The sequence below is a fragment of the Arachis hypogaea genome, chromosome 15 (genome assembly GCF_003086295.3).
Source record: "Arachis hypogaea cultivar Tifrunner chromosome 15, arahy.Tifrunner.gnm2.J5K5, whole genome shotgun sequence".
Lineage (NCBI taxonomy): Eukaryota > Viridiplantae > Streptophyta > Magnoliopsida > Fabales > Fabaceae > Arachis > Arachis hypogaea.
In genome coordinates this window covers 147,892,642-147,964,730 of record NC_092050.1, presented here as the reverse complement: position 1 = coordinate 147,964,730, position 72,089 = coordinate 147,892,642, and the positions used below count along the sequence as shown (strand labels likewise).

Here is a 72,089-nt window from a genome sequence, read left to right as displayed (position 1 = left end):
TTTTTGGCTGAAATAGAAGAGCTTGAGCAAAAGTCTGATTCAGAAACAGAGAAAGCACTGCAGATGCTGTCAGGATCTGACCTCCATGCACTCGAAAGAGCTTTTTTGGAGCTACAGAAGTCCAAATGGTGCGCTCTCAATGGCTATGGAAAGATAACATTCAGGGCTTTAAAGAAATATATAATAGTCCATACTTTACTTCGGAAATGAAGGCCAAAAACTGGCATTCAACGCCAACCATCTGTCCCATTCCTGGTGTTCAACGCCCACAACGGGGTGGCTAGCGTCCAATGCCCAAAAGGGTGTCCCTAGCTAGCGTTCAACGCCCCTAAGGGACCCTAGCTCATGGGAGACACTCAAGCTTAGAACAAACACTCATCAAGTGGGCCCCGTAAGTGAATTTTCGTACTGTCAACTTAGTTTATCTTATTTCTGTAATCCTTAGTCATTAGGTTAGTATATATAGACAAGAGTTCACTATTGTTAGGGACTTTTGAACTATTGCCCACTTTCACGTTTCCATTGTATTAATTTTCATGGATTAATAAAAGTACTACTGTTCCATTAAATTTGTGTGTGACTCTATTCTAAGATGTATCTTTGTTCTTCAACCTTATGAATGGGATGATCCATGACAATCATCTTCATTCTACATGGGTTCAGTGTGAGTCCTTAACCAGAGATCACTGAACCACCAGCTTGATTATATATCTCATAGACGGCTTATCTACGACTTCGTTGGGGACTTCTCGAGACACCAGTTAAGCCGAGGTATGGGGAGATTAGGGTCTTTGTGGTAGAGGCTAGAACCAAGGGCGTAGCATTCTCTGATCTAGAATATTCGACCTTGTCTGTGGCATTTTGAGTAGGATCATCAAGGGGATGAACTGTAGGAGCTTCACCCTCATTCAGATTGGGCACACACTACTAAACCTGGCGTTCGGCCTAAGAGAGGAAGATTGGCGGCCATTAAACTGGCGTTGATAACTTACAGCCTTCCATGGAAGGAATCACTCATAGTTGGAGAAAGACAGTAGAAAAGGTTGATCCAGAAGAATGAAGCATCTCCGAAGCCTCAACCGTTCTCTTATTACTGGTTTCACTCAAATTAAGTAATTTCATTCCTATTCCTGTTTTATGCGTTTAACTCAACAAACTATCTTTTCTAATCGCCTGACTAAGATCTAAAAGGTGTCCATAGCTTGATTCATAGCAACAATCTCCGTGGGATCGACTCTGACTCACCTCAAGTATTACTTGGACGACCCAGTGCACTTGCTGGTTTAGTTGTGCGAGTTCTTATTTCGCGCACCAAGTTTTTGGCGTTGTTGCCAGGAATTGTTCGAATTTGACAAACTAACGATTATCTTGTTGCTTAGATTAGGTACTTTTTACTATTTTGTTTGAGTCTTTTATTTTTCTTTTTCGAAAAAAAATAAAAAGTTTTTCAAAAAATCTTTGCTTTTCTTTTTGATCTTTATCTTTTTATTTGAGTCTTTGTTCTTGTTCTTGTTAAAGTTTCGAATTTCTTATTTTCTTTTTCCAAAAATTTTCAAAAATAGTGTCTTTTGTTTGAGTCTTGTATCAATCTTTAAGTTTGGTGTCTTTTTGAGTCATCTTGAGTCTTTAAGTTTCTTTGATTTCAAAAATCTTACGTTTGGTGTCTTGTGGATGTTCTTTTTTGGTATTCAAGTTGTTTTTGTTTCTTTTCTTATTTTGATCTTTAAATTTTTTAGTTTGATGTCTTTTGGTATTTTTCTCTTTCAATTTTTGAAAATTTAGAGTCTTAGATCTAAAAAATTTTAACTTTAGTGTCTTTTGGTTGTTTTTCTCTTTCTTCATTAATTCAAAAAAATAAAAAAATATATCTTTTTTTTATCTTGATTTTCGAAAATTCCAAAGATTTTTCAAATTTTAATTTCAAATCACTATCTTATCTTATCTTAGTTTCAAATTTCAAATTTCAAATCTTATCTTTTTAAAATCGTTTTCAAATCTTTTCTTTTAATTGTGATTTTATCTTATCTTATCTTTCTTTTAAAATTTAAAATTCAGAACTTTTTCAAATTTTTATCTTATCTTTTGTTATCTTTCATTAAATTTCAATTCTTTATCTTATCTTGTTTCAAATTCAAACTTCAAAATTTAAGATTCAATTTTCAAAATCTTATCTTATCTTAATTCAATTCCAAATTTCAAATTTAAATCTTTTTCAAATCTTATCTTATTTTCAAATCTTTTTTTAATTAGTTACTTGTTTTCTCTTTCTTCTTTTTCAAAACTTCCTAACTAATTCCTCTCTCTTTTCGAAAATCTCCTACTTTCTCTCTCTTCTTTTTCGAAAATCATCATTCAATTTTCAAAATATTTTTAGTTAATTAGCCTCTAATTTTCTATTTAATTAATAAATAAAATAAAAATAAAAAATATTTTAATTCTAGTTTCTCTTTCTACTTCTTAATTTTCGAATTCTCTACCCCCTTTTATTCGAATTCTTCATCTATTCTTTCTATCTTCATTCTTCTTTCTTCTTCACATCTCACAAGGAGTTCTCTATTCTTTGACATAGAGCTCTCATTCTTTTTCTTTCTTATTTTCTTTTTCTTATTTATGAGCAGGAACAGAGATAAAGAACCTCTCTTTGATCTTGATCCTGAACCTGAGAGGACTCTAAGGAAGCATTTGAAACAAGTTAAAGCACAAAATTCCAGAAGAGATCTCACAGAACTTTTCGAACAAGAAACTAAAAGTACAGACATGGCAACTGAACCGAATAATGAAGGAGATGCAAGGAAGATTCTCGGTGATTTCACTACACCCACTACTGACTTCTATGGCAGAAGTATCTCTATACCTGCCATTAGAGCTAACAACTTTGAGCTTAAGCCTCAGTTAGTCTCTCTAATGCAACAGAATTGCAAGTTCCATGGACTTCCACTGGAGGATCCACATCAGTTCTTATCTGAATTCTTGCAAATATGTGACACTATTAAGACCAATGGAGTGGATCTTGAGGTCTATAGACTTATGCTTTTCCCTTTTGCTGTTATAGACAGAGCTAGGATATGGTTGGATTCACAACCTAAAGAAAGCCTAGACTCTTGAAAAAAGTTGGTCAATACTTTCTTGGCCAAGTTTTTTCCACCTCAAAAGATGAGCAAGCTCAGACTGGAAGTTCAAATCTTCAGATAAAAAGAGGGTGAATCCCTCTATGAAGCTTAAAAAAGATACAAGCAACTGATCAGGAGGTGCCCTCCTGACATGCTCTCAGAGTGGTCTATCCTAGGAATCTTCTATGATGGTCTATCTGAGATATCCAAGATATCCTTGGACCATTCTGCACGTGGATCACTCCACGCAGAAAATGCCTAAAGAGGCATAGGAACTCATTGAAATGGTTGCAAACAACCAATTCATGTACACTTCTATGAGAAACCCTATGAACAACGGGGTAGCTTAGAGAATTGGAGTTCTAAAGGTTGACACCCTAAATGCCATATTGCCTCATAAAGATCTTGACCCAGCAGGTCAATATGATCTCTCAGTAATTGACTGGATTACAAGCTGCAACTGGCAGCATTCAAGAAGCCTCCTATGAAGGAGAAGCTTATGATCCAGATCAACCTACAATGGAAGAGGTGAATTACATGGGAGAATCCTATGGAAACACCTACAATCCATCATGGAGGAATCATCCTAACCTTTCAGGGAAAGATCAACAGAAGCCTCAACAAGGCTTCATCAATAATCAAGGTGGAAGAAACTAAAATAGGTTCAACAACAGACCACCATTCCCATCTTCTCAAGAATATATGGAGACTCCTAGGCAGAGCCTTTCTGACTTAGTCACAATAGTTTCTAACCTCTCTAAGACCACTCATAGTTTCATAACTGAAATAAGGTCCTCCATTAGAAATCTGGAGGTACAAATTAGTCAACTAAGTAAGAGAATTCCCGAGCCTCCTAACACTCTTCCTAGTAACATTAAAGTAAATCCAAGAGAAGAGTGCAAGGCCATCACAATGGACATTGAGGCCGAATTTGAAGGAGATGATTTAGCATTGAACGCCAGTAAGGAAGACCTTGAAGGCACCATCACTGGCGTTGAACGCCAGTAAGAAGGTCCTTACTGGACGTTCAACGCCCAAAAAAGCACAACCACTGGCGTTGAATGCCAGTGAAGGGATGCATGATGGGCGTTGAAATACAGGTTCTGGCATTGAACACCACAATAGGGATAGTTGGTAACCCTCATCCCACTGAGAACTTTCCTATTGAAGAATTGATAGAACCCAAGGTTCATGAGGAACCCATTGAAGTTCCCTTGAATGCTTGGTTGAAGATCATAGAATCTGCAGAGTACTCCTCCTCTGATGAGGAAGAGGAAGCTAGGGAAGAGTAAGTTGCTCGGTACCTAGGAATTCTGACGAAGCTGAATGCCAAGTTGTTTGGCACAGAGCCATTGGAGGAAGAACATCCAGTGCTAACCAAGGAGCTCAATGCCTTGGTTCAGCATAAGTTACCTCAGAAGAAGCTGGATCTTGGATGCTTCTTAATCCCTTGCGCAATAGGTACAATGACCTATGATAAGGCTTTGTGTGACCTAGGGTCAAGCATAAACCTCACGTCTCTCTCTGTATTGGAGAGGTTGGAAATCTTTGAGGTACAAGCTGCAACAATCTCTCTAGAGATAGCAGATAAGTCCATGAAAATGGCTTATGGACTAGTAGAGGATGTCTTAGTGAAGGTTGAAGACCTTTACATCTAGTGCACGAATTTTCACACTTCGTACAACTGAACCAGCAAGTGCACTGGGTCGTCCAAGTAATACCTGAGCGAGTCAGGGTCGATCCCACGAGGATTGTGGCTTGAAGCAAGCTATGGTTATCTTGCAGATCTTAGTCAGGTGAATAGAAGAGTTGTTGGATTTGTGAGATCTAAACTAGGTTGATATATTTAATTGCATAAGAGGAGATAAAGAAAAAGGGTAATCAGAACTCAGAAGTAGTGTAAACTATGATAAGAAGGTGGTTAAGGCTTGGAGATGCTTTGTCCTTGTGGATTAACTCTGGTATTACTGTCTTCTTCAATTGTGAATGATTTCTTCTATAGAAGGCTATATGTGATTGACGCTGGTTTGAGCAGCCACCAATACTCCTCCAGATCTGAACCCCAGGGTTAGTGCGGATCCATTCTGATTGAGGGTGAAGCTCATGCAGTTCATTCTTCTCGGTGTTCCTACTCAAAATGCCACAGACAAGGTTGAATCTTCCGGATCGGAGGATGCTGCGCCTTTGGGTTCTAGCCTCTACCACAGAGACCCTAATCTCCCTATAAATTGGCTAAATTGGTGTCTTGAGAAGTCCCCGTCGAAGTCGTGGATTAGCCGTCTAAGAGATGTATAATCAAGCTGGTGGTTCATTATTGTCCGATGAAAGACTCACTCTGAACCCATGTAGAATGTGATAACCTTATGCCAATTCAACGCATTCATATTGATGAAGAATGAAGATACATCTTAGAATAGAGAATCAAACACGGATTGAAGAGAAACAGTAATACTTTTATTAATCCATAAAACTCAGCAGAGCTCCTCCCCTCAACCTAAGGGGTTTAGAAACTCATACTGATAGAAAATACAATGTTAAATGAAATATGGTGTGCGTCCCCCCTTAATGAGAGTGTAAAAGTTCTTTAAATACTAAACAAATGACTAGGGATTACATAAGAAAGGGTAAAATAATCTTTTTAGTGCTAAAATTCACTTCTGGAGCCCACTTGGTGAGTGTTTGGGCTGAGCTTTGATGAGATCCATGTGCTAGGAGGCCTCTAGGGCGTTGAATGCTGGCTAGGGGTCCTCTTTGGGTATTTGGATGCTGGTCTCTTCTCCTTGGGCGTTGGACGCCTGGAATGGGGTAGGAGGCTGGCGTTGGACGCCAGTTTTAGGCCTTCAATTCTGAAGCAAAGTATAAATTGTTATAGATTGCTGGAAAGCTCTGGAAGTCAAATTTTCATAGCCGTTGAGAACGCTCTATTTGGACTTCTGTAGCTCCAGAAAATCTCTTCTGAGTGCAAGGAGGTCAGATCCGAACAGCATCTACGGTGCTTTCTCTGTCTCTTAATCAGACTTTTGCTCCAGCTCCTCAATTTCAGCCAGAAAATACCTGAAATTGTACAAAAATACAAAAACTCAAAGTAGAATCCAAAAATGTGAATTTTATACTAAAACCTATGAAAACTTTTATAAAAATTAAACAAAACATGCTAAAAACTGATACAAGGATTTATACCGGTTCGGGATTCCACAAAATAATTCTGTTGTTAGTATAGTCCAAACCAATAGTCAATTCTCAAATCAAATTAAATTTGGTTGTCACAAGTAACAAACCCCAAATAAGAATTAACTGAAGTATTTAAACTCCGGGTCATCTCACAAGGAATTGCAATGAAGTGAATGATTATTGGCTATGACGGGATAAGGGGTTTGATTAATAAAGGGCAAGAAAATAAATGGACAAGAAAGTAGATGGCAAGAAAAATAAATCAAGAAAGCAATTTAAAGAAAGCAATTAATAAAGAGAGAGACATTCATGGCAAGGGTTGAGAATATAGGCTTTCTATCCTAGTCACTAATAACAATAATTAACAAGAATTTATTCTATTTCGTCATCTCCAATGTTGAAAGAAGGTGTAAGTTATCTTCCATGAGAGAAAGTCAAACAAGACTAGCTAATCTCAATCCAAAAGTCCTAATCAACTTACTAATTGAAGTAGCAAGAGATTAGAGTCAATGAAAATTATATTAACTAACAATTCTAGATCACCAACATAAGTTAGGTATTCATGACTCAAGATTACCTAATTACTCTTTTCAAGCCAAGAATGCTCAAAATCTACTTTAACATCCAACCAAGCATTTTGTCAAACACTTGGAATGCATAAAAGGAAAGCATAATGAATTGCAAGGAATAGTAAATCTACTAACTACCAATTGTAAGAAAAGTAAAATTCACAACTCAAATCATTAATAAAAAGAACATCAAACATCAATTGCATTAATAGAAAATTCAAATCCAACAAGTGTTCATCAATCCTAAACAAAGAGGCATGAAAAGGAAAATTGACAAGAGGGAACAAGAGAATTACACTACTAGAGCATGAAAATATAGAAGAAGCAAGATGCAAACAAGGAATTAAATATGAATCTAAGATGCAATTAACCCTAGGAACCCTAATTCTAGAGAGAAGAGAGAGCTTCTCTCTCTAAAAGTTAAGCTACATGATGCAAAACTCTAAACAATTGCCCCCCCCTTTGCTCAACCTTCAATTCTGCATGAAATACCCTTAGAAACGAGTTAGATTTGGGCCTGGGCAGCTCAGAAATCGCCACCAGCGATTTTACTTTAAGTGGGTCACATGCCGAGCGTCACGCGTACGCGTGGGTGACGCGTGCGCATTGCTGGCCAAAACTCCTACTCACGCGTATGCGTGGGTGACGTGTGCGCGTGGCTTGCAAATCTCCAATGCACGCGTACGCGTGGATGACGCGTGCGCGTGGCCCTCAATTCTCCAAATGCTCATTTCTTCATGAATTCTCCACTTTGTATGCTTTTCTCTTCATTTCTTCTATCCAATACTTGCCTTGTGAACCTGAAATCACTCAACAAACACATCAAGGTATCGAATGGAATTAAAGTGAATTAAAGTCACCAATTTAGGGCCTAAAAAGTATGTTTTTACACTTAAGCACAAATTAAAGGAGAATTACAAAACCATGCTATTTCATTGAATAAATGTGGGAAAAGGTGATAAAATCCCCTAAAATAAGCACAAGATAAACCACAAAATTGGGGTTTATCAAACCTCCCCACACTTAAACTAAGCATGTCCTCATACTAAAATCAAGAAAGAAGCAAAGGGTATCAACATTTATTCAATGCAAACTAACTACGTACAACCTATCTATATGCAATCTATCTAAATGAATGCATCTACTTAGTCAAAACAATCAATTTCCAAGAATACATATAAGTACAAGGGCTAAAGCATTAACAATCATATCAAACCACAATTGAATTGAGTCATTGAAAGATTTTACAAACTTGCAAGAAAAGATGATCATGGGTGGAAACATGTATTTGAGCAATCGAACCCTCACCGGATGTGTATCCGCTCTAGGCACTCAAGTGTATAAGGTTGATTCACTCAATTCTCCCCTAATCATGCTTTCTAAGATTTGTTTTTCATCTAACAATCGACAATTATTTCATGCATGCATACAAATATTATGAGGGCTTTCCCATAGGTTGTAACGGGGCTAGGGTCAAGGTAGGGTTATATATGGTCAAGTGAGCTCGAAATTTGAATCTTTGATTAACTTAAACTTCCCACCTAACCTATATAACAACCTATACAATTCAAAGCTAGCCTAACTACCCATTCTTCACTTTTTCACACACTCATACATTCTTTTTTGTGATCACCACACATATGCATTGATTTTTTTTATTAAACTTTGAAGTTTGGGGTATTTTGTCCCCTTTTTGTTACTTTTCTTTTTCTTTCTTTCTTTTCTTTTCTTTTTTTTTTTGGCAACAAAGTATATACAAAAGTATCAATGCATATGGTTTTACATAATTGATACATGAATATGTACCCAATTCCCATGATTTTCAATAAAACTACAAAATACGCTTTTATCTCTACCCAGTGTTCCCAACTCTCCTAAAATCAAATGATAAACACTCTCACTAGCCTAAGCTAATCAAAGATCCAAACAAAGGACATTTATTATTTTTCACTTAGACTTGTAATGTGCTACAATTAAGAACAAATGGGTTTGGCATAGGCTCAAAGTTGGTTAACAATGGAAGATAAAAGGTAGGCTATATGGGCAAGTGAGCTAATTGAAACAATGGCCTCAATCATATTCATATAAGTGCATTCATACACAAAATAATAGACATAAAGAATCAAACAAATCAAAGATTACAATCATAGAAATAAAATAATGCACACAAGAATGAAAATAAGTGGTCATATGATGTAACCATACAATTAGGCTCAAGTCTCACATGCTTGTGTTCTCAGCTCAAAAATCATGTTCCACAATATATAATTCAAACAAGTCCTAAATTTTTTTTTCAATCAATTGGGGTGCCCTCAATTGAGGTGCCCTATAGATAAAAATTCTTGGAGAATTTCATTATTTGACTAAGCTTATTATATACATATGCAAAATAATAAAATACAACTAAAAATCCTACAAGACCTAAAAATCTTACTATACAAACTACATAAATAACACAATTTTATATCGATCCCATAAAATTTCTAGATCATTATGTTATAACTCATAAAATAATATTATTTTAACTGAAACAACAAACTATCAATGTTCAGAAAACACATAAATAAACATAATGAGCTCAGAGTGTTAGCATCATTTAAAAGAACCAAGATCAATTCTATGTATATGTTCCTTAAATGTCTTTAGTTGAAATCCTTTAGTCAATGAATTAGCAATCATAAGTTCTGTTCTAACATGTTCTATGGATACTCTTTGTTTCCGAACTTCCTCCTTGATGCCAAGGTACTTTATTTTCATATTCTTTGTACCTTTAGAGTATCTATCATTTTTGGAGAAAAATACTGCTATGGAATTATCACAATAAATTTTCAATGGCCTAGCAATTGTGTCAACAATGCCAAGTCTTGAAATAAAATTTTGCAGCCATAAAGCTTAATTTGTAGCTTCAAAACATGCTACAAATTCTGCCTCCATAGTAGATATTGCCACAACACTTTGCTTAGAGCTTTTCTATGATATGGCAGCTTCTCCAAATAAGAATAAGTAGCCAAATGTAGACTTCTTTGTGTCAACACATCCACCAAAATCTGAATCTGAATAACCAATTACTTCTAATTGGCTAGACCTTTTGTACATGAGCATATAATTCTTTGTACCTTAAAGATACATTAAAACCTTCTTTGCAGCTTTCCAATGATCTACTCCAAGATACCTTCCTAGCATTCCTATTTCAAATCTAATGTCCGATCTTGTGCAGGTCTGCATATACATAAGACTACCCACTACAGAACTATATGGAATCACTTCTATTTGCTTCCGTTCTGTATCATTTTTTGGGCATTGTATAAGATTAAATTTATCCCTTTTTGAATTGATGTAATTCTTGCAGAACACTTTTTCATATTAAACCTCTCTAGAACCTTATTTATATGGGCCTTCTGAGACAATCCTAACAATTTTTGTGATTTATCACGAAAAATTTCAATTCCTATCACATAGGATGCCTACCCCATATCTTTCATTTCAAAATTCCTAGAAAGATATTCGTTGGTTTCACGCAACATTCTCAAATCATTTGTTGTAAGAAAAATATCATCAACATATAAGACTAGAAATATGAACTTACTTCCATTGACCTTTCGGTATATACATACATCAATAAAATTTTTTTCAAAACCGAAAAAAAGAATGGAATTATGAAACTTAATATACCATTGTCGTGAAGCTTGTTTCAGTCCATATATTAATTTTTTAAGTTTACACACCATACAACTTTTTTCTTCATTTAAAAAACTTTCAGGTTGATCCATATAAACTTCTTCATCAAGATCACCATTCAAAAAGGCAATTTTTACATCCATTTGATGTAGCTCTAAGTCTTAATGAGCCATAAGTGCCATAATGATAATCAACACCATTCTTTTGAGTAAATCTCTTTGCAACAAGTCTAGCTTTATATCGTTCAATATTGCCTTTTGTGTCTCGATTAATTTTGAAGATCCATTTACAACCAACACATTTAGCACCTTCTAGCAATTCAACAATATCCCAAACTATGTTATCTTTCATGGATTTTAACTCTTCTTTCATGGCATCAATCCATTTTTCTAAATCATCACTATTTATGACTTGTGTAAATGAAACTGGATCTTTAGATATTTCAATGTCTTCTTTTTGTAAATAAGTCTCATAATAGCTTTGAATATATTACTTTCTTTTCCTTTGAAATCTCCTCAATGGTACTTTTAGAGACTCATTTTTTTCTAATATTTGTGAGTTAATTTTTTCATTGGGAGTATTATCATTTAAATTTTGTTTATTATTACTAATGTGTTCAACAATAGTTCGAACAACTCTTTGAGTAAGTATGGATAAAGGAACACCAACATATATAGGAACATTAACTTTAATTTTTTTATTTTCATATTTTGATGATTTTCACTCCCACTAACTTTATCATTTTTAAAGAATTTGGCATTACCAATTTCTACAATTCTTAGAATATAGTTTGGACAATAAAAAATATACCCTTTAGACTTCTCTGAATAGCCAATAAAAAAGTCACTCAATGTTCGAGAATCTAATTTCTTTTCTTATGGAATAAATATTCTTGTTTCTGCTGGAGAATCCAAACATGTAAATGTTGTAAACTAGGTTTTCTATTAATTCATAACTCAAAAGGAGTCTTTAGAACAACTTTACTTGGAATTCTATTAGCAAACACACGGCAGTCTTTAATGCATACATCTACAAGAATTTAGGTAAAGAAAAATTGTTCATCATACTTCTAACAATATCCATTAACGTTCGATTACACCTTTCAGCCACACCATTTTTGTTGCGGTGTGTATGGCATTGTGTATTGTATACATATGCCATGTCTTTCTAGAAGTTTTACAAATGGACTAAGACATTGTCCTGTTTTATTATGTTTTTCATAATATTCACCACGTCTATTTGACCTAACAACTTTTACTTTTTTGTTTAATTGTCTTTCAACTTCTTTAATATAAATCTCAATAGCATCAACCGCTTAAGACTTTTCTTTAATCAAATAGACATATTCATAATATGAAAAGTCATCAATAAAAGTGATGAAATATTTTTTTTCCACCAATAGATGAAGCATCAAAAGGTCCACATATATCAGTATGTATAATTTCAAGAAGCTGACTACTTCTTGTGGCACCTTTCTTGTTTTGTTTGGTTTGTTTTTCCTTAATACGATCCACACATAAACCAAGATCAGTAACATTTAGATTTTGTAAAATCTCATTCTTTACTAATCTCTTCATTCTTTCCTTGGATATGTGACCCAAGTATTTATGCCACAAAAATGCATAACTTTCTTTAGACGTATTTGGCCTAACTACGTTATTCTGGTATTCAATAAGCAAAGATTCAGAAATTTAATCAAGAAGTTTTAATCTATATAAGCTATCAATTAGAACACCATAATCAACAATATTAGATTTTTTAATAAATTAAAATAACCATGTCTACTATTAAAAAAAATCACAATTTTTCAACTATGAAACATAAATTAAATTCCTAAACATTAAAGGTACATAAAGAGTCTTAGGCAAATCAAAATGAAAGCTTGAATCCAACACCAAGCGATAAGTTCCTATTCGTTCAATTGGTGCTTTCACACGGTTTTTCATATAGAGGAACATCTTACTTTGGCTTGTGGTTTGGATCATAAGGAATCACAGTATTAACATCATAATCAAGCCACCAAGAATGATGAGGAATATCAATTAAATTTGATTCATAAGTACATACATATGTTTTAAATATACATTTCTTTTCCAACCATGCTTTACGTTTACGACAATCTTTTTTAAAATGTCATCCTTTCTTGACACTGTTTTGCATTGGCATGTCCTTTCTTCTTAAAATTTTTGGGCTTTGTCTTTAATTTTTTTTTATTTGCCAGTTTCTTGAAGCAAGTTGACAGAATGACCACCACCATTTTTACGTATATTTTCTTCCTGTATGAACTTTTCAATCAATTCATTAACGTCCCATTTTTTTATTAACATTATAATTAATTTGAAAATTTTCGTACTCAAAAAGTAGTGAGTTTAGAATGAACTGCATCATAAAATAGTCATGGTTGACTTTAATTTTACAGCAATATTAGTCATCTTAATAGTATGCTCTTGCATGCTCTTAGACCCATCAAATTTTATGGGTGTGAACTGTGACGTTAATGTATTAGTGAGTGACTTATAAGCCGAACGGAAGCAGTCTTCCACACAAACGCAAGATATTTTTTTAGTACTTTCTATTTGTGGAACGATAGTCTTAGTATTGTTTGCAATAGTCATTCGCATAAACATAAGACTCAATCTATTAGAATGTTATCATATCTGGGTTGCATACTTCTCATTTGCATCATTATCATCATTGATAATGGGTTTTTCTTCCAAAAGTGACAAGTCAAGATCCAAAAGACCTAGATAGAACTCACTTGCCCATTCCATTCAAAGAAGTTTAAGCCATTAAACATGATAACAAAGAAAGTCTGTGAATGAATTAAAAAACTTGTAATTTAATCATACAATGCTCATATTAATTTTAATTTTATCATCTACTAATAAAGCATATTATAGTTCACCTTTAGATAAAATTCTACAATATACTAACATACAAATAAATGTCATATTTATTATATTTGAAGATTGAAATTCTCTGCCAAATACATATACCATCTTTGGATAATATATATATCTGACTCAAAAATAATAAATTTTCTCTTTTTAAGTCTATTAATAATAAAAAAATCTTTGGGTAAATCTAATTCTAAAATTAATTAACACATTATTAACTATACTGACATTTTACATTATAATTTGGTCACTTTGGTGTAGTAAATAATCAAAATAAACTTAATACTATAAATAAAATATTTATAGATTTTCATAAAATTAGAGTACATTAGTACCCAAAATAAATTTATAATCGTCATCAACACTAAACATGAACTCAAAATTAAATTTATACATAAAGTATAATTTATGGCTAAATTAAAATTTTTAAAATAAAACATATAGAACATATACGATTACGAATATCCAATTTTGATAGACCAAAGAAAATTACATACTTTCAAAACACATAATTCTGATGCCACATGTAAACTTAATTTAAGCAGAAGTATTAATTAGGGTCTTAAAAGTTGTGATTTTTACCTGAATTGGTTGTCATAAGAAATTTTGGTTATGATAGAGTTGAACTTTAAAATTGGTTTCTCTCTCTTTTCTTTTCTTTCAAATTTTAACCAAGATGACAATTTTTTAGTATTTTCAGTAAAATAAAAATGGTAAAACGAATATTGGGTAGATAAAACCATGCATCTTTATATATGTCATTACCTTTAAATCTAATATGTCCATCAAACATTAATATTAACGAATAAGATTAAGTCATTAATAATTTATAAATAATTACAATTAAACCTTGTTTAAATTACAATGAACTTTCAACAATTCTAGGAGTTATAAGGCAGAAATTTAATTGATTATTATATAAGAGATTAATAAAATTTATATTTCTAAAAATAAAAATTTTAATTGGTGATTTTAAAAAGTTAGAGATTAAATTAATTTATTTATTTAATATTGAGAAAAAATAGACTTATATTTATTAAAAGTTTTAAATAAATTTTTAATATCTATAGAATATTATTTTTCATTTTTTCCTTATAAAATTTTTCTTTTAATTTTGATTTAACAAAATTTAAAACATACTCTATCTTTATTATTAATTGGTTTACCCGAAAATAATTCATGTTTATCAAAATTCTAATACTACGCATGATTGAAGTGTTGTAGACTAGAGTATCGCCTAAATATAAAGACTTAGAAGACTCTTTTATAAAACCTTGTGTCAATTGTATCTAATATAAATTTCAAAACGCATCATGCTTATGTCATTTCTATCGTCCAATGTGTCTTTGGCAAAGATTTCTGTACTTACCAACAACAATGATTTTCTTTAAAATTTTAAGCGTTTTCTCGACTAAATACTTATTTTGGTCCCTAAAATTCACGTGATTATTTAATTTGGTTCTCAAAATTTAAAATTATCTATACTAGTCCTCCAGATTTAAGTCTGGACATTAATATAGTCCCTCGACTTTTTCCGGCGATGACTAGGCAAACGGAGTGTTGAGATGGCACCCTCCCTACTACGTTGAATGATGAGTAAATAACATCGTTTACTCTTAGCGCCCAAACAAGTCAGAAATGAAGAATAGTGGAGGTAGAGAAAAAGAAGAATTCTTTATTTTGGGTCTCCATCATTTCTTCTCCCTTCTTATACAAAACGACGACATTTATGACTTGTTTGGATGCTAAGGGTAAACGACGTCGTTTACTCATCATCCAACGTGACAAAGAGGGTGCCATCTCAGCATTTCGTTTGTCTAATCATCGTCGAAAAGAGTCGAAGGACCACATTGGTGCCTGAACTTAAATCTGGAGGACCGTATAGATAGGTTTAAATTTCGAAAACCAAAATGGATAATCCTCAAGGACCAAAATAAAAATTTAGTCAAGTTATTCAACAATGATAATTCATTAGCACTTGAAAGGATTAACAGTAAATTAATCTTTGAAAAAGAGTTTTTTTTTTAATTATTTTTAAAATATTTTTTTAATTAAATTAATTTTTTAAAATTATAAATTAATTATTTTATTTTTTATTTTATTAATAATTTTTATTAATGACTAATGATATAAAATATTAATTAATAATATATATGATACTTAATATATTTAATTAGATGTTGACCAAATATATTTATAAAAATATATTAATTTAGTTATTTTTTAATTATATAAACTCTAATTTCAATATAATTGAATGATTAAATTAATAAATTTTTATAAAGATATTTATTTAGTGTCGAATTGAACATGTTAAGTATCATTTATATTATCAGTTAATATTCTATATCATTAATTGTAGATAAAAATTATTAACAAAATAATTAAAAAATAAAAATAATTAATTTATATTTTTTAAGAGACTAATTTAATTAATAAAATTTTTTAAAAATAAATTTAAAAAATAATTTATTTTTCATAGACTAATTTAATCGGCTATACATAACACATAATGAGCCGAAAAGGCAAAAGGAAGCCGAGAGAATAGAGATGGAGGTGGACACGCGCGGCACGTGAGAGTGTGAGGGTAGAAAAGTGAAAGACCACTATTAAACAATAAACAAATAATAACAAAGATAGAAAAGAAAAGAGAGAGAACTGAAAAAGGAACTTGTCCAGCCAAACAGTGCCTTAGATTCGTGCGCTCGCAACTGTGATTCGCTTTTTTAAGGCATTTTTACTTTTTGGAGTTGATGTGGTGGTTTCTCTGGTGTCTGGTCCATAAACAATACAACTCTCTCGCCTCGTGCCTGCTCCCCATTGGTCCAAAACTTTTTTTATTCATCCTCTTAAGTTTCATAGATATCAATATTATTTCTAGAGATTTAATTTTATCCTATTTTTAATTTCAATAAAAATATTAACTAAAAAATCATATATCTTAAATTCTAATTTTTTATTAATTTAATTAATAAAGTTTTAATTTTATATTATCAATAGTCCCATCTCTCTCCCAAAAAATCAATTTTTTTTTAAATTTTATTTTGATGCACGGTAATATAAAATAATTTTACACGTATATTCAATTACATAATATCACAACAACAAAAATAATTACTTTTTACATTAATCGCGTGAATGGTTATTCAAAAAAACGGATGAGATTGTATAACTCTATAAAATATTTTACACCGTCAATACATCAAAATTAATTTTTTTAATTAGTATAATTTTAGAACCGTCCCACTACACATCCAAGTCTTTTTGGCAACTAAATCTAACCAAGTTGATCCCAACCCAATAAAAACCACTTCATTACACATAGCGTGTACACACGCGTGCGTGCTTCACTAATGCAAACATATCCTTCTTCTTCTTCACGTTCCTTCTTTTTCTCCGAGCTCTTCCTTCTTCTTTTTCGCATTCCTTCTTCTCCTTCGCGTGTTTTCTTTTCTTCTTCATTCATTTATTGCTGCTGTTGTTGCTGCGATTTTTCTTTTCCTCATTTTTTTCCTAGTAATTTTGCAGCATTGATTTTTTTTTCTTCTTTTTTATTTTATTCTTCTTAAGAGAATGAAATAAGAAGAATTATGAAAAAATGAAATAAGAAAAAGATGATGAAGAAGAAGAAGAAGCAGCAAAAGATGAGAAAAAGAAAACGGAAGAGGAAGAGTTTTGAATTATGCAGAACTTATCAGAATAAAAATACACCGAAATTTCTGAACAATAACACATAAATTTCTTAGTTTTTACACCTAAATTTTACTACAAAAGCACAAAAATGTCTTCTTTAATGCTGTATTTTTTTCTTATTTTTTTTCTTTACTTCTTTTTTCTTTTAGTTAAATGAATGTAGGTTTATTTTCTTCCTAGTAATTTTGCAGCATTATATGTTTCTTTTTCTTCTTTGTTTGATTTTTTTGTTAAGAGAGTAAAATAAGAAGAAACTTGAGAAGATAAAATAAGAAGAAAAAGATGATGATAATGATGAAAAAAAATAAGAAGAAGTTGCAGCAGAAGATGAGGAAGAGGAAGAGAAATGATTTTGAATTATGCAGAACTTATTAAAATATAAATACACTGAAATTTCTTAACAATAACACATAAATTTCTTAGTTTTTATACCTAAATTTTATCACAAAAGTACAAAAATGTTTTCTTTAATGCTATATTTTTTATTTTTTTCTTATTTCTTTTTTTGTTTTAGTCGAATGAATATAGGTTCATATTCTTTCTAGTAATTTTACAGCATTATATATTTTTTATTTTTTATTTTTTATTCTTATTAAGAGAGTAAAACAAGAAGAAATTTGACAAGGTAAAAGAAGAAAAAAAGATGAATAAGAAGAAAAAAGAGGATAATGATGATAAAAAGAAGAAAAAAAAATAGCAGAAGATGAGGAGGAGTAAGAGGAAGATTTTTGAATTATAAAGAACTTATCAGAATAAAACTACACCAAAATTTCTTAATAGTAATACATAAATTTCTTAGTTTTTATACTGAAATTTTGCTATAAATGCACAAAAAATGTTTTCTTTAATGCTCCACTTTTTTCTTTTTTTTTTTCTTATTTCTTTCTTTCTTTTAGTTGAATGAATGTAGGTTTATCGTCTTTCTAGTAATTTTGTAGCATTATGTATTTTTTTTCTTTATTTGATTTTTTGTTTTTATTTTTGTTAAGAGAGTAAAACAAGAAGAACTTGAGAAGATAAAACAAGAAGAAAAAGATGAATAAAAAAAAGGATAATAAGATGATGAAAAAGAAGAAGAAGAAGCAGCAAAAAATGAAGAGGAAAAAGAGGAAGAGTTTTGAATTATACAAAATTTATTAGAATACAAATACAACAAACGTTCCTAATAACAACACATAAATTTCTTAGTTTTTACACCAAATTTTTTTACAAAAACACAAAAATATCTTCTTTAATATTATATTTTTTTCTTTCTTTTGTTTTTCTTTATTTCTTTCTTTCTTTTTTCTGTTTATATATATATATATATATATATATATATATATATATATATATATATATATATATATATATATATATATATATATATATATATAAGACGACGATAATAATAATGATGATGGAGGAGGAGTAGGAAGAAGAGAAAAAAAGAAGGAGGAGATCGAAAAAATTTAAATGAGAAAAAAAAGAAGAGAAGGAGATGGAGGTGGTGGTAGTGACGATGAGACAATAAAAGAGAAAAAAAAAGAGAAAATGAAGTAGACGATGATGAAGAGAATACATAAAAGGATCCCGCTAGAGAGACAATGGACTATTTGTACAATGTGTACAATAAGTTATTGAGTTACAAAATGAACATCCTGATACCATCTAAAATAACCATCTGAGTACTCGAAATAATAAACATCTTCCCAAAAACTTAAACTCTTTTCGGATCTAGCGTTCTAATACCATGTCATAATACCACTCATCCCAAAAGTTTCAGCTGATGGGAAAAGGTAACACTAATGATTATATCTTTAATACTTCATAAACCTCCATTGTACACATGGTATAAATATTCCATTGGCTCCTCATATTTTCCCTACATAAAATGAAAAGAATACAGAAAATGCATATGTATATTTACACTTTAAATCAAAAGTTTGTTAAAAATAATAATACATAAAGATAAATTAAATTATAGCAATTTGATTGAACTTGGTTAATTAAATGATTTAAATGTTAAACTTTACTGATTTTTCGAATAACAATGATGATATATAAACATAGTTATACGTAAAAATACCTGAAGATGTAATGAAGGTAAAAATAAAAATGTTTAAAAGATAATAAAAATTAATTTAAAGTAGTCCAAATTTTTTATTTTATATTTATTAATTATTATTAAAATAAATAAATATTTCTGAATATAATAAATATATAATTATAAATACTACATATATAAAATTATAAATATTAAATTAAATAAAATAATTTCGTATTATTATCTTTCTATTATTACTCAAACAAAAATTATCACGTAAAAATAAGGACGGGAATAAAGATCTTCCTATGGAGAATTTTAAAATAGGGATAGTACTCTATTCTCTATCCCGGAAGGGTGGCATCCGAAAACAGTTATATATTAGTTTAATTTAGTATATATTAAACCAAGGTAATAAAAAGAAAAAAAAAGTTGCCATGTAGTCGGGTAAAAATAATAGCTATACTACTTTTTATGATAAAGATATTAATGTTCGCTTGAAGATTGAAAAATATTTTAAATATAAATTATTTAGTATTTATAATATTTTTTTTCAAAATTATATTATATACTTCAATTAAGATTTGAGTATTTGACTTTTATTATTTTTATTATACGATATAATTGAAAAAATATTAAATTTATTTTTATCTTAATTATAATAAAATTAGTGTAATTTTTATATTAAAATGAATAAACAACGTAAGGACTCCATAAGAGTATATTTCTCTACAAAAAATAAGGATGAAAAAAAGAACTTTTCTAACATGAAAAACGAGAATGAGAATTGTTTCGTCCTGGCACTGGAGTGGCCGAGCTTAACAACTCCGAGCAAGCGTCTGTCGGAGAGGAAGAGCTATACGTCGGCTTGGAACGAACACCGCGGCGGGAATACCTGCAAAAGATACTCCGACGCTCAAGTTAGTGATAATCTCGAGTGAGAGTAATGAAGTAAGTATGAAGACTGAGAATGGAACCTGAGACCTAACCGAGGATATTAGCTTGGTTTTATAGGAGTTGTTTTTACCTGTTGTGAATAAGTCCTAGTTTGTAGGTTGGTTATGATATTCTGTTTTGACGATTAAGTTTGTTTGAGCATGTTTCCTATTTCTTCGAATGGGTGAGGCCGAGCTTATCTGCTCACGTGCCGAGTATTACGGGCGGCTGATGCGGGACCGAGCTTAGTTGCCCACGTGCCGAGCTTTTCTGTCGACCGAGGATAAGGGTGACGTATCATAGCCCCAAGCTTGCCTTGGTTTGGACAGGACTAAGGCGAGCTTTCGAACCAGGAATGCCGCAATCCTCGGTCGCTGAGTTGTTGTCGTATATGCTCCTTACATCTGTTTATATAGGCGTTTGAGGTTGCTTAGTTTGAGTTAGTTTCGGGATTCTCCGGTTTTTCCGAAGTTATCCATAAGGATAACGTTTGACTTGTTCGCTGTGGTTCCGAGCTTTACATAGCTCGTCCGGATTTTGCGGGTTGTTATTATTTGATTTTGTTTTGTGCTGAGGTACACGTTTGTTATGATAGCCGAGGTATACGTTATGTACCATGAGTCCGAGAATCTCGCAGAGAATCATTTTGTGACTTCTTTGAAAAGGTCTTTTTAGGGTTCTTAACAAGTAACCGTTCTCTTTTTGAATTTGCTGCACGTGGCCGAGTTATAGCACATGCGGCCGACTTATACGGATGGATCACGAACTGCTCTGTTTTGAATTTGCAAGTGGCCGAGCTATAGCTTACGTGGCCGACTTATAAGGATAGATTAGACCTAATCTCCGAATTATAGCTTGTATTCGCCGAGTTATAGTGACCGGATCATAACCTCCAAGCTTGACCTGTTTATTTTTAAGAGAAGCATGTTGAGCTTTTGAGGTATAACTCGGCAGGATATAGAAGAGATGCGGTTGTGTTATAATTCGGAGATATGAGGATTAGCCCCCAAGATCAACCTAATAATCTTGAAAATAAAATTGGACAAGTTTGTCATGGGAAAATGGGTTGCTTATTTCAATATATTTTTGAACAAGCTTATAGATGATTGTTTGTTGGAATGGTGCCGACTTATAGGTGTCGGTTTGCTTTGATTGATTCAAACTTATAATCATCAATTTGTTTGGAGTGATTCCGACTTATAGGTGTCGGTTTGTTTGGATTGATTCCAACTTATAGGTGTTGGCTTGTTGTATTGACTCCGACTTATGGTTGCTGATTTGTTAGATTGGTTCCGACTTATAACTGTCGGTTTGTTTTTGTATGCCGACTTTAATATTAGTTTGCCATAATATGTGTAGAGCGTAAACAATAGCTGAACTAAAGGCATAGATAAAAATAAAGAATGATGAAGTTAAAAATAATATACTCTTTATTGAGAATTACCCTCTTAATATAAAAGATATAGGATGAAAGTGCCTCATTAAAAAGCTCTCCAAGCAAAATCCGGTGTAGAAAAAAGTCGTGTGAGTGAAAAAAAAGTACATCTTCGAGCCATAGTTCTTTGCCTAGTAGTGCTTGAAGGGTATAAGTCTCTTGCCGATCAATTTATTGATTCACAAAGATCCTTCTGGTCATCTTCTTTTGATTGAATTGGTTTATTGATCTGCCGAGCTTGTCTTAGCTCTTCTATTTCCATCTGGCCCGTGGCCCTTTCTCTGAACTCCTTAAGTGACTTTAGTTTGGTTATTGCAATTGTTTCTCAAAATTTTTCGGGTCGGAGGCCGGTCTTGATTGCATGTAGGTGGACTGCGGGGTCTAAGTCTGGAATCTCCATAGTGGCTTCGGCAAATCGGGTCATGTAGTCTTTTAGACCTTCGTGTTGTTCTTGTTTGATTGTGCCTAGGTAGTCTGATCCATGGACGTAAATTCTTGATGCAGCAAAATAATCAATGAATGATCTGGCGAGATCCTCAAAGGAGGAAATTGAACCTGCAGAAAGTTTAGAAAACCAGAGTAACGCAGCACCATCGAGGTAGGTGGGGAATGCTCGGCAGAGAACGGGCTCATTGTTAGGGCCGTTGAAGAACATCATTGATTGGAACTTCTTCACGTGGGCTCGGGGGTCGTCGAACCCCTTGTATGGCTCCAGTGCGGTGGGCAGCGTAAAATTTTTTGGCATATGGTAATTTGTGATCTTCTCGGAGAAGGGGTTGTCGAGGGTGAGCTTCTCCTTTGGCGGGACGATGTTTAAAGGGTCTGCAGCGCCTTGAGCCGAGCCTTTGGAGCTTTCTCTATTGTTTTGTGTAGACAGCTCGGCTATTCTTCGTACTTCCGCCTGAAGCTCGGCGATTCGAGCCAAGAGGTCGTCCTGTGAGAGTTGTGGACTTTCCTTGTCAGCCATGTTCGAGGATCGGGAATCCTGCAAAATAGAGTAGAAGACTAAACGAAGGAAAAAGTGGGGTTAGATGTACTCCGGCCCCACGGTGGGCGCCAAGTGTTTCGTCCTGCCACTGGGGTGGCCGAGCTTAGCGACTCCGAGCAAGCGTCTGTCGGAGAGGAAGAGCTATACGTCGGCCTGGAATGAACACCGCGGCGGGAATACCTGCAAAAGATACTCCGACGCTCAAGTTAGTGATAATCTCGAGTGAGAGTAATGAAGTAAGTATGAAGACTGAGAATGGAACCTGAGACCTAACCGAGGATATTAGTTTGGTTTTATAGGAGTTGTTTTTATCTGTTGTGGATAAGTCCTAGTTTGTAGGTTGGTTATGATATTCTGTTTTTGTGATTAAATTTGTTTGAGCATGTTTCTTATTTCTTTGAATGGATGAGGCCGAGCTTATCTGCTCACGTGCCGAGTATTCCGAACGGCTAATGCGGGACCGAACTTAGTTGCCCACGTGCCGAACTTTTCGGTCGACCGAGGATAATGGTGGCGTATCAAGAATCATGAAGAAAAATTCCATGATATGGAATGGAAAATAAGATATTATCTCGCATCCCGACTTTCTTATATTACCATCCCTAGAATAATTAATCTAACAACAAATTAAAGTAAACAAAGCACTATTAATTATATACACACATTACACAACATAATGAGTGGTGGTTACGTGTGGTCATATCCACAAGCAAACAAGAAGTTTTGATGGTTCGAACAAAATCAAAGTTAATTAAAGGGTTGCCTTCTCCATACCTTCTTTAATAGGAAGTGTTGATTTTTCAAATTTGTGTTCACCATCTAGTATTTTTTATTTCTATATAGTAGTGTATGTTTGTTACTATATATGTATACAAATAGTTTATTTGGAGGGGTGAGAATATAATATAATATTATACAGGATTCTACGGACCCCAGAAATCTATAATGCTATGGATACCTAATATTTTATTGTTAGGATAATTAATCATGTGCTGATTGCTTCTTTCCATTCGGGCAAAGTGATAAGATCCATTCCTTGCCCAAAGCAGAAATAGTGTCGCTAATTTGGCCATTGATTGAACAAAACACCTTTAATTTCCTTTAAATATATTAATTCACATTATATTCAATGCTGAAGCATAAGCTCCAAGAAAAGAATACTTGGCTACACCACCACTAATTCTTTCCTTTCTATCTATATAATAACGCAGGTAACTAAATTCGGTTGATCGAATGATTAGATTACTCATTTATTTAAGTAGATATTAAAAGTTTAAATTTTATTTTATACATTTAATAATTTACTAATTAGTTACAAGATTTTTATATAAAACTCAAATTCGTAGTAAATTAGTCTCTAATTTATCACTTTGCAAAAATACTGTGAGAAAAAAAATATAATAACCCAGGTAGGTCTACTAACTATTAGTAGATACGTGTGTACATGGCTATATCATTATTGACTATGTAGGTAGTTCACTAATTGGCTGAAATTAATGACTATCTTTAATTTCATATTAATCTAGTGGTGGATAAATTAAAGACAATAAAAAAATGAGTGACAATAATTCAGCTAAGGTTTATGATTTAAGATAGCACATAATAATAATAAATAAAAGATGCTTAGTTAATGGTTAAAACTTAAGAGGCCAAAAGGATAGGCAGTATCCATTATCATCTTTTGCTGGTTGGTACGGTTGGAGTTTCTAATATTAGTATTATTGGTTGGATGCTATAAGTGCTGTTCTATCTGTTGACTTTCTACTTTAGCTCATGGCCTCATATATAAATTTATTCCCACTAATTTCATTCGGAATCTTGTTTGCCAAACTATGAGAACTATTATTATAATGTACTTGGGGAATGGAAAAACCATATTAATGTAGTCTGACTGATATCTAACTCAGAAGAAAATAAAATCTAAATTATTTGGCATTTATGATAGAAGGCGAGTTCTCTAAATTAAATGAGTTTTTTTATTATTATTTATTGTTTGTTCTAGCCTCTTCCTTCATCAAGACCTCCTGATGGCCTCCGGGTATTTCTGAAAGTTGTGTTTGAGAAATGGGATTTTGGAGAAAAATAAAAGTGAAAGTGATAAGCGTTTTAAATGTTTGTAATATAAAAATTTAAGTATTATTTAAAAGTTATTAATTTATTAAGAAAAATTCTGTCAATTTTTTGTCAATGTTTATTAGGTTGGATTTTAGAGTCTATTTAAAAAAAAAAATACATGTTCAATTATTTATGGTAAATTTAATTTACTCTAATTACTACTAGTTTTCGGAAGTATATTTGAGTGTTGTTATTGTTGTACAAGACACTTTCTGTATTAGGGGTGTTCAAATCCAAATCGATTCAAATTAAACTGTTCATTCAATCTAATTCAAATCGAAAACCGATTAAAATCGCACTAATTTGAATTTGATTGGATTCTATTTTTTGCAAACCGCTAGATCGGATCGAATTTTAGATCTACTTTTCATAACCGATCCGATCCAATCCAAACCGCACAATGTGATCTAATATTATTATTTTATTATTATATTTATAATTATACTTATAACATGTTCAATTTTTTATACATTTTTATATTATTCATGTATTATTATTATTTAATGTTACGGCCTTGGATTCCCGCGGGTCAATCCGACCCGAGCTCCACCCGGCCCGACTACACGCCTCTCAACCGACCCGGACACGCGTCCCGTACGGCTCTCCCATAGCTATGGGACAGCGTCCTTGGGAATATGAGCCTGCCCTCCAGAGGGGCCCAACACTGACATGTATATAAGGGGAAGACTGGCTCTTCCCCCAAGGTACGTCACATCCCTACGCCACATTCATTCCGCCGGCACGTATTCTGACAAGAGCGTCGGAGTGTCTTTGCAGGTGGCACCCCCCTCACACGAAGTGCTCGGGACCTCGTGCTCTCGGACCGAAAGTCCGTGATCAGACGAGCCCCTTCCTTCACCCCTGATCCTGACCTGAACCGTCCAGTAACCGACCTACCGAACATTGGCGCCGTCTGTGGGGAGGCTCGTCCATGGACTTCGTACTAGTCCAGACTGGGACTGGCAGCGAGGCCGCGCCTCCCGTGCTTGGGGGAGGCGCCGTTTCGACAGAAACTCGGCAACAGCAGAGGTCGCCTCCAAGGGACATGACGCAGACTCACGAAAGACGCCCCTTCGGAGGAACTGGCGACAACCACGCCAGGATAACGCAAGAGTTGCGCCATAGGATGCAAGACTTAGAACGCCGGCTAGCCGAAAGAGAACGCGACCAACGCACCCCGGAGCGGAGCCCCACCCGCTCCCGTTCAAGGAGCCGCTCGAGGCGCTCACCCAGCCCCCAATACGAGTCGGAGAGCACGGGGGGACGGGGATGAGCCAGAAGAAGAAGTCGGGACCCCATCATTTACGCCCGACACGAGAGACGACGTGCGTCGAACAGAGGCGAAGAGGACGCCCGTCGGGAGAATGACGAGCCGGGGAGAACTACCCGGGGAGAACTACCCGGGGACCAGTGATAATAGGAGTGACCCCTTTCCACCGTTCCGTACTCGAGGTCCGGCTGCCGAAACACTTCGACAAGCCAACGGACATGAAGTATGATGGAACACAAGATCCCCTGGAACACTTGACGGCCTTCGAGGCCAGAATGAACTTGGAAGGGGTGGCAGACGAGGTTAGATGTCGCGCCTTCCCGGTCACCTTGGCGGGCCCAGCGATACGGTGGTTCAACAACCTCCCGCAGGGCTCGGTGACTCAATTCTCCGACATCAGCCACGCCTTCTTGGCTCAATTCACGACCAGGATTGTCAAAGCCAAACACCCAATCAATTTGCTAGGGGTGACACAGAGACCCGGAGAGCCGACCAGGAAATACCTGGACCGTTTCAATGACGAGTGCCTAGAAATTGACGGTCTAACGGACTCGGTGGCAAGCCTGTGCTTGACGAACGGGCTCTCGAATGAGGACTTCAGGAAACACCTTACCACAAAGCCCGTTTGGACAATGCAAGAGATCCAGTGCGTGGCCAAAGAGTACATCAATGACGAAGAAGTCAGCCGGGTCGTGGCTGCCAATAAACGGCAGCCCGCCTACAATCAAGCACGGCACTATGAAGGCAGAGAAAGACCAAAGGAACACGCCAGGGATGGCGGTCCGAGTAAAACACCCAAACCGTTCCCCCGAGTTGGGAAGTTCACCAATTATACCCCCCTCACGGCACCAATCACCGAAGTTTACCAACAGATAACGGAAAAGGGGATACTGTCGAAGCCCCGACCTCTGAAGGACAGGACGGGAGGAAACAAGAACCTCTACTGCGAGTACCACAAGGGTTACGGGCACAAGACCCAAGACTGCTTCGACCTAAAAGACGCCCTGAAACAAGCTATCAGGGACGGGAAACTTGCCGACTTCTCCCACCTTATCCGGGAACCAAGGAGACGCAACCGGGACCACGATAGCGAAGACAGATCCCGGTCGACAAGGCGACGGCAGGAACCAGAGGGTGACGACCACGGCCTTACAGTGGTAAACGAGGTAACGGCCAGGAATACTGCCCCAAGGTCAAAGTCAGCACAGAAAAAAGACGCCAAAGTCCTAGCAGTCTCCACCTCAACTGTTAGAAGTTTCCGAGGTATCCCACCCATCTCCTTCGGCCCAGAGGACCAATGGTTTGACGAGGCACCGGAAAGTACGCCCATGGTCATCACGGCCAGGGTCGGAACGGGCCTCGTCAAACGAATCCTGGTAGATACGGGGGCAGACTCGAACATCATGTTTCGAAACGTTTTCGATGCCCTGGGACTAAGGGACGCCGACCTGACGACCCACCAGCACGGTGTGGTAGGGTTGGGGGACCACTTCATCAAGCCGGATGGAATCATCTCACTCCCGACCTCTGTGGGACAGGGGCAAAAACGACGAACAGTCATGGCGGACTTCGTGATATTACGAGACTCCACGGCTTATAACATCATCATGGGGAGAAAAATCATCAACGACCTGGGGGCGGCCATTAGCACAAAGCTGCTGGTGATGAAGTTTGTCACCGATGACGGATCCGTAGGATCCATCAAAGGCGACTTGGAAACGGCGGTCGCTTGCGACCACGCCAGCCTTTCTCTCAGGAAAAAATCCAAAGAAGCATCTGGGGTCTTCCTTGCTGACCTGGACACCAGGATAGACGACAAACCTAGACCAGAGCCAGAAGGAGACTTGGAAAAGTTCAGGGTCGGCGAGGAGGACGATAAGTTCACATTCATAAACAGGAACCTCCCCCATGAGATGAAGGAGCCTTTGATGGAAATGATCAGGGCTAATCCCGACCTCTTTGCCTGGATGCCTGCCGATATGCCCGGGATAGATCCCCAGCTCATATCGCATCATCTGGCCGTCAAGGCGGGAACCAAGCCAGTGGCCCAGAGGAGGAGAAAAATGTCACAAGAAAGGGCTGAAGAGGTAGCCAGGCAGACGGCCAGCCTCCTAGAAGCAGGATTCATCCGAGAACTGGACTACTCGACCTGGTTGTCGAACGTGGTCCTGGTTAAAAAGCACAATGGGAGATGGAGAATGTGCGTGGACTACTCTGACCTCAACAAGGCGTGCCCCAAGGATTGCTACCCCCTACCTAACATCGACGCACTCGTCGACGCAGCGGCGGGGTACCGGTATCTGAGCTTCATGGATGCCTACTCAGGATACAATCAGATACCGATGCACCAACCCGACGAGGAAAAAACGGCGTTCATAACGCCAGGGGGAATCTATTGTTACAAGGTAATGCCTTTTGGTTTGAAAAACGCTGGGACCACGTACCAAAGGCTGATGAATAGGATATTCAGTGAACTTATAGGCAAAATAGTAGAAGTCTACGTGGATGACATACTCGCAAAGACCACACGACCCGACGACCTCCTGAGCGATCTTGATGGCGTTTTTTCGTCCCTACGGCAACACGGCATGAGGCTTAATCCGCTCAAGTGCGCGTTTGCCATGGAGGCCGGAAAGTTCCTGGGATTCATGATTACTCAAAGAGGAGTGGAAGCCAACCCCGAGAAGTGTCGAGCAGTTCTCCAGATGAAGAGTCCGGGTTGTATCAAAGACGTCCAACGACTTGTCGGGAGGTTAACGGCTTTATCCCGATTCCTCGGCGCGTCAGCAGCAAGAGCCCTGCCTTTCTTCAATCTAATGAAAAAAGGAATGACGTTCGAATGGATCCCAGCATGCGAAGAGGCATTCAACCACTTCAAGCATATCTTAGCGGCACCACCATTTCTCGGAAAACCCAAGGCCGGAGAACCGCTCTACCTCTACTTATCAGTAACCGAGGAAGCACTTGCCACAGTGCTCGTTAGAGAAGAAGGGAAGACCCAACAACCCGTTTACTTCGTGAGCAGGGTCCTCCAAGGACCAGAATTGAAATACAGCAAGCTGGAAAAACTGGCGTTGGCGCTCCTAGTCTCTTCCCGAAGGTTAAGACAATACTTCCAGAGCCATCGTATAGTCGTGAGGACGGATCAGGTGATTCGCCAAGTACTGCAAAAACCTGACTTGGCCAGTAGGATGATGACCTGGGCCATCGAGCTCTCCCAATACGACCTACAATATGAACCCCGACATGCAATCAAAGCCCAGGCAATGGCAGACTTTCTGGTAGAGGTGACGGGGGACCCCCCCGAGGAAACGGGCACACGGTGGAGGCTCCACGTCGACGGGGCCTCCAACCAAACGTCCGGGGGAGCAGGGGTCATCTTAGAAAGCCCTGCAGGGGTCATCTATGAGCAATCAACTAAGTTCGAGAAATGGGATTTTGGAGAAAAATAAAAGTGAAAGTGATAAGCGTTTTAAATGTTTGTAATATAAAAGTTTAAGTATTATTTAAAAGTTATTAATTTATTAAGAAAAATTCTGTCAATTTTTGTCAATGTTTATTAGGTTGGATTTTAGAGTCTATTTAAAAAAATATACATGTTCAATTATTTATGGTAAATTTAATTTACTCTAATTACTACTAGTTTTCGGAAGTATATTTGAGTGTTGTTATTGTTGTACAAGACACTTCCTGTATTAGTGGTATTCAAATCCAAATCGATTCAAATAAAATTGTTCATTCAATCTAATTCAAATCGAAAATCGATTAAAACCGTACTAATTTGAATTTGATTGGATTCTATTTTTTGCAAACCGCTGGATCGGATCGAATTTTAGATCTACTTTTCATAACCGATCCGATCCAATCCAAACCGCACAATGTGATCTAATATTATTATTTTATTATTATATTTACAATTATACTTATAACATGTTCAATTTTTTATACATTTTTATATTATTCATGTATTATTATTATTTAATAAATATTTTATGTTCAAAATGTTATTTATTTATTTATTTATTTATTTTAATAACTAACCTATAATTTTATTTTTATGGTTATATTATGTATGTTGGCTTTTTAAGATATTATTGAGACTTGTTATGTCATTATTGATTATTTAAAATTTGATGTTGAGACTTGTTATATGTATTTAATTTTTTAATTCATAAAACCGCAAATCCAATCCAATCTAAATCGCTTGAAATTGGATCGGATCGGAGATTTTTTTAAAAAAGCATCCAATCCAAACGGTGCCGCAAGTAAAATTAGTGTTCGGATCGGATGAGTTTTTGACTCAAAACGGATCCAAACCGCACCGCGAACACCCCTATCCTGTACAAGACACAATCGCAAAAGACACCTCTGTTTAAAAGACACATCCACAAAAGACACCTCCATTAGAAGACACATGTATAAAAAACACTTCCTAAAAACACATGCATAAAAAGACACATCCATTAGAAGAACATTCATAACCCACATCAATAGATGATGCATTCGATCCTTCTTCTCCAAATATACGTTCCATTGACGAAGCCGTCGAAGGATGCAGGATTTTTGTTCGCGGCTTCGGCACGCCGTCGACGGATACACGTTCGATGGCTATCGGGTGATGGAACGCGCATGAGTTTTCATAATAATAGGTTTCACCGTCACGAAACGGCGGCGCACTAATGAACCGACGACGCAACGGTTATTGCGGTTGGAACAGCAGCGAATCGGCACCTGGCGAGGAAGATGATCGCAATCCGCACGATAAAGCTTCTGTCGAAGCAAAACGATTGCGCACCAAGAAACCGGTGACATGGTGGTTGTGCAGCTGTGACGGGAGCGTGCTGCAGCGGTAGCGAAGTGACGCTTTTGGCTAGAAAGAAGATGTCGCGATGATAGGAGGAAGACAAACACTAATCACAATGACCCATTGGGCGATTACTCAAATTCTTATTATTCAAATTTTTTATTAATGTGATTTTTTAAAATTCAAATTTATTAAAATAATTTAAAATTATTAATTATTAATTGAGTTGTCAAAAGTTGAAAGATTAATTCTTAGTACCCAATACTTTTTCTTTATTTAATTTGGCGTATTTTAATTTTGTTTATTTAATTATTAAATTGAAATTTATATTTATAGACTTTGTAATTTTTTATTTTAACTTAATAAGAGATTATAAATATCTCTTAAATTATTATAGTTTTTATGTTGAGAGATTAGAAGAACTTTTTTTTTGTTTCGTTTCGTGATGAAATCATGGTGTAAACAAATGAGGTTAGTGAGTCACGTACTCTTATTTTGCATTAGGAAATTGAGTAGAAAGTTGAGTGACTCCTTTCGATTTAATTTTTAAAATATGATATAGGCAAATTAGGTTAAAGAATTCATTTCTTATTGCATTAAAACGCAAGAAAAAATTAAATAAAAATTTAAGTAATATGATTCATTTTATATTAATTTTAATATATTTTTTATTTTAATATATTTTTTATTCAATTTTAATTTATACTTTTTGTTTATCTTTATTTCGTTTCAGAAGGAGCTAGACTCATAATAAAATAGACACTAACTTTACTTATTAAGTTATTCTATTCTCTCAATTTCTTTTATTCTTATCAAATTTTACAAAAATAGTTACAAATAACAATGTAAAATAGTTGAAAAACTTTAGATGCTATTTTTTTCGTAGTATCTTCTAATCGGATAAATTAAAGACAAATTTGTTAGTAGGTCAAAAATAAATTTAAGACTAAAAGACAAATAGGTCCCTGACCTTTTAAAATGGGGACATTTTCGTCCCTCAAGATTGGAAAATACATTTCGATCCCCCACGTTTTAAAACGGGAGACAATTATACCCTTCCGTCCGTTTTGGGCCAAAAACGGCAACGGAGCCAGCTGACATGGAAGGGCAGTGAATGACGTGGCCGTTACAGTTGGTGAGGTGGATTGGGACGAAATTTTAGTGGACAATTATACCCTTTCTTTCTTTTTCTCTCATAAACATTTCATCAAACACCATGTCAGCTCCACTACCACTAACCCTTTTTCTCTTCTGCATTATCATCTTCTTCTTCCATTGCTGCATGTGCAATGACTCATCATCAACAACAACCCTTCAAACCCTTAAGCCCATCCTCCCAAACAAAAGCCCAGGCCCAGGCCCATCTCATCCATCAACAGCAACCATCCCTGCATTCCCTGAACAATCTGATGTCAAAGGTTGCCCCTTGACACTCTCAGATGAACTCTTTGACGGTATAAAGAATGCTTGTGGAGGCGGTGGTGGTGGTGGTTCTGACATGGAGCTCCACCGCACACGGTGCTGCCCTGTTCTTGCATCATGGTTATACTCTGCATATTCTTCCACGGCATTAACCCATAGCCATACCCACACATCATCATTGTCATATGAGATGCCATTGTTACCAGATGACTCAGAAACATGTGTGAATGACTTAGAGAATGCACTGAAAGTGAGAGGGATTCAGCTGAAAAGACCTAATGAGACATGTGATGTTGTATTCTGCTTCTGTGGGATAAGGCTTCACCCTCTGAGTTGCCCAGATGCATTTTCAGTTAATGAAAATGGTGAACTTGTTGGGGATAAAACTGTGAGAAGGTTAGAGAAGAATTGCATCAGTAGAACCAACAATGTCAATGGCTTCCCTGGTCTTGGTGGCTGCTCCAAGTGCTTGAACACACTCTACAGGGTCAGTTTTCTATTAATCTTTTCCCAAAATAGATAAAAAAAAGAAGTTTTTGTTTTGATTTGGGGGTTGTTTGATTCGTTATTTTGACTTAGAATTTGATGGATCTTTGTTGAATATGATGAATTTGAGTTCATTTTATTGATGTTGATCTTCTTCATGGTTTGGTGATTTGGTAAAGTTGTGTTTGTTTTATCTTTCTGTTTGAGAGTTTGGTTGCTCTCTAAGTTATCTTGCAATGTCACCATCCTTCACGCACCTTTGGAGCTTGTGCGCTTCACGGAAGTCATAAGAACCAATTGAAGCCAAAGTTCTTGAAAAGGGTTGCAAGGAGATGAGGGCTAGTAGCCTATTACTGAAGTTTCTTGAGGCAATTCTCAAAGCTGAAAACCGGATGAATGCCGGAACTTCTAGGGGAAATGCACAAGGTTTCAACCTAAGTGCTCTTAGGAAGCTTCCTAATGTGAAAAGCATTAATGGGAAGACTAGTTTGCTACACTTCATTGTAGAGCAGGTGGCTCAGTCAGAAGGAAGAGGAGAAGCTATGAATCAAAAGCATAACATTCCCAAAATCAACGGTGATATAAGCAACTCCAATGAAAACAATAATAACCTTGTGCAACATGAGACAGAGAAAGAGTATCTGATGCTTGGTTTACAAGTGTTATTGGGAGGTATAAAGGATGAGTTATCTGAAGTAAAGAAAGAAGCAATAATTGATCATCAGAATTTCATTAGGATGTTATACATTCTCAATGCTCGTGTTAGCGAAATTCGAGAGATTGTAACCAAATGTTGTGGCGAGAACAATGAGAGAGGTGGATTTGTTAAGGAAATGAAAGGGTTTGTAGAGGAATGTGAGGAGGAGCTTAAAGTTGTGAAAGATGAACACCTTAGGATCATGGAGCTTGTGAAGAAAACCAATGAGTATTATCTAGGAGGTGGAGGAGGATCAAACCCCTTTGAACTGTTTCTTATTGTGAGAGATCTTGTGCATGAAGAACCCCCCTCGCTCATCATGGACGATCGCACAAGCAGCGGCCATGACTTCCACCTTGCGATTGGATGAAATAGGGCTCACCGGTGGAAACGGCGTCGTTTGGCACTTCAGGGACGAATTTGTCCAGTTAAATTTCGTCCCAATCCACCTCAGCGAGTGTAACGGCCACGTCATTCACTGCCCCTCCATGTCAGCTGGCTCCGTTGCCGTTTTTGGCCCAAAACGGACGGAAGGGTATAATTGTCTCCCGTTTTAAAACGTGGGGGATCGAAATGTATTTTCCAATCTTGAGGGACGAAAATGTCCCCGTTTTAAAAGGTCAGGGACCTATTTGTCTTTTAGTCTAAATTTAATTGCTATAGATTTAAATTTTATATAAAAAAATTTTATCGACTAATAAATTAGTAATTGTACAAAATAACATTTGAATATTCGACAATTATTTAAATAGGCAAGTGTGCTAACCATTTCAACCAAAAAACATCAAATAAGTAACATCATTTGTCAAAGAAGGTTGAAGCTCTTTTTAGGGAAATTGATATACACGGACCAAAATCTTTTTTTTTTTTTTTTTTTTTTTTTTTTTTTTTTTTTATCTCTTGTTTGCTTGTGATTTTCTTGTATTTGTGCTATTCCCTTTGCTTGACGGTACTTTCCAACTTAGTATTAACTTCGGGGCCTACTTAGGTATGACTTATACTATATTGGTATTGATTTACTCTTGCATTCCTTGACCATTTCATAACAAATCTATGAAATTTAAACTGCAAATTATATTATTTATTAATATTACTATTTTACATCCAAAACAAGTTAAAACACGCCGAATTTGATTCATTTGTGTTCACATCTAATAATATTTAATATAAGTCATTAATCAATTAATTGATTAATTAACTATGGCCCATGATCAAGTTTAGGTAAACTTGCATGAAGTTGGCACAAGAGTGAATGCTCTTTTAATTTGTTGTCTTATCTCTTGAAATAGAAAGGTAGATAGCACAAATTGAAATAGTGAGGCATATATTCTAGCCTTTGATTAATTAATTGGTTAAGTAATCAGAAAATAATATTAGATAATTTGAGAAGTGGAGAAGCAGATTAAGCACCTGATTGGTTGGTTATTGGTAATTATTAGTTAATTCAAAGGGGAACGTTTTCTTAGGGTCTAAGTTTGATAAACAACTCCTGAGCAAGATTATTGATTTCCAACATGTGGATTAGTGAGTCCACCAATAAAATTGCCTGAAATAATTAAAATCAAATAGAAAATTACCTCCTTATATCTCTTTACTTGTGTGTATGACTTGTATTAATAGATTCAAGATTTGCACACCGTAGAGACAATCAAGGATAATCATCACTTAAATAGGATGGTGAATCCACTTGAAACAAAAAAACATTAATTTTTTACATACTCTTACAACACATTAATATTTAATATATTTTATAAAAATATCTCTGATGATTTAATTTTTATTTATAATATTAGAAATTATAGAAAAAATGAGTGATTATAATATTTTTAAAATACATATTAAATATGCTATAGAAAAAATTATAAATATTTTATACACACTAAAAATTAATCACTAAATTAACTATTATATACTTAAAATACATATACAAGTATTCTTTAATTTTTATATAATTTTAAATATATTATTTTATATTTTAACATATATTTTATACGTATAGTTAATTTAGTATCTATTTTTTTTATATGCACGCAGCATCTTTTATATAAAAATACAAATATATTTCATCACATCACATGTTCGAGAAACTGCTGTAATATTTTTTTTTTTTTGTCTCTTTTTTTTGGGTAAAACTCAAATCTGGGGTTACCGTGATTGTCAACAACAATGTAAACAACACAAATTTAAGGGGGTTTCGAGAGATAGATACTATAGCATTAACTAAGGTTTGTGATGACCGATGATAGGAACATTTTGGATAGAATCTTAAGAGATATAGTGTCTTTGTCATAAGATACCATATAATGACTTCAATTAAATCTTCTTAAACCGACTTGAAGGAGTTTAATCTAGGATACTATTTATTTCATGTTTTATATGATCTTCAAGAAATGTCCAGAGAAGTGTAACACAGTGCCAGTATCAATTTTCTATCACAAGCTTCCTCATTAAATAAATATTTCTTATTATTAGCTGCATTAGTTTTGACATGACAAATTACTATACTCTATCTAACTAGATTTGTTCGTCATTATTCTATATATTAACATAGATAAATATACATAAAAACATAATCTAAATCTAAACCATATGATATATATTGGCATAACTGCTTTGCTAGTAACCTTGAATTTAACTTATAACTTTCTCATGAGTTTGGTAGGGTGGGAAGATACATGTGTACCTATCTTTGCGACATTGAAAGAGAGAACACAATCCAAGCTACTAATAAAAAGGATCCTTCTAAGGGGCATGTATTTTGTTGGTTCTATAGATTTTATATTATTCTACACTTTTCATAAGATATAGTAGTATGAATCTTATGATTTCAAAATCAACTTTATTTAATGTTGACATAAAATCACATCCCTTTTCCTATTCATATATCAAACAAAATCTTGATTAATTAAGAGGGGAGAAAAACAAAGGAGAATTGTTCTATTTATTTCTTATATATGATGAAAAATAATGCTACTTTACTAATTAAACTTTTTTTCTTTTTAGGGATTCTTGAAATCGATAAGAAATATTCAATAAAATAATGTTGTATGTGAAAAATAAAATTCAAACTTCAATACTTAATTATTTAAATAAACAAATAAGCTAACCACTTGATCTATTTAAGTTGGTTATGCTACTTATTAACAACTAACTAGTTTCCAAAAGCTTAATTAAAGATCACATGCATGAAGAGAGTTTTGAAAAATAACATTTTCACAGGTTGCTGGGCATGCAATGACTCCGATTCTGAACTATCATTCTTAGATCCCTTTCAAGTTCACTATTACACATCATATAAAGTTGGGGAGACGTGGAACTGAAATAACCAGTCACATTGCGACTGGTGGATGCCACTAAATTATCAATATCTCAATAGTGCTACATGGTTTTCTACTTCACATAGTAGTTAACAATCTCCCCTTTTTAATTTGTATATGATTCTCGATTAAGTGATTTATAGAAAAATAATGTAATATAATTATTTATCAATTTTGCGTTTATATTTTTTATAATATATACTATTTTGATATTAATATTTTTTTAACATTAACATGTGCTTTCTTTATTTTATTAATTAAAAAATAATTTAAATACACAAATAATTAGTAAGAACTGTATTTTTATATGAATGTTAAGAGTGTTTGGTGTATGATAAAAATAGTATTTTTTTTTACGTATTGTGTTTAGAATTCGGCTATGGCATATTGTATTTTTAAAAATTAAAAAATAATGGAAAAGACAATTCACTTTTAATTAATTATATTTTAAAAAATAAAAATAAAAATGTTAATTTGCTTTTCAAAAATTAAAAAATAGAAATGACAATTTGTTCCTAGCGAATTCACCTTTTTTTTTTTAAAAAAAAGTTGCAATTCACCAAGGACAATTTCGCTTTTGAATTTTTTTTAAGAATATACCATTTGCTCTAATAAATTCTCTTTGTCTTCATATTTCTGGAAATTACCAATCATTTATATTTTTTATTTCGCCTCCCAACAAATCATTAAAAAAAATTCGCCAACAATCTCTACCTATTTTTAAAAAAATATACTTTTTTCCAATTTTAAATAAGTGCTGTTGTTTAAATTTAATTTATATTAGGAAATATCAATTTATTTTTATTAATAATATTATTAAATATAAATAAACAAATAAAAAGAATAACATATGTGAAAAATGTTAGATTTCTAATATTTTTATTTTGGATAAAGTACTGTTTTAGTTTCCAATGTTTGAGGTGAATCCTATATTTTGGTCTTTAACGTTTAAATCGTCTTATTTTTATCCTAAAACATTTAAAAGGATATCAATGTGATCCCACCATCAAATTCCTCAGTTACACTTAATAGAAGTAATGACGTAGAATGTTTAACGTGGCACTTACAGTGAAGATAACAGTTAGAATGAAAAAAAAATTATAAATTAAAAATATAAAAAATGGCAAAACCTTACCCTAAATGCTTCCTCTCTTCCATTTCTCCCAAATCCATCGCATTCCGAGACAGAAATTGAAGGATTACCATGTGTTCATAACACGCAACGGAAGAAAAAAAAGTAATCCTAAAGATCTATTTTGTGCTTAAACTTTATTCCAATAATAAATATATAGTAGATTAGATCTAAATACCTGAGTACGCTAGTAAAAATCTTTTTCTCCTTCGATGGTACGAAGGCGCTATGCGTATCCACACCGAGACTAATATTTGCTGTCAACTCCTTGACCAATGGACATCTGATCTAAATTGAGAAACCTCTTGCAACTCTTTGCACACCATAAAATTCTTCTCCAAGAATTAGGCTCACATCCATTTATGTGTGTAGAGGTAAAGGAATAAAACTCGTGTGTTTTATTCTCATCTCTGTCGCATTCCTCTACTCTTGGTATACATATATATAGTATGAGATTTATTACCGATTTTAAATTTGAATCTCAATTCAAATTTAAATCATATCTTGAAATTCTAAATCTGAATCCTTCAAATTTATGAATCATATCATAACTCAATTTGAAACAGAATTAGTTAGGATCTCATCTAAATTTAGAAATAGAATAACTAATTATTCTCAAATCTCATTTAATATTCTCAATTATCATACTATTATTATATTCTTGGTGCTAGCAAAAAATATAATAATATTCCATTTAAATTAATATAATTATTTATTTGATCAAATCAAAATAATAATTAAATAATTCTATAGCAAAGATTAGAACACTCGTTAGTGTGTGACCCCATAGGTTCAATACTAAGCAGGTAGTAAATTAGTCATACTAAATTTACTAATAAAGGTTGGCGTCTAGCAACACTCCTCAACGACCCGATAGTTTGAAGTAATCTATTTTTACTAAGAACCTCAGAAGAACAAAGTATAATTCCTTCCATCTTTCCAGCTCTTGGTTAACCCTTAGAGTATGGTTTAATTGTCAAACTCTAACTTGTTACCATTATTATAATGAATTGTGAATGATTTAAGAAACTCATTTCTTCATTCATTCAATCCTTTGACCAAGGTTTTATTCATCTCAGTCCTTATAATCATAGAGCTCAAACTCTTTATCGAGAGTTGACGGATTTCTTATTGACTTATCATTAATTCTACAAGTATTTAAATTATACCCAATATCCATTCAACTAGCACCCTAAGGTATTAGGTGCCCAGAATCAAAGTATAATAAATACATTGTTAATTACTATGACAGTCGCAGGTCAAAGGAAACTCTATTACTATGTTCATCTTGAGAATATCCTATTGACAAATATGCGGTAATTATAACCATTAAGAATTTTCAAATTGAGTCAGCTCAATAGTCATATCTCTATATGCACCATCTATATATATAATTTAATAAATGAGAACTATTAATATTCATCCAATGAAGACCATTATATATATATTGATCTTTTCGGATTATTAATGTCTTTTTTTTAATAATTCTATGACCAAGAACAATTTAGATTAATTTATAAAAGATTCATCTCTCAATATTGTGATCACTATCCCAATGATAAATCTCTAAATTTAATCAAGGACGTTATTATATTAACATTTTAATATAATAACAATAACAAATTATTTGACACGTGATTGATTTGATTGTGGTCATACTACTTATTCCCAACAGAAGTTAGAGGTCACTTTCGAGATTCAATGTCTTCTCAATCATCTTGCCGCAATAACCCGGCCCGAAGGAGAAGAACCAGTTGCTTGTGCGGTAAAAGACCAATGCTAAAAACTTCTTCGACGCCTAAAAATCTTGGACGAAGATTCTGGAGTTGTGTGAACTATCAGGTAATATACCAAAGTTAGATTACTTCCTATGATGCAAAATATGTGGATTAAAATTTGAATTAAAATTCCTAAAGATATTATTGGATTAAAATTTCTAAACATATAATTAAAATCAGGTTAGAGAGGAATGTGATTTCTTTTCATGGGCAGAGCTTGAAGGAGAAGATACACAACTAGCAAGACTGAGGAGAAAAAAATTTGTTGAAGAAAAAACTTACATCTGTTGAAACAAGATTTATGGTTGCTATTGCAGTGGGTAGTGTTAGTTGGATGCTGGCACTTTTCTTACTATATGAAAGGACAATAAGCACAGAATAGAGAAGACTACCATAATTATGAACTAGTTGAAGAATAATAGTTAGAGAATTTAGGGTGAATTAGGGAAATCAATGTATTAAAGAGCAATTGCTTTATATAAAAATGTGTTTGCAGTCATTGTGAATGTATTCGGATTGGAATTAATAAAGTTGATCCTTTTTAAGAAAATGATTCTGCATAATTTTCATCAAAATATTGAAGTTTTTTGTTAAACCAAATAAACATAAAAATTCATAAGCATCTCTACTGTAATTTTCAATGTAGCAATATCATTAATAAAACTCATAAGTATTTGTAATTTTCATTATAGCAATATCATTAACAAAATGCATAATCAAAAAAAGTCTTCACCATAAAACAAATTAAGTAAGTCTTAGCCATAAATACATAATAAAAGTAAGTCTTAACCATAAACACATAATAAAAGTAGGTTTTAATCATAAATGTAATTTAGGCAACTAACCAAAGTCATACTCTAAATGGCACTACAGTTTATGCCAATACCATTACAAACCAAATCTTATAACCAAAGTAACCAAAGCCTAAAAAAAAACACACGGACAAAAAATGCAAAAAAATCACTTCAGATTCTTCAAAGTCCTTGGTGGTGTTTTTGCCATAAACTTCAGCACTCTCTTTGATGGGCTTTGGTGAGTAAGGTTGGAGCTATGGCCTTGAGCTTGAGTGGTGGTGGCCTTGGTCCTCTTGGTGGTAGTCTGAGACTATTGGGTAGATGCCACATTTGGTGACTTCCTCTTTAGCTCCTTGTCCACTGAAACCTTGCTCTTTGTCTTGGTTGATCCAGCATTTTTGTTTGATCCAGTGATTGAAGTTGATGGCATGGTCTTCTTGGTTGATCCAGCTCTCTTCGTAGCAATATGTTTAACCCAAATATAGAAGCATAAGTGAAGTTAGATCAAGATATCAAGAAACATGAATTTTTATTAAGTGAAGAATTATAGTATTTTTTATGAACTTGCTTCCACCTTGTGCTTCTTAGGACAAATTCTCTTGTTTTGTCTATTTGTAAAGCAATAAGAACACTTTTGCTATTGGCCTCCTTGGGACAATGTTGACAATGATCCATTATTGATTTCATTAGCACTTTTATTCCTACTCTTTTTTTGGCCTACCAATAGATTTTCTAAACACTGGAGGCAGCACATCATCATGGAGAGTCCTTTCCCATAAGTTAGAACCATTAACAGGATAAATAATATGTTCATAGCACCTAACATATGTATCTTTTTTGAAGCAGTCATCAAAATAACTATCAACATCAAAACACATCTTCATAATGCAACTCATTGCATGTTGACATGGGATACCCGCCAATTGATACTTCCTACATGAACATTCACGTTTGCTTAAATCCAGCACAAATTTTTTCCTATTTCCATGGGTATTATAAACCTCATATTTGTCTCTCCCAGCATATATGGCCATCCAGTTACCTCCTTGGTCAAGTTCTTTTTCTATTTTTTTTTAATTTTTGGTAGAACATTCTCTATATATGTGATTATACTATTCTTATTATCAGCACACCTATTCATCAAATAGACCTTAATGTCCTCCAACATAGACACAGTTGGTTTTTCTCTAACCTCTATAATAATTTAGTTAAAGCACTTACATATATTATTAACTAGTACATCACATACATCTAAGCAAAACAGAAAACCTAGACTTGCTCTAATATTTTGGTGAAATTTTCATCAGGTGGGTGTAGGCCACAACATCTATTTTCTAAATTTTGTGCATCCTTATTTTTCACTCTTGAACATAGGTTACCTTTGAAGCATACCATATCATCAGCTTCAATTGGACCCTGAAAATATCTTCCTGAAGTTAATGTATAAGTGTCTCATACAAATTCTATGATCTATTTCAGACAGCAACTCACTAAAGGTGGATATCAATCTTTGCATTTATTATACATCACACCAAGTCAGCAACTACATAAAATAAATTTGTTTAGTTAAAAAATGATGTGTAAATTAAATAGCATATCTTCTGTTGATCACTCATGAAGGTGCAATGTCTAATCCTGTCAACTCTCAAGTCATCACACAAATGATGCAGAAATCATGTACAGAAGTCCTTAGTTTTTGCCTCTACAACAACATAAGCAATAAACAAAATTTGGTCATTTCAATCCCACCCAATTGCTGTCAACAGTTGTCCTTCACATGGGATTTTGATGAAGCATCAATCAAGCCCAATGATATTTTTGAAGACCATGAATTTTTTTTTTGCAAGCGTCCAAACACACATAAACCCTCTCAAATGTTGGTCTCATATCCATCCAAGGAGGTGGTGTCTCTAAACCAAATTCTGTAGGTCTTCGAACTTGGAGATGAACTAAAGACCCTGGATTGCTCTTCAACAGCTCACTACAATTAGTCGTAAAGCATCTTGTATTGCTCTTCATATGTACCATTAATTTCATCAAGGACAAATTGTTTCACTCTAGCAGTTTGGATTTGGTGAGATCTACATTCCACTTGTTGTGTGCTTTTCTCATTAAAGTGGTTAGTTTTATCTTTAAATTCTCATCTATCTTCTTCATAAGCACTATACTTAAACACTTAGCATGCATGATTTCAATCTTAGTATACTTGCTGTAGGTGTGCTTATTATAGCAACTCTTCAGCTACCATGTATTCTCCCTCTTTAGCTTTTCACAGTATGCATACCAACTCCATTCATCTTGGCAAATCACCTCAACCCTCCTCCCATCACACTTGGTGAATTTCTAACCTCTTCCACTATGAACAACATAACTAGTAGCACAATCTTTGAATTGGTCTCTTGAAACAAACAAAGTTTTAACTTGTCACTTGTATTCACTCATGTTTTTTAGTTGCTTGTGCAGAGAGAAGTTCCTCAAGGCACATCTGATCTCCTTCTTCATCACTTATAGGAAGGTCTAAGAATTCATTACTATCATACTCGTCAGTTTCATCCCTGAACCCAGCAACCACTTTTTTCTTTGCTCTGCTCTCATTGGCCTCCATATTAATATTTTTAACTTAAATATTACCATCAAAATATCTAAAATCCTTCTTATTATTTATCTCAATATCATGCAACCCTCCATCACCACTCTAGTCATCATCACTATTATCAAATGCAATGTCTGCAGCACTATTTTCAAATTCATTGTCAGTCCAACATCAGGATCATTATCACTCCTATCCACAGACTCATTACCACTTCCACCCTCAAAATCATCAACCTCCACTTCAGTTATGTCCACTATCACTCTAGTTGTAGTTGCATTCATTTTGGCATCATCACTCTTCTTACTTTATTCATTCCTCTTACTAGGCCCAACACTTGCCCTAGCACCGGCCCAACAATTGCCTTAGTTCCTTTAGTAGAACCCATGACATCTTGCTTCTCAATTTTCTCAATGATGCAGGATTTAGTTAAAGTACCAGCCTTGTGCACCACAAACAGCTCCACAAAATGCTCTCTCATCCTAATTTTGGCCATATTCAAAGCATCATTGTCAATTCTAAACATCTTCAATCCATCCACTGTACCTTCCTTAGGAGATTTATACCACATTGTAGCTATGTCTTGCTTCATGTAACCCTGGTAGTTACTATATCAATAGCCTCAATTAAACTCCATCTATCTTCATCGCAATAGTCAACAATAGTGGTCTCTTCACCCACATAATGCAGGGGTTCTCCATCAAACTCAAACCTCCCACGGTGGTATATCTTCACACTAAAATGACTCATTGCAAAAATTAACCTGTAAAATGTACCAAAACACAGCAACAATAGACATCAACAAATATTAAAAGCAAAATTAACAATAAACCACATACAGAAACAAAGACCAACTCACACAATATTAGGGCAAGAAAGAAAAAAACATGCATGTACTGCAGATTTTGGGAACCCTAAAAAATAATGAGATACTAACAAGACACCAACGCACATCAAAGAAACACAGACATACAATAAGGACTTCAACAGCATAACAAGTGGACGAAGCAAGTGACGAAGAGTACTAACCTTCGAGTGTCGTGATTGTTGACCTTGTTTCCACCTCAACCTCACAATCTCTCAACCAAAAAGCGCTAGACTTTCTCTATTTTCTTTTGATTGATTGTTGATGAATGATCGTTAGAGCTGAATTTCGTATGAGGGGAGGAAAAAGAAGTTTTTCATATTTGAAGTGTTGGAGATTTAGTGTGTGTATCACAGGTGGGAATGATCAAACGTGGCATAACTATCACATAACATAACATTCTACGTCATCACCTCCGTTAAGTGTAACTGAGGAATTTGACGGTGGGATCACATTGATGCCCTTTTAAACATTTTAGGATAAAAATAGGACAATTTAAATGTTAGAGACCAAAATAGGATTCACCTCAAGCGTTGTGTCAGGGTAAATTTTAGAAGGTTAGATTTAACGCTGTTTGTATAGTTTTCTGGAGTGTTTGAGAATGCTCTAGATGGTTCCAAAATATTCTAGAAGATCCCAGAATACCCTAGAAGGTTTTAGAAGACTTTGAAAGGTCGTAGAGTATTCTAGAAGAGTGTGGATATATATAGAAGTATGAAAAGTAGTATGGAATAATCTAGAAGTATTTAGAAAGTTATGGTAGGATAGATATTTGTATTGAAGGTTCTGGATGATTAATCTGGACCATTGATTAAATTTAATCCTAGCCATCCATTAAGGAGGTGGATGGCTATAAATAGGAGGTGAGAGTTAGATTTTAAGTGTGTGAGTCATTTGTAATAAAAAACTTGAGTAATAGAGTGTCTTTTCACCAAAGCTTCATTTCTCTTGTGTTCTCTTGTGTTCTTAGCTTTTTTGCTAAATACTGAGGGTTAGACTGACCTGGTCCTAACTCAAGAGGTTGAGTAAGTTTGAGTATTGGCATGGTAGCGTTGGAGTGTGTCCAAGGCTGTGACAATTTGGCATCAAAACAAGGTTCGAGAGGGAGCACAAGTGGTCTGTGGGGAAGAGATACTATTCCTTCTCAATGGGGAGGCAAAAAGGTCCGTTCTTCAAGTGAGCCTAGAGATAAAGACTCTAACTTCTTAGAAGAGAGAGTTTCTATGTTGGAGAATGTTCTATCCTCTATGGATAAGCGCTTCCAAAGGATAGAACATGACAAGGAGACCCTCGAGACTCACGTGTTAGGAGAACTAGATGCTTTCAAAGAAAGCATGCTCCAAATTGAAGAGAAACTCGAGAATTCCTTGAAGCTATTTGAGAAAGTTCGAGTTTGGTTTGAGGAGGTAAAATCTTGACCAACCATTATAAGGGAGACGACAAAGATTGATCTCCCAAAGCCAAAGGAGTTCAAGGGCGTGAGGGACGCTCGAGAGGTGGAGAACTTCCTATGGCAAATGGAGAGGTACTTCGAAGGCCAAGGGGTGGTCGAAGAAGCAATAAAGGTACGCACTGCAGCCCTCTACCTTTCTGATAATGCTACTTTGTAGTGGAGGAGAAAGTGCGTAGATGGGAAAAATGGTACTTGCAACATAGCCACATGAGGAGATTTTAAAAGAGAGTTGAAAAGACAATTCTTCCCTGAGAATGTGGTCTATGAAGAAAGGAAGAATTTAAGGGAGTTGAATCACAAGAGTACGATTAGCGACTATGTAAAGGAGTTCACTACTCTGACGCTTCAAATTTCTAACTTAGCATCAAAAGATGCATTGTTCTTCTTCATTGATGGACTCCAACCTTGGGCAAAGCAAGAACTACAAAGAAGAAATGTTAAGGATGTCGATGAGGCCATCGTGGTGACCAAATCACTCACTGAGTATCATAGGAGAGACTTTAAACCCAAATCTTCCTCCAAGGCTAGTTCTACTAAAGGTGGGAGAGACAAGAAGAAGAGTTTCTTAACCAAGAAGGAAGGAAAATACTCTTCAAAGAAAGAGTACAAGGAAAATAAGAAGGCTTTCGTGCCCAAAGGAAGATGCTTCGTGTGCATGGGACCACACCAAATGAAGGACTGTCCCAAGCTAGGGACTCTAACATCTATCGCCGAGGAATGAAAGGCTTAATCTCAAGTAACTGAGTGTGTTGGATCTATCCAACTCATGAATGATGTAAAGGGCAAAGAAGCAAGCACTGCAGAAAAGAAAGGCTTGATGTATGTCAAAGCCTTTATCAATGAAAAACCCATCATGGCTACGATCGACACTGGTGCTACACACAACTTCATCATGCCTGATGAAGCAAAGAGGCTTGGGTTGAAAATCACCGAAAAGAATGGCTGGTTCAAACCCGTGAATACCAAGGGTGAACCCCTTTAGGGGGTAGCAAAATGGATTGAGATGACTCTTGGTCCTTGGAAGGACCTTGTGGATTTCTCAGTAGCATCCATAGACAAATTCAAAATAGTCATCGGGCTCGATTTGTAAAGGAAGGCAAATATAATACCTATGTCATACTATGACATAGTATGCGTTATGGAGAAAGGGTCTCCATGCATGATCCCTACAGTCTCTAAAGCTGGAGGACTTCCGATGCTTTCTGCTTTGCAACTCAAGAAAGGTTTCAAGAAGGGGGAGATGATGTCTTTGGCTCTACTACAAGGGGAGTCAACATCCGAAGAAGAAGCGGTTCCCCCTAAAATTGAGAAAGTCTTTGAAGAAAATAAGGATGTGATGCCTCCCAAGTTGCCAAAACAACTACCACCTTGGAGGAAGGTCGACCATAAGATTGAATTGGAGTTAGGAGCGAAACCGCCTATCTCAGTACCATACAGGATGGAAGCTATTTCCATGGTCGAAGGAGATATTGTGCATATCAACAAGGAAGGGTTGTATCATAATCCATTAGCCAAGAAGTTGGTGGAGTTGGCTAGAGAAGGTAAGACCAAAAGATATTGGCTAGAAGATGACCTTCTCTATACTAAAGGGAGAAGACTATACATTCCCAAATAGAAAAATCTAAGAAGAAAATTAGTGAGAGAATCCCACAACACTAAGTGGGTTGGTCACCAAGGCTAGCGAAGGACCCTGGATTTAATTGAATCTTCTTATTATTGGCCTCAAATGAGAGATGAAATGGAGAGTTATGTGAAGACTTGTCTTGTGTGCCAACAAGATAAGATTGAAAACAAGACACCAAGTGGATTGTTGGAACCTCTGCCTCCATCAGAGCGACTGTGAAAAAGTGTCTCTCTAGATTTCATCTCTTCTTTATCGAAGTCCGAGGAATTTGGATCTATTCTCATGGTAGTGGATCAATTTTTGAAGTATGCTACTTTTATACCTTCCCCTACTGACTGCACTACAGAAGAAGCAGCACGACTATTCTTCAAGAATGTGGTGAAGTATTGGAGATTGCCTAAGAGTATCATTAGTGATCGAGATCCACGCTTCACAGTACAACTATGGACAGAACTGTTCAAACTTCTTGGGTCGGAGCTTCATTTCTCAACAAGCTTCCATCCTCAAACCGATGGGCAGATTGAGAGAGTGAATGCCTTACTCGAGTGTTACTTGAGGCATTTTGTAAGCGCTAATCAAAAGAATTTGACAAAACTCCTAGACATTGCTCAGTTCTCATTAGGGGTGAAAATAGGCCAGGCGGCCTGCTAGGGGCCTACAGCCTGGCCTGATAGGAAATAGGCCCAGGCTCAGGCTATTAAAAAAGCCTATATTCTTTAAAAGGCCAGGCCTAGGCTTTTGAAATAGCCTGTTGGGCCTGTCAGGCCGGCCTGAGCCTGCAAATATATATATATATATATAGAAAGTTTTATTATAGTAGTAAAAATGCTATTTGAAGGATTTGAACTTGGGTCTTCTATCTTATGAAAATATCTTTATCCACTCAGCCATTTGTCTCTTTAATTATATATGTGTATTTTGTATCAATATTATTCATAAATTTATTATTTTATATTTTATAATTTTAAAAATTAAATTATATCTTAAATTTAATTATTATTAAAAAAATAGGCCTATTGACAGGCTTCAGGCCAGGCTCAGTACTCATTAAAAAGCCTATACCAGGCTACAGGTCAGGCTAAGGCCGATATACTCTATTACAGGCCTGGCCTGTTAAGAGTAAAGCCTGGCCTGGCCTGGCCTATTTCCACCCCTAGTTCTCATACAATTTGCAAAGAAGCGAGTCCATAGGGAAGAGTCCATTCGAGATTGTGACCAAACAATAGCCGCTTACACCACATTCTCTTTCTTCCTCTTACTCAAGGAAGAGCCTTGGAGCTTATCATATGATTAAGTCATAGGAAGAACAAGCAGATGTCATTCGTTCTTACCTCGACAAACCTGCAAAGAGGATGAAGAAATGGGTAGATAAGAAGAGGAGGCATGCAAGCTATCAAGTGGGAGACAATGTAATGATTAAACTTCTTCCACAACAATTTAAAGTCTTTCGCAAGGTTTATAAGGTCTTAATCCGCAAATACAAAGAGCCATTTGAGATCATTGGACGTGTTGGGGAGGTTGCTTACAAAGTATAACTCCCTCTCTCTATGAAGATCCACCCGGTCTTCCATGTGAGTATGTTTAAACCATATCATGAAGATCAAGATGAATCGAGTAGAGGTGACTCGAGTCATGCTCCGCCTGTGGTGATTAGATCCTTTGATAAAGAAATCAAAGAGATCTTAGCTAATCGCGTCGTGCGACGAAGAGGAGTACCACCAAGTATCCAATACTTGATCAAGTGAAAATGACTCCCGCTAACCGAAACTACTTGGAAAGCTCGTGAAGATCTGTGGCAATTCCAAGAACACATAGAGCGCTATCATGAACAGAACACGATAAGGACGTCTGCGCATTAGGTGGGAAAGAATGTTCCGGTAAATTTTAGAAGGTTAGATTTATCGGTATTTGTATAATTTTTCTGGAGTGTTTGAGAATGCTCTAGATGGTTCTGAAATGTTCTAAAATATCGTAGAAGATTCCGGAATACCCTAGAAGATTCTAGAAGACTCTGAAAGGCCGTAGAGTATTCTAGAAGAGTGTGGATGTATATAGGAGTATAAAGAGTAGTATGAAATAATCTAGAAGTATTTAGAAAGTTGTGGTAGGATAGATATTTGTATTGAAGGTTCTAAATGATTAATCTAGACCGTTGATTAGATTTAATCCTAACCACCAATTAAAGAGGTGAGTGGCTATAAATAGGAGGTGAGAGTTAGAGTTTGAGTGTGTGAATCATTTGTAATAAAACACTTGAGTAATAGAGTGTCTTTTCACCAACGCTTCATTTCTCTTGTGTTCTTTTGTGTTATTAGCTTTTTTGCTAAATATTGAGGGTTAAACTGACTTGGTCTTAATTCAAGAAATTGAATAAGTTCGAATATCGACACGATAGTGTTGGAATGTGTCCAAGACCGTGAACCATGATAGTTGGACCAAAACAGTACTTTACTCTTTTATTTTTTTTATTTTTTCATTATATATGAAAAAATAAATCAGCGCCATTTTGTTTATTTTCCTTGTCTATCCCTAAAAATGATAATTTACTTGCGTTCACAAAAGTTAATAATTTTGTGACTCTGCATTAATTGTGTTATGGATCAACATACAAGAAGTCAAATATGATTATATACACACACACACATACTTAATGTGCTTTAAGTTGTGGGCTTATGGCACTTAACTACTTGAATGGGCACCATAACCACCGTTAGCTTGAAGTAGAGCTTTTTGTCTCACTAAGTGCATTTTTAACACTTGATTTAAAATTCATTTGAGGCAATGTGGCATTGGTTCGCGACACAATCTAGTAGAGCTAAACATTATTACAACCACTAAGAAATTATACTTGTTTTATTATTGGAGACATTTATACTCATAGCGCATAGTATTTGGAATATGTGATACATCGAGTATTTCCTACTCTACTTATATAATTTTATACTACGATCAATATCAATTCTTAGTTTTTCAAAGTTTTATTTTTTAAAAAAATAAAATTATTTTATATTGGATTGAGTATGGGGAGCTTGATCATATATTTAAGAAGAATGGTATATGCACCAATTTTGTATATATATTTTACTTTTAGTATTAACAATATTTTAATGTGTTGACAATATAAAATATTTTATACAATCATTCAATCATATTAATTCTTTTGAATGATCATTTATGCGATTAATGTAAAATGTAGTTATTTTACTATTTTATACTAATGATGCATTTATCATAAAAAAATTGAATAAAAGAGATGTAAAAAAAAAAAATTACAAACTTCATTTCTGCATATTTAATAGGAAGTTGAGGTCCCCCTTTCATAATTGTCGTCATCTTTGCGAATATCAATATATCATAGACCAGAAACAGTTGTGAATATCACATGCTTCAAACATGTGTTGTCTGAGCGTATTAAGCTTCTCATAAACTAGAGAGACAATTCCCTTGTTGATCGAACTTAATAAATTAGTATTAAGTATAATATCAATCGTGTTTTTTTCTCAATGTAATCTTGCTAAGATTATTGACTCGATGGAGATCAATTCATTTACTCTATTCTAAAAGTGTGGTACTTGAGAATAAGAAGGTTTTGCTTTAGAAAAGGGTTCTTGTCTACTTAGTTTGTCTTGACTCGGGAAAAAGTTATTGATGATTCTACACCAACATGCATGTTATTGTTAGTCTATTCGGTTCTGCTAAGCTATCCAAAAGATGTTGCCTACAAAAAAAAAATAAATAAATAAACTTGGATTTTACATTATCTGTATTGCTATCACAATTGCTGTTGGTTCGTTAACTATTATATCATGGTTACCGGTTAGGCATTGACAAAAATGTATCATGGAACTACTTTACCTTCTATTCGAACAAATTTAATCAGTATTCTTTAGAGTCCATATAAAGTGCCACCTTTCCCCATCTTACACCTAATAGTATGCTAGTTTTATCTCATGTTTCATCTTTAGATGTAAATTTTCTTCAACTATAATTCCTTGTAGCTCAGCTCCCAAGAAATAAAGTTCCTACTTGCTAGCCACGTGTGATTATTGAGATGTTGTTCAAGGATTTTCGTCGTAATGTTAATTGTTTTTAGCTTCATTTTGCTGGCTTTTGTCTTGATCCTATCCTGAATGCTCCCGTGTCCCAGAGCTCTTGGAGCTTATGTGCTTGTACCCGTCCCAAAAAAATAAATAAATAAGGGGAGGGTCAGGGTAAGAGCCAGAGGGATGGGAGGAAGAAAAAGAAAATTATTTACACGAAAATGAGCTGTATTTGGAATTGAAAATGAGCCCATAATGTATGACGAAAACAGTAAAATTAAATATTAACTAATCTTAAAGAAAATATTAGTACGTGTTATAACGATATGGTAATAGTTGTGAAATGAAATTTTCGAACTTAAATTATGCCAAAATTTTCAGATTCATAATGAGCCGACTTTAGTTCATGGACAAGTGCCAAAGTGTAAGTACACATATAACAGGGATTTGAGGCCAAACCGAAAAAGAAGGGTAGATGCTTTATTTACGGCTAGCAAGAGCCCCCCCCCCATAAACGATGTCCACCTAAACCCGAGCAAGGTCATCATCAAGGGTGACACAGACAAAGAGGATAATAACAAAATGGAGCAGAACGAAATTTCATTGGCCAGATCAAAGCGTTTCTTTTCAGCACCGTGTCTCTTGCACACAACAACAGGTGGCAGTGCCAAAAATACTTTGTGATCAATGCTCCACCATAATTTGTGATTCTGCTTCATTGTCTTGGTATGGCAATAAGTAATAACTAACAATTATCAATGAATAAAAGAATAAAATCACTATATTACCTTTCAAAAGATTCAACCAACGAGCTTTTAACTCACATTACATCTGTCCCCTTTTCCAGTATAGAGGTTTCGGATCAGAGCCTCTCTTAATGTAATAAAACAAAAAAAAAAATCACTATTTTACCTTTCAAATGATTCATTTATTAAAAAATGTTTAAAAAAATAATAAACACCTCATAGTAAATATTTGGTTTGTCTGACGATTCATTCAAGGTAAAAATTTTGTAAGTAAACTAAAACTTGAAGTGTGAAAATAGACAAATGACCTAAGACCCAATGAAACATAACCTTTTATATAACAACTATTTTGACAAATAAATTAATATTTCAAGGATTAACATGATAATTTACTTTGGATAACAGTAGTTTATAAGGAATGACACATCACCAGATTTTGAGAACAAAAGGACAGTAATTTGGTGGGCACTGAAGGTGTCCACTTGGGGCTGTGCAGCTATCATGGTCAAGGTGTTACTTATTATGACACATTTGACATTGTCAAAACGACCTGTACTACTGTAGTGACACAACAAAGGTTGTGTGCTTTGAATTTTGAAAGCAACAGGGCACGGGTGTTGTGGGACAGGTGTCAAGGGAGACAACGAAGGAATTCAATTACAATTTTGCAAGTTAGATTAGGGCAACATCATCAGAGTTAACAAGGATCAAGGGTGACCCTACCCTTAACCAATGGATATTATTTGCGTATGCCTAGAAATATTGAAAAAGATTTTGTGAAGCATACAACAGTTGCAATCTGCAATCTGCATCACCCAACGAAGTATTATAAATCCAGAGATTGTGACTTTAGATTTTGGCATGAAGTAAGCTGTTATCTAGAACTCCTCATTCAAGTCATCAACCCTAAAATGAGTCAACTTAGAAAAATACACACATTGACATCTACTGAGGCAAATCGAAGATGATCAAAGGATCTAGATGTGCTCCCCAATGGCCTTCCATATTTTATTTCCAGTATTTGGCCATTCACTTGTCAGCACAAGACCACTAGACACCCAGAACCAGTTTGTTTTGGTTTCTATTTTCGTTCTTAATATTTTCGATTTTTAGAATTGTGTGAACAAAGTGAAAATCATAAAATTTTATCTTTTATTTTCACTTCTTTCACAAATTTCTAAAAAAGAAAATACAAAAAATGAAACCAAAAGTACTTCTACTTTTCCCTTAATACAAAACTAACCCTGGGGTTTAATATTATCATAAAAGGAAGGGAAAGATAAGGGGGATACATTGAATGTGATATAGTATATAACAAGACACGATGACAAGTATGCCATGGTCAAATCCATCAAGGAAGACGGTACATAAATTAAAAAATACAATAATATAAATTGAGAATAAAGATTCAACTATTCAAGGTTGCAAGACTAGCAACCCCCCAACAGGGAATTCGACTGTATAATGTACACTCCTCGGATTGCGAAAATTGTGGATGCCCATCTGCATACCGTTCAATTCATTTCAAGCCACAGTAGTGGCTTGTCTGAGGATTTAGGGCAAAGAACAAAGACAAAGACAAGGGTGATTCCCATTTCTGAACTCCAGAACCACAATAATCTTGTGAACATTCTTAACTAAAACACATGAGAAACAATCCATTGCAGTGAAGATCTCAGCAACAATAAGTGAAAAGTATTGCACATCCACAACACAAACACACCAAGCATGACCTCATTAACACTATAAGTTACCAGGAGACATGAAAACGTTATACTCATTTAAGCGTCTCTGAAATTGAGCCAACTGCGTCTGCAATTGAAGGATTCCTGCAGCCTTTTGTGACAAAATGGTATTCAATTTAGTAATGTAATCATCCAAATGATTTCCTGGTTGGTCAGCTTCAACAAGCAAATTCATCTCCTGCATAAAAATTGCATTAAAGCAAACAACCAAGCTAGGCAACGCACTGAACTAAGCAATCAGAGATTCATACACACCTCCTTAACAATGTCTATTGTTTCCTCCACTTGTCTCCGATGAGCAGTTACAAGATCTTCCTCTTCCTAATCACCAAGCAAAACAAGCACCATTCAGTACTTCAATAGTCGCAGATATTATATCAAAATATGGCATAAAATAAACATACCTTCAATAGGGCATTTAAATCATCATCAGGAACAGAATGATTAGCCTCAAATTGTGGCGGATTTACATGTTTAACACACGATTCAATCTTCCTCTTGTCCTCCAAACTAGATAACTGGCTGCCATCCACCCTCTTATTAGTTTTTCTTGTTCTGTCTTGTTCATATATTGGTCCTGGATAATCAATTCCATTTTCAGCTTTGTCATTTTGACTGCCTCTTTGACCTCTTTGTAAATCAGAAAACACAGATGATGCCAAATTTCCACCAGTCCTACCACTTGGAACACGATCCACAATCATTGGAGGAGAAGGTTCTCTTTCAAGTTGTTTGGACCAACCAAATCGGTTCTTCTCATTATATACATTGGTTGCTTCATCCTCGAAGGTATCATCCTGAGATAAAATTGAAGACCCAGAATTCAATACAGTTGAGTCTCTAACATTTGACGAAGAAACAGGATCCTTTTTGGAGTTGTTCCCTTTTGACAGGCTCTTTACCCTGGAGTATGACAGTCCATTAGTATATTATTCTCATTTTGGTATTTGATATAATCTGATCAACCACTTCCTTATCAGAAACTTTTCAAAGTTCAAACTATATACCTGTCAGCATATCTCAAAGTGTTGAGAGTATGCTCACACGACCCTGAGCTTGGAGAAATGCATGATATCATCACAGTACGTGAGTCACCGACAAAAGAGTCTCGCAGAACTTCAGTCAATTTACTTCCTCTGAATGGGATATGCCCTTGGTCATTGTCTAGAGCTCTGATGCATTCTTTTAATGCAAGTAAGCTTTTATTAATCTCAGCACCTTCAATTCTGTACCATAAAATAAAAATCAGTTCAAGGAAACTAAAATAGGGAATCTAACAATGTAAACTCTAGGACAAACACATTACATCATATGATAAGTCTCCCAGTTATTCGAAGGAAATATGTAATGGAAGATAATAATTTAAGAATTTTATATTTGGAGGGGTGAAAAATCCCTACCTAGTCTGTTTATCATTATCTGTTGTATCTGCACCGCGTTCACTTCCAGCAAGATCTATAAAGGATAGCTTGCCAACAATTCGAGCAGGCTTTGATTCCGTCAAATCAGTTGATCTCTTGATACAAAGCTGAAGTATAGCATGTGATCTAGATGACTCCTCATTTGCGCCAGTTGTACCAGTACTTCTTGCAGCATTTCCTTTTTCAATAAGTTCCTTGATTGTCTCAACTTTAGCTACTCCGTATTCTTGGAGGCCAACAATGCACACCTGCTGTTTCCCATCCTCCCTCATGAAAAGTTTTCTGCAAAATGAAAATATAAAAAATTAGGCAAACAACCTCAAACATAGACTTTTTCTAGCCCACAAGTATATCTGACTTACTTTCGATCATTGAGGAGATCAAATACTTTACCCCCATATATTTCAAAAAAACTAACATTCAACTGGAAACCCTGGTTCCGATAAGTATGGTGCATTAGCCTCAAAATATCTTGAGATGCTTTCAGAGGCAATGGTTGCATAGTGTATGTCTTCCCACTTCCTAGAAAATAAATTAACAAGATATCAAACATAAACATCAGTTATGGGGTTGAAAATACATGAAGTAGAATAGTTGCACAAGTAAGAGATAGGCAGAGTGAGTTTATAGAGTTTGCAGAACAAAAAACTTGAAAGTGAAAATAATAGAGAAACGTAGATTATTAGGTAGTCAGTATGGATCCAGATAATTTCTAATGGCCTAGAAAAAAAAAATTAACATCTTTACTCATAAAGCAAAAAAATATACTTTGAAATATTTAAGAACGGTCAACATTTCATCATCAAAATATTGTGTTTGGATAGAACATTTTCAGTTGAGCTATATATTGTCGAAATATATTCCTCAATTTTACGATTCAGAAATCAGTGTTCAATGTATGCTCTCATAGGACATTTTTAGTATATAAATATAAAAAATAAATAAATACCAGTTTGGCCATATGCAAAGCAAGTTGCTTTTGTTCGCTGGAAAATCAGTGGAACTACTGGCTCCACGGTCTCTGCATATACCTAGAGAGAAAGAATGTAACCAGTCTAGTAAAACCAGCGAATTATTACTCAATGTGGTAAGAAGAACCACCAGTATATTAAATACTCACATTATCATTTGAAACACCTTCATTCAGCACAGCATCAAAAACAAACTCATGTTTCTCAACATATTCCGTTAAGTCAACCTGCAGAGTGAAAACATAGTGTGGAACACTCAAGAAGTAGAGGATGAATTCTTTTACTTCAATGCGTTACAAAAATGCCTCAGCATCAGCCAGAAAAATGTTGACCTTAGTTAATAATCGTCTTCCTTATGGTTTTTGTAAGGTGTAGTGCAATTTGAATTAACACGCAATAGGCATTGATCACTTTACGAGAATGATTATTAGTGGCAGCTGGTTTGAACTACATTGAAGTATTACCAACAAAAGTTTTACATGCTTAGGCTTTACTTTTAATATTTTGCTTGCTACGGCACTGGAGCTTATATCTGTTGAATGCTATTGGAGCAAACAAAGCACAACACACTTTATATGTGGGAGTTCAAGTCTAGTGTATGAACTCAAAGCTGCAGAGGGACATTATTTTATCGGTTTTGCTATGTGACCAGCTTCTCTTTAACTAACAATCAGCTAACAAAGTAGAGGAAGAGCAAAAATTAAGGGAGGGGAAGAGAAATTTAAAGAAAAAGAGAAATGGTAGCCGATTGTTGGCTGAAAAAAAGTTGATTCCCAATCTTTCCCCATTATCCTATTATGTTCAGTAGTTTGGTTGACTCGTGAAATTCTTAAGCATTCTGTATTCTGTATTACTTATAAAATTTGCACTAAATATTATTACAAAAGTAGCATAGACTTCAATGTACTGAGCTTGATTATATAACTTCGATAACAATTTCAGTTCAGAATTCATGCTGTGAAGACACATTTCCTAAGAAAACCTACAACAGACTCTCACCTTTAGTTTTCTTTCGTGAACTGTAAGAGAATTTGAATCTATGGTAATAATATCCTCCTCTTTCTTTGCTATTTCCTTCTTATTTAGTGGTCTCTTCCGAACCTGAAGCAGCAAGTAGCATTCTCAATCAACATGTAACTGCTAAAGTAACTAAAAGAACATTGATTAGCATCAAACAAAATGCAAACTACAAGAAGCATAGAAGAGAAACATGCAACACAAAGCATACCACAACTTTGATCTTAGCAACATTGTTTGCTCTCTCTTTATCTGTGGAGGAACTCCTAAGGACTTGGCTCTCAGACAAGCCGCGGAATTTGGTTCCAAGTCTGCTGCCACCGAGAATGTCCTCAGCCGAGTCATCAAAAAAAATTTGTCCCTGAATATTACCAAAATTTAAACACTCATTTTGTGAAACATTAAGACATCCATTGAGAGAATCAACTTGGAATTCCCAGCCACTTTACATGCTAACAAAATAAACCAACCAGCAATTAAGAAACAACCATTAACATTAAAATTATGCTCAATAAAGCAACTCAGCTTAATTTCAAACTAAATTGAATTAAAACAAAACTTTAATGCTTAAGCTTTTACACAGAGACAACATGTTCAGCTAAATGACTCTTTGATTCATAACAGAAAATAAGCTTAATCCAAACACACACCGTAACCGAACCTCAGGTAAAAGCTCAGTATTGAAGGAATGCAGGTCAAGGAGGCCACTGGTGAAAACACGATCATCGTCGTTCTTCCTCAAGCTCGAAGATCGAGTCCCTAACCACCCTTGAAATGCTCCTCCTCCACCACCGTAAGACCCTAACTCCTGCAAAGCAAACCACGATTCATTAGCATAGCTCGTTTGAATTCTTTCGACACATAAGATTTCCATACAAACGAAAAACCTCTCTCTCACCTGCTGAAACCATCTCCCGCGAGAGGTTGTATCGAAGATGAAGGTGTCGGAGCTCTGACGCTGATGGTGCGAGCTCGACCGCGGCATCTATGGAGGAAAATCCGACGACGGAGAGAACGACAGTGCGGAATCTGAGCAGGTGGTTGGTGAGGATACTTGATTGCTTCTATTTTAGATGCTGGCTCTGCTTTCTTTTCTTTTCTTTTCTTTTCTTTTCTCTTCTTTTTTTCTTCCTCTGCTTTTCTTGGGAAACAAACAGTGGTTTTAGGCGTGAGAGGAGGAAGTCGAAGACTCGAAGGGGAAAGGAAAAGGAAAAGGAAAATGATTTTGAAAATTGAAAAGGAGAAGAGCTGAACACTGGTTGGTTGAGGAAGCGCGTGGGCGGGGTCTATTTGTTTTTCAAAAGAGGGAGGACCGAGCCGGTAGTCATGGACCATGCAGCTTTGGGGTTTATTCAATATTGACTTTATGAAACCCCACTTGAAAGTTTTGAATGCTTGACCACGCGCTGTGGGTTGGAATATCGAACACGCTCGCGTCTGAAGTATAAAGCAGCCCGGTGAGGTGAGTGACTAGTTGTTGGTCAGATAAGGTGGGTCAAATGTCAAGTATCATAATAACCCTATCCGCAAATATCCAATTCGATTCACTTGGTTTGAATAAGGTTTATAATTCGATAAACTAATTATTTATGAACTATAAAATAATTAAATATTAATATTTAATTAAAAATAATTAATTTATTATTAGTCGAATCGAATAAAATCGGTGTAAAATTTTAGAATATGGATAAAATTAAAATAAAATTTGAGTTTTAAAATAAAGTTAAACTCGTGGATTGCCAGCCCTTTGTATCACAGGGTACACAGACTGGGGGCGGCGCTAATGAGGGTCATGTCGCCGACCAGGCTCTGGTCCTCCCGCTATAGTACGTTGCTCTTAGCATGAGTCGTAACTCATAACAAGCTGTGTTTTTTTTTTTTACCCTTTTTTGGAAGGGTTTCTTTTTGTTTCAAAATGGTACTTTATATTTGGATCCAACAAAAGTGTCTACTGGATTGGGCCAACCAGGGAACTTATTAACCTAATCCATAAAATTCGAGTTTTGTTGAAAAAATTTAGGGTAGATTTCGAATTTTTGATAATCTCTTCATGTAGTATAACATTCCTGCTTGTCTCCATTAGATGCTAAGTAAAAATTAAACACTATATTTGACAATAAGTAAAAAAATTAAGAGATATTTAATCATGGATGAAAAAGAATCAATTTAGTCAATTTTAGTCAAGATAACTAAGGAATGGGTAAAGTTAGGTAGAGTCAAAATTGATCCAACTCAATCCATCATAGACAGCTAAACAAATCTAATCCAACCATGACATATTACTTGTTTTGATTAGCCATTCTAAATCGCATTTCAATTGTGACAAAATTGGATAGATAAAAGTGGTCTCTCTTAATGCATTAGCATTACTGCAACATAGTTTAAAGTCACGTGACAACTACAAGCAGGTTATTTTCTACTTAACCATGTCCGGTATAAGTTTTTATCTGGTTCTGAAAACTGAACCGGACCGGTTGGTTCAACTAGATTAACTGAGAACCGGTTATCTAACCGGTCTGGATAAAGCCAAAAATCATTTAACAAAAAATCGGTGAAAAAACCAGTCAAATCGACAGTTAACCGGTGAACCAATAGAATCGTCCGGTTTTTTAGCGGGTTTTCTGGTTTAAAAGTAAACCCTTAAACGGTGTCATTTTGTCTAAAAAAAAAAAGAAAGCCTGAACGTCTGAACCCCACATAGCCCCAGCCCCTTTTGTTCAGTCCCTCACCTAACCACACTTCAACCCTAATTTCCTTCCAATCTTCCTCCAACTCCAACGAAGAGCAGCCGCCACCATCACCGCTATCCACTCCTCATCGTGGGTTGTCGGTGCTTCTCCCCTCCTCGCCCTGCTCCTCATCGTTTCTGGCCGTCACCTCTTCTCTGCTTCCGTCAGTCTTTCCGTTGCTGCCTCTTTGCTCTGCACCGTGTCTCGTCACCGTTGCAGACATTGCTTCTCCTTGCCGTCGTCGCCTCTCAAAGATCTGCTTGGAGCTGTTGACGTCACAGTCTCTGTCGTCGTTGTCCTCGAGCCCTCTCTCCTTCTCTTTCTGTCCGAGCTGAATTTTTTTCCTCCTTGTCGTCACGTCCCTTCCTCCCTCGTTGCTGGTAAGCGTGCTACTTCAATTTATGATGTTGCTGATTTTCTGAAATAATGGTTATTTTGAATGATTCTGTTGAATTTTTTTTTTGCAGAATTAATTTTGTTGATGGAATTCTGAGTTGGGGTTGATGGTTAATTTTAACAGTGGTTGTTAATTTTGTTAATTTTGTGTTCTGAGTTTTGGGTTGGGGGGTTGGTGATATAATTCTGAATTTAATTTGGATGCTGATTGCTGAGTATGAATTCTTTGTTTATTTTTTCTGTTTTTGGATTTTTTAACTTTGGATGGTGAGTTCTCTGTGTTTGGATTCGAGTTTTTATTGTTGAATATTTGATTAGAAGTTGTTAAAATTTTTGTGATTCTGAATTTTTTGTTGCTGGTGGTTTGACTTTCCATGTAAGTTTGTTATTCTGATTTCTTTTTTGTGATTCTTGAACATGATCTTTTGGGTTCTGGCCTCCAAAAACAAGAAGTGTATGTTGTTGCCAAGGATGTGATTAGAGGTAAAGGGGAATTGCTCTGAGATGATGAACCTGGATAGAAGAATTATGTAGCACCAGTTTATTGTTGTGCAAAAAGTCAGAGAGAGTGAAAGAGAATTTGAGAATGAAGAAAGAAATTAATTTAATTATGATCTGTAGGTTTCTTTTACACTGAAATAGACAAATTTTTATAATAAGTTCCTTTAGTTTCTATAATATTTACATGTATATTAAATTTTATTAATTTTATTATATATTTTATTTAAAACGATTTAACCACGGTTCAACCCCATTGAACCATTGAACCATTGAACCGGTCACTTGATCAGTTCAATGACCGATTCGGTTCTCGCAACCTTGGTTTTTATCATTAACTAACTGAAGCTAAGTTCTATAAAAAAAGCTCAGTGGATAATAAAAGTTTAATTATTCTGTAGATTTTTATAGTTTCACTAAATTTTTAATTAAGTTTTTATATTTTTTTTTAATTGGGTCTTTTTATATATTTTTTTTTTAATTTAGTCTCTATTAACATTAAATGTCAAAAAATGTTAGTAAATTATGAAATTATTTGTATACCTTTAGGGACCCAATTGAAAAGAAAAAAATTATAAGGACCTAATTAAAAATTTGGTAAAACTATAAATATTTAATGAAAAATATTCATATAATCTCTTTTATTTTGTTACTATTATTCTTTTACTTATTTATATACAAATTGTATAAAAAATCTGGTTTATCTGTTTGTAGCTTCTTTTTATATCATACGGGCATACGACAGTAGCAGCCAAAATCTTAATCTCAGTATTGAACATAGCGGCATAACTTTATTAGTCATATTAGGAATTTACAAGATCACTTCTCAAATCTCAACACAGTTCAATAACTACAACATTCAATCAATGAATCGGTTTTCATCCAAAATAGCTCAAATTTTTGTTAAACAAATAGATATAACATACTCAATCAACTAAAAAAGAAGAAATTATCACTATATATTTGAATAATAAGTAGAATCTACTACACTACAACAAATTTAAACAACAATGAATTAAAAAGGCAGACATGATTTACTTATACAATTTGAACAATTTTAAAACAGAACACTTATACTGATTATTTAGGTAGAATATTTGAAATTGATACTTTATTGACCAAAGAATCTTATCAAAAGCATTTGATGTTGGCTCTTCTTTGATCTTTCTTCCAACTGAAAATGCAGGATGATTAGGAATAGAAAATGTTGTCTCACTTGCTAGCATAACAACCACTGTGTGCATCTTCTTGTACAAACAATAAACCAGTATGTAACCTTAGATTTTCAAAACCAACTAAGCTCTCAATCCACATTTATAATCTAATTATACTACAAACTCTATAAGAACATAAAATTCCCCTTCTTTTCTTCCTAAATCCATCTGAATTCTAAAGCATTCATCTTTCATATTCATATTCAAATAATATAAACTGACCATTCAGAGATGAAGGAAGTATGGTCCATTGACTCACTAGAGACATCCTCATGCTTAGAATGCTTCTCCTTCCCACCCACCAAACTCCACGAGTTCCCAACCGCGGTAGTCTGTGGTGGCACGTCAATTAAGACAACGCTCCTGGCACCAATCTTAGCACCTTCACCAATCCTCACGTTGCCGAAAATTGTGGCACCGACACCAATCAGCACACCATCACTAATCTTGGGGTGCCTATTGATGCGTGAGCATCTTTCCTATCTTTTTCTAGTGAATTTGCATCTAACTTGTTGAGTTTAATTAAGAATTAATTATATTTTAGCCACTATGGATGCTATTTTGAGTTTTGTGCAATTTTATTCATTTTAGGTAGCATTCGGATGGATTTGATGAAGTTTCTGCAGAGAAAGAGAAGAAGCCAAGGAGATGACCAGCGAATACCGACGCGGACGCATGGCTCACGCGACCGCGCGGAATGGAGGAAATCGCAATGACGCGATCGCGTGCCTGACGCGAATGCGTGGACTGAAATCTGCACAAATGACGCGAACGCGTGAACGACGCGGACGCGTCACATGAGCGATCTGCAGAATTGACAGAAAATGCTGGGGGCAATTTCTGGGCTGTTTTAACTCAGTTTTCAGCCCAGAAAACACAGATTAGATGCTGCAGAATGGACAAATCAAGTTGTCCTCACCCATCAGTTGAAGACTTGTTAATTAATTCGAATTTAAATTCAAATCTTAAATTAGGAAAAGATATTATTTTAAGTTTAATTTTAAATATTAGATTTTAAATTTATTAGGATTAGTTATAAAAAGGGACCTGATGCCATCAGATTGGAACTCTGTACATTTTACCAGAATCCTAGTTTTCTTCTCTGAACTATGAGCAACTAATCCTTCATTGTTAAGGTTAGGAGCTCTGTCTATTTCTATGGATTAATTTTATTACTTTTTCTATTTTAATTCATGTATGAATTTATAATTTAAGAATTGTTTTCGCTCTTTATCTTATGAATTTGGATGGAACGGAAGTATGACCCTCTTTCTATTTGAGTTCTTGTAAAACTTGGAAAAGCTCTTTACTTGAACAACAGCTTGAAAACAATTTCTACTAAATTTTAATTATCTGAATTTAACAGGATACTTGATATATAATCCTTTTACTTCTTGGATAATTAGAGTTTTTGTGGCATATAAACTAGAAATTGATTATCACCCTCTAATTGGAATTAATTGACCAAGGAATTGACAGTTAATGAATTTTAGAGGAGACTAGAAAGGTCTAAGGAATTAGGGTCTAGTCACATACAGTTTGCCATAAATTAAATCCTGCATAATTAAATTAGTTAGTAAGAAAAGTTAATCCGGAAAAATAGATAACTCTGAAACCTTAACTATTTTTTCCATATTTTCTTTCCAATTTATTTACTTTACTATTTTAATTTCTGCACGATTGAATATTCAAATAATCTTTTCTATTTGTCTAACTAATCCTATCAAACACTATTGTTGCTTAATCCATCAATCCTTGTGGGATCGACCCTTACTCACGTAAGGTATTACTTGGTACGACCCGGTGCACTTGCCGGTTAGTTAGTGGGTTGCAAATACCGCACCACCTATCCCCACCAATCTTACCGGTACTATCGAGGGTCACATAGTGCAAAATGGAGACAATGTTGCCAATCACTGCAGTCTCTCCAACCACCAAATTTAAACACAAGCAGAAAACTGGAATATAAATATATATACCAAATTTGAACAATTGGTGATAAAAATGGAAAACTCTGAAAGTAAAGCAGAAATGAAGAACAAATTCACAATTTGAGAAACAAACAGAAGTTGCAAACAATTAAGTAAAACTGAAATTGAACTATAAATTCACACAACTTAAGAATTCACAGCTTGAGAGACAGGGTCTGAAAACAACTAGAAAAAACTGAAATTGAAGCACAAATTCACACAATTTGAGAACACAATAATAATAGTAATCAATTTTAATGTCACATGTTTTGGCAGATCGAGGAGAGGCGTAGTGCGGCGAGGCGAGGTGAGGCGTGGCGAGAGACGCGAGGGCTGCGACGGCCAAACAGTGCAGAACAGAATAGCGCAGAGAGAAGAAGGCGACGGACGGACGACGACGGATATGAATGAAGACGACGAACTGACGGAGGAGAAACGAGAGCACATGATCATCAGAGAGCAGCTGCTTAAGGCTTTTTTTTTTCTTTTGGACAAAATGCTAAGGATGTTTTTGGTATTTTGAAAAAACAGATGTATGTTTAACTAGTTATTTTAATTCAATTATAAGAATATTCATTTTTTAAATAGAATATTCTATTATCTTAAACGTTATTCTCATGGCAGGGACTTAATTAAAAAAAAAATTAACGACAAAAATCCAATTAAAAAGAAAAAAGTATAGGGACCTAATTGAAAATTTGGTAAAATTATAGGAACTTGCGGAGTAATTAAACCGATAATAAACACTTACATTTAATGTTATCAAATTGGTTTTTCAATTGAGATGATTTATTAACTATAGATGTCATTATAAGTCCTGCATTTTTTAAAAGTAAGGTCTTTATGATGATTAAGGGTTAACTTAGTAAATTGTTTTGAAAAAAGTGTTTATATCTTTTAAAAGTACATACATTTTATTTTATATTTAATAATTATTATGTACTTGTGTTTATAATTTTTAATAAATTTAAGTACTTTTGGAAATATTTAAAGAGATAACATTTAAAGACGTGTTTTTAAAAATTATATTATATTTATTAAAATAAAAAAAATATAATATCATTTTATATATTAATAAATATTAAAATTTATTTTTATATTTATGTTTATATGATCTTTATAAAGTTTAAAATTTTAGTTTACTAAACAAAATTATTATTGTTTGTACTTATCGAAAATCATTTTGATTGAAAAAACATGAATGCATAATATGAGAGTAAGAGACTAATCTCTATTTTACAAGTATAGGCACACTTAGAAAATATAAAGGGATACTACAATATAAAAAAAAAGTAAGACTAATTAAAATTGAGTTAATATTCAATTTGATTCTTAAAATTTGATATTAGATTCAAATTGACCCCTAAAATTATAATGAATTTAATTCGGTTTTCAAAATTTATAATATTAATTTATGTTAGTTTTTGAATTGGTTTTTGTAAATAGCATGTTGATTTTGCACATTAATTTACTAGAATTTTTAGATTTTATGTGACTAAAACCTACTAAATATCTTAGAAGTTTGATTGGCTTCCCAACATCCAGAGACGGATACACAAGGACAAGTTGAGGCCTCTCCCCCCCCTACGCTGTGTTTGTTTAGGGGGAAATAGGGGGGAATTGAAAATGAACGGAAAAAAAAAGGAAGGAAATGTGAAGTTTCACTTGTTTGGGAATGAAAGAAAATGTAAAGGGAAAATAACAACAGTAACAAAAAGTGATAGGGACCCACCAAAAACTTTTCTCTCCAAGTAAGGCGAGAAAATGGAAAGAAAATTCATTTCACTGCATCATTTTCAAACCCTACCCTTCTGAAGCTCTGAAGACTCTTCTTCAACCTATTCAGCTGTGCATGCTACCCACTTTCAACACTATCAACTAGTGCAAGTGTTACTAACGTCCATTCCTCCACCACTTCTCAATCATTTTGGTCACGGCATCTTGCATCTACGGGTCAAATCTGGTAAGTTTTCCATGTTACTCTTATTTCACCTTTCATTCTTTATTAGCTTTATAGATCTGTGGGTTTCAGCTTCAACTTTGCAGTATAGGAACAAAGATTACATTTTAGTTTGAATTATGAGTTTGTTAATTTTCATGCCTATAAACTGTTTGATAAAATATTCCAGTGAAAACATGCAAAGGTATTGAGATCTAACTTAATCAGAGTTAAAAAAATTAATGTGTGTATATACTATAGATAAATTTTTTATGTTGCTCTTATTTTTTATTTGATGCTATATGTTGATGGATTTGTGTTTGTGATTTAATCTTGAAGTATATGAACAGGGATTATATTTTGGTTAGATTTATTACTTTGTTAATTTTCATGTATGTAAACTGCTTGATCAAATGCTCCAATAAAAAAATGCTTATTCATACTTTGTTAACTTTTATGCCTATAAATTGCCTGATAAAATGCTCCAATCGAAATATAACTGCTAAAGTAAACTTAGTTTAGGTAAACTAATTGATTTCGTTGGACACAAAATTCATGCTAATATAACCATAGCTTATTTATTTTGGTTTGAATTTTGATAAAAGACTTTCATCTTGCTATGATATAGGTTAAAATATTTTTATAAAACATTTTATAAAATAATAGTTTTGCGAGAATATTTAATATTATTTTATAAAACATATTAAAATAAGAGATAGGATACGTTCAAATATTTTCTAGAAAAAGCCCTGCCTGCAATGCTAAATTTAGCGGTGATTCTGTTTGTGAAAAATATAAGTAAATATTTTTCAGAAAAAAAAGATAAATATAAATCTAGAACAAGAACTTTGCACCTAGCTATTATACTAACCATCATTGTTCGTACATTCAAGCTAGAAACATATTAGTCATTATATTTTGATTTTCACGAATTTGAGGGGAAAAAAATAGAAATCTTCAATAATTGAATATGTTTAAATTTTCGTTCATACAAAATTATTATTATTTGGGAGCTCAATTATTAAAAATGATACGAATTAACAACTTACCTTTCACCGCAAAGTAAACTTGTTCCACCGTACTTGTTCACAAATTTGCTCCATAATCTACACTTTTATAACTATTCAGCTAATTTATTTACTTGTACACAAAATTCATAACTAATTCTCACATGAATAGGTGTTGAAGTTGATTAAAATAATTTTTTTTAATCTAAAAAGGACAACTAAAAAAACGTTAAGCAATTTTAAAGGATTTGATTAAGTTAATTTATGATATAACATATAACAAATTAATTACTATCTTCATGTGAATAGTCTATATATGTAAAAAAAAGATATCTTTCTTCATCATGACTATCAAAGAGTCCATTACTTTATCTGTTTCAAGTTCAACAAATAACTTTGGAAAGTTGCAAGGCACTTTGCATATGCCGTCTCTGACCAAATTCAAGTTTAGCTTAGATTTTTCTGCTTGTTTTTCACTAAGATAAGATCTTTAATATGGTCTCTTGTTTAATACTTTTCTTCTAAAATACTATTTTTTATATATCCATAAGTTTTTTTTATTTTTATGTAAATTTATACCCAAAACCACATTAACAGCTATTACTTGCTTTCATTTTCTGTTTTTTATTTTTTTTTTTATTTTTTCTTTCATATGTAGTTTATGTTTAAATTTTTTTGAACGGTATAAAAAATTGTTATCTTTCAACTGGTTGAGATTCTTTTACACTTAATTATATTCTTCGATTAGGAGGTCATATATATTAATACTAGTTATTTAACTGCATTGCTTGTGCTTTACATATGATGCTATCTTTTTTTGTTTTTGTTCGTATTGTAAATCTACGATATGTACATTTGAAACTACAAAATGCTTGTTAAATGGATAAGGCTGATCATGAAGAAAGTTTTTTGGTCCCCAATATGGAAGACATCTTTAATTGTGATTTCCCACTAAACCTTTCCTTTAAGTTCAGGGTCGATAATCAGGAAAATATGTTAACCCTTGAAAACCAAGAACGTATATTAACAGTTTTGAGGGAGGATTGGAAAAGACGACAGAAATTATGCACAATAACACTGATATGTTACATCGTGCACATGTTATATTTATTGAGATTTATGTCTACGCGGGTTGACAAATCCATCTCCCATAAATTGGTTGGGCGAGAACAAATTCGAGCTACTTTAATGCAACAGTTAAGAGAAACTCATAGGTGTCGTGACATCCTACGCATGGGCCCTGATGCATTTCTTCAATTGTGTGAGAAATTAAGAGCAACACGTCAAGTGAGGGATACAAAACATGTTACAGTAGAGGAGCAAGTTGCTAGGTTCTTGTATATAATAGCTCATAATGTGAAAACTAGAACCGTTTCTTTTTTCTACCACCGGTCTGGAGAAACTGTTAGCCGCCACTTCCATGCTTTGTTAGGGGCAATTATTTTACTAGAAGATGAATTTCTTCGACAACCATCTGCATCCATTGTTTCTCCGGCGATCCTTCACAATCATAGATTTTATCCTTATTTCAGGGTATTGACATGTACAATTACATGAATAAATAATTTTGATTGATATATACATTTTCATGTTACTTTATTAAATAATGGACTATTATTTAGGATTGTATTGGAGCTATAGATGGAACACATTTTTGTGTCAAAGTACCCATAGCGGATCAACCTAAATTTCGAGGGAGAAAAGACTGGCCGACACAGAATGTATTAGCTGCATGTGATTTTGATATGAAGTTCACTTATGTATTAACGGGTTGGGAAGGAACAGCATCTGACTCAAAAGTTCTTAAGAATGCATTATCGAGGGATGATAATTTTAAACTTCCACGAGGTTAGCATGTACATAAAACTATATTGTCTCATTAGTAGGTAAAGATTAGTAGTTTGTGTGTTTATACTAAATTAATCATTTTTAATGATGGATTCTGTAGAAAAATTTTACCTTGGGGATGCTGGATTTATGCTGAAGCATGGATTAATTACCCAATATCGAAGTGTAAGGTATCACCTAAAAGAGTATGCAAGCCGTGGCCCAGAAAATGAAAAAGAATTATTTAATCTTCGTCATGCTTCATTGAGAAATGTTATCGAAAGGTCATTTGGAGTTTTAAAGAAAAGATTTGCAATAATCACAAGTGGCACTGAACCACATTATGACTTTGAGACTATGACTGAAATTGTGCTAGCTTGTTGCATATTACATAACTTTTTAATGGGTGTAGATCCTGATCCACATCTCATAGCTCAAGTTGACCGAGAACTACAAGAAAATAATCCAGAAGAGGATGAAGTAGTTCGACATGAACAAGATGAAGACTATAGGTGGGGGGCATATTAAGGGATGAAATAGCTGCTCAAATGTGGGCTGACTATCAACTAGGACTCTGATCACTCATTTACAAAATTTTGCAAATAAAGTTATTAGTTGTATTATCTATGCGCTGAGTTGATTTTATAACTATGATTTGTTATTATTGAATTCATGTTACCTCTTGAAGTGTTATCATATTCTGTTTGAGGACTTTGGTTTGCACAAGTTGAATCACTTTGTCATATGTTGTACTTATGGAGTGTATTGAATCTTTATTTGTTGAATAATTGATAAGATAGTTTACAAATAGTTTGATTTAAGATTATGGATGTTATTTCTATCCACTTATTTTGTATATTGAGAAGTGTTAATGGCAAAGAGAGCATCATGCCAAGGTGAGGCCACTAGTCGGGATACTCTAAGATGGACCGACGAAATGGATACAACCTTCATTGATGCTTTGATTGAAGAATGCCGCAAAGGTAATAGAGTGGATGGCATATTTACTACAATGGCATATGACAACATACTTTTACTTTTGAGATCTATGTATGGTAACCACATCCGCAAAGAGAATCTTAAGAATAGACTCAAGACTTTAAAGGATCATTTTGGAGTTTGTTATGATAATTTTCATGGGCATAGTGGATTTTTCTGGAATCCAATTACAAAGATGTTTGAGGCTGAAGCTGAAGTCTGGGAAGAATTGATTAAGGTATACTTTATGCATTTACTCTCTTTTTGGGTATTAAATGTCACTAGTAATTATTGAAGAAGTATCTCAATAATATATCTTTACATATAGGCACAGTCATAGTAAATATTCTTCTATTTGATTTAAGAAAAACCAGAAGTGAAAAAGTGGATGCGTACTCCAATCAAACACTATAATAAACTATTTGAGATATATGGTACAGACAGGACAACAGGAAAACATGCTGAAAGTGCCAAAAAAAAGTGAAAAGGTGGGAAAAGAATAAAGAAAAAATTAACTTGAATGATGATGATAGTTTCTTAAATATGGAAGAGGAGTGGAATGAGGATCCAATTACTCCTCATACTACTAGTTTTACAATGGGTCATAGTCCTGAAATTGGTTTATCTAACCAATCAATTGGCTCTCAAGGAACATCATCAAGAGGTACTAAACACAAAACAACCATGAGTGATAAATTAGAATCAGAAATGGAAACAATGAGTAAAGGCATTCAAGCATTGACTGACATGATGAAAGATGGGAATCATTTTTATGAGAGATCAATTAATATTGCTGAAAAGTAAGTGTTAACAGCTGAAGAACAAGTGCATGTAGCTAAGGAGCAAGTTCAAATTGCTAAACAACAAGTGCAAATAGCTGAAAGGGGTCTTGTGATTCTTGAGCAAAGTAGGCCTCGCATTTACTCTGAAAATGACGTGTGGATTGAGTTAGAGAATTTAGGTGTGATGCCAGAATTGCGTATGAGGTGTTCCGGTTTTTATGCAGAGAAGATAGAGCTAAAAGTGAATTTTTTGGTGTTCCAGCTGACGTACGTCTTGCCACATTATATGAATTGATGAAAGAAGCAGGTGCACTCTAGGAACAATAGTCCTAGTAATGTGGCTAATATTTTGAGAATGGCACAAATATAACTTTAAGATCAAGATACGTAAAGTATCTTCATATTTTGTGAGTAACATATCTATGACTTAATTAAGGCTTATAATCATAATACCTCATGTCTTTGTATTTTGTGACTTTCATAACTATAACTATTGTTAACTATGCTATTAGTAATGAGTTAGTCAAAAAAGTCAATGCTATGTAATGACTTGATGAAACAGTCTCTGTATTAAATTTGTTAGTTTCATATGTAATGACTTGATCATGTAAGACTTTTTTTATATGTATTTGTAAGTGTAATATAAGGCATAATATATTAATCAAATGATATAATGTGATTGATTAGCCTCTTTAAAATTATGTACATGTAATTATTGATTTAGATATTTCTTCTTCTTGAAATTATTTCCAGTTTATGTATTGAGATGAGTAGTAAACAAAAATAAAATTAATATTTTATCTAATTAGATCACGCTAACTTTATTATTATTATTATTATTATTATTATTATTATTATTATTATTATTATTCCTAACTTGTTATATTATAAATATAATTAAATTTTGTTGTTATTATTTAATCACATTTATAAATATTTACATAATTGTATACATAACAACATGACTATATAATATTGAGGGTAATATTATCATTATATAACTTAATTCATTTTTTCTCTCCATTTTTCTTTCCAAACAAACAACATAAATAATTCATCTTTTAATATCTTTTCATCATATTTTCCTTCCATCCAAATACACCCATATTAAATTTCACTTCAATTTCTTTCCTTTCTATTTCTTTTCACTTAATTTCTCTCCTTCCTATTTCTTTCCACCCCTAAACAAAGTGTTAGCTTTTAAAAAAAAAAATAGTAGTAAGAAGTAAAAACTAAGAAGTCCAACCCAAATAAAATATAATAATTTTTAAATCCCTAAACGGTAAACACTACTCTTTCTTCATGTTCTTGTTCCTTTTGACATTCGGTGTTCTTTTGAAGCCATAGTCACGCCCTCGCTTCACTGACAAATGTTACAAGTCTTCAATCATATCATTATACCAATTAAAGTAAAGGTACTCACTATTCACTCTATTTTTTATTTCTTTTATATAATTGTATAAAATTATTAATTAACAAATCATATTTTTTACTATACAATAATACAATCTTTTTTTTGTTCACATAGATAAATGATTTATCAATCTTTAGGATTTATTCTCTCTTTTTTTTTAAGTAAAATTGATAGTGACTTAATGGAAAATATTATTATTGATGTTTAATTAATAAAAAATATTTAGACTTTGTTTATTCATGTGAGTATATAATTATTTAAATTCTTTTTTTCAGGTAAAAAGAAACTAGAACATTTTATGATGAGAAAGTAAAGTAAAATTGATACAATTTTTAAGAAAAAAGTTACTGATAATGTTGGAGTTCAAACAAGTCAACCCTCTAATCTTATTTCACAAGAAGTTCAAGAAGTGAACTCTCTAATCTTACTCAAAATACATATCAACATGAAGTCAAAGTTTCAATATTAGAAAGAGATGTTGATATCTCTTTACTAGAAAGGGATCCAGGAAAGCGACATCCAATTTGACAGTATAATGTCAATGA

The 72,089-nt window shown here is 34.3% G+C and overlaps 4 protein-coding genes and 1 long non-coding RNA gene across 6 annotated transcripts; 4 read left to right on the top strand and 1 right to left on the bottom strand.

Moving 5' to 3' along the window:
* The first annotated feature begins 31,974 nt into the window (after nt 1-31,974).
* Nucleotides 31,975-32,637, top strand: LOC112749213 (uncharacterized GPI-anchored protein At4g28100-like). The gene has a single exon (XM_025797474.2). The coding sequence runs from the start codon at nt 31,975-31,977 to the stop codon at nt 32,635-32,637; it is 663 nt and encodes a 220-aa protein (XP_025653259.1).
* A 295-nt stretch (nt 32,638-32,932) lies between these two features.
* Nucleotides 32,933-33,667, top strand: LOC140179406 (formin-like protein 8). Its single transcript, XM_072218283.1, has one exon. It carries the CDS (start codon nt 32,933-32,935, stop codon nt 33,665-33,667), a length of 735 nt encoding a protein of 244 aa, XP_072074384.1.
* A 19,243-nt stretch (nt 33,668-52,910) lies between these two features.
* On the bottom strand, nt 52,911-58,246 carry LOC112751195 (kinesin-like protein KIN-13B). The gene is made up of 12 exons (XM_025800254.3): nt 57,689-58,246; nt 57,452-57,598; nt 57,002-57,151; nt 56,773-56,874; nt 55,923-56,000; nt 55,752-55,833; nt 55,165-55,324; nt 54,782-55,084; nt 54,389-54,607; nt 53,786-54,284; nt 53,637-53,702; nt 52,911-53,559 (listed from the first exon to the last, which is right to left on the bottom strand). The coding sequence occupies exons 1-12, from the start codon at nt 57,773-57,775 to the stop codon at nt 53,380-53,382; spliced, it is 2,073 nt and encodes a 690-aa protein (XP_025656039.1). The 5' UTR covers nt 57,776-58,246; the 3' UTR covers nt 52,911-53,379.
* A 1,167-nt stretch (nt 58,247-59,413) lies between these two features.
* LOC112751194 (uncharacterized) lies at nt 59,414-60,593 on the top strand. Of its 2 annotated transcripts, none has more exons than XR_003814522.2 (2): nt 59,414-59,899; nt 60,366-60,593. It is a non-coding gene; the product is annotated as an uncharacterized lncRNA (long non-coding RNA). The 2 variants fall into 2 exon arrangements; XR_003176299.3 differs by having other exon boundaries at nt 59,448-59,899; nt 59,987-60,593.
* Nucleotides 60,594-67,776: 7,183 nt separating this feature from the next.
* On the top strand, nt 67,777-68,898 carry LOC112751193 (uncharacterized). The gene is made up of 3 exons (XM_072218282.1): nt 67,777-68,076; nt 68,166-68,391; nt 68,492-68,898. Exons 1-3 carry the CDS (start codon nt 67,777-67,779, stop codon nt 68,896-68,898), a joined length of 933 nt encoding a protein of 310 aa, XP_072074383.1.
* Nucleotides 68,899-72,089: the final 3,191 nt, after the last annotated feature.

Bases quoted from the DNA above. Each gene is read 5' to 3' on its own strand.
- LOC112751193 (XM_072218282.1), top strand. From the start codon at position 67,777: ATGGGCCCTGATGCATTTCTTCAATTGTGTGAGAAATTAAGAGCAACA. The intron at 68,077-68,165 runs GTATTGACATGT...ACTATTATTTAG, and splicing joins GATTTTATCCTTATTTCAGG to GATTGTATTGGAGCTATAGA. The intron at 68,392-68,491 runs GTTAGCATGTAC...TGGATTCTGTAG, and splicing joins TAATTTTAAACTTCCACGAG to AAAAATTTTACCTTGGGGAT.
- LOC140179406 (XM_072218283.1), top strand. From the start codon at position 32,933: ATGAGGGCTAGTAGCCTATTACTGAAGTTTCTTGAGGCAATTCTCAAA.
- LOC112751195 (XM_025800254.3), bottom strand. From the start codon at position 57,775: ATGCCGCGGTCGAGCTCGCACCATCAGCGTCAGAGCTCCGACACCTTC. The intron at 56,875-57,001 runs GTATGCTTTGTG...TTGCTGCTTCAG, and splicing joins TTGCTAAGATCAAAGTTGTG to GTTCGGAAGAGACCACTAAA. The intron at 55,834-55,922 runs GTGAGTATTTAA...CTTTCTCTCTAG, and splicing joins AAGGTGTTTCAAATGATAAT to GTATATGCAGAGACCGTGGA.
- LOC112749213 (XM_025797474.2), top strand. From the start codon at position 31,975: ATGTGCAATGACTCATCATCAACAACAACCCTTCAAACCCTTAAGCCC.